The sequence below is a fragment of the Danaus plexippus genome, chromosome 19, assembly GCF_018135715.1.
Source record: "Danaus plexippus chromosome 19, MEX_DaPlex, whole genome shotgun sequence".
Taxonomy (NCBI): domain Eukaryota; kingdom Metazoa; phylum Arthropoda; class Insecta; order Lepidoptera; family Nymphalidae; genus Danaus; species Danaus plexippus.
In genome coordinates this window covers 3558330-3630418 of record NC_083549.1, presented here as the reverse complement: position 1 = coordinate 3630418, position 72089 = coordinate 3558330, and the positions used below count along the sequence as shown (strand labels likewise).

Here is a 72089-nt window from a genome sequence, read left to right as displayed (position 1 = left end):
CGTTTTACTTTTTTTAAAAGAAGTCGTGGTGGCCTGGAGGTTAAAGGACCGCCTCTCATGCGTGAGGGCGCGGGTTCGAAACTTGGCAGGTACCAATGTGATATTTCATAGTCATATGTACTTTCTAACAGTCTTTAGACGCCACTGACGGACGGTGAAGGAAAACATCGTGAGGAAACCTGGACTTATAATTTCAAATTATAAGTTTGAAATCGCCAACCCGTCTTGAGCAAGCGTGGCAATTAATGCTCAAATCTTCTCCATGCCAGAATAGGCTTATGCTCAGCAGTAGGCTTCCGATAGGCTGATGATGATGATGATGATGATGAATTACGTTTAATATCAATATCATTTAAATAACATGACAGTAGTGTGTCATGAATTAGAATGATAAATATTGTTTAATTTGAAGAAATATAAGGTCGTGATAACAGACATCAGGAATCATACGTGGACAATTTCTAGAAGGCAGTAAGTATTTCATATAATATGACAAGTATACAAAACTAATTCTATCGACATAAATATGTCCTGATTGATATTATATTATACTGGTTGCACAATACGTATCTATCACAGAGGCTTTTATGGTCCTGATGGCTAATAAACATAACAAAGTTATGTATGCACTCATTTGATTAAATTTGACTTTATTAATAGATTTATAGTTAGTTATTTTAGAGTTACTCTTTACATTTTCGATTTGCTCAAACATATATAATTGTATCTACCGGTAACGATAAAATTTTATAAATTCCTAATACCTCATATGAATAGTTTTTAAATAATGGTTCGAAATCTATAACAGTTTTATTTATAAAATAAATATTTCTTGTTTCATCGGAATGGAAAAGTAAATATTTTTCTTTTATCTCCTTTAAAAAATTATTTTACATTTTTTTGGAGAATACTTTAGAGAATTGTAGGTTTTTAGGGATAACTATAACTAAAAAACGTCCAAAAGATAAAAGTCATGTATTTACAATAATTTTAAATTGTAAACATATTTAGTAAACCACAAGGTTAATAGTTAGAATAAGCCGCATTACATTTTCTTAATTGTTTACTCTTGATTCTCTTGTTACCACCTACTAGAATATTTACGTGCTAATTCCATCTTAAACTTTTTTTACCGCTCAGTCTGTTGGTTTTAATTAATAATTTGGAAAAAGAATAAATCAATATAAGTTATAATATTGTGTTAGTTAAATTGAATTTAATTTATATTAATATTAATATAACAAAGTGACAAAATAGAAGAATAGTGCTATCATATTCCATTTCTAGAAAATAAGGAAACAAAGTAATTTTTATTATTAATTCTAAGTTAAACTGTTTCGACAATGATATATAAAAATTCTTTCGTGTAGTCAATGAACAGCTAAGAGTAAATTGTAACACACAGACTATGTTAAAAAAATGAAACGTATTACTTAATAAACATTTGTACCCAAACATTCATATAATATGTTCCATGATGTATGGTTACTGCCTCCAATGCTACAAATGTATTCTCGAGGGGGGAAAAATGTACATGATTTACGACTCCCTCACTGCCCAAAAAAGGTACAGTCAATTGATTGACATGAATCTACGGATTATCTTTCATTTATTTATGATGAACAGAAGTCAAGCCAATTTTTTTACGGATAACAAACAATAATTAACTATAACAAATTGCTTCTTAAAGACTATAAAGTAATAATGATATCGCAATAACAATTGAAAATCACTTACGTATGTCCCGAAAGTGGATAACCCCTTTAATTGACTAAAGTTTTTTCAAACAGTTACATTTATTCGTTACCAAATAGATAAAATTTCGGATATATTTATAGTAGTAGTTAATTTGGTTTTTGACCCTAATTATTCAATTTAATATTTATTAATGGAACGGCACTTGTGTTTCAATATTGTGTTTAAAACGGTTACATTTTTATGATGTTATAAACCCAACCATAAAGAATTTGTTGTAAATTCTTTTATAATAAACCTTTACGGTACTGTTATTAAAATTTAACCAGTTCAAATATATTTTGTAGTTAATATATTAGGAAATTCAAATCAGTTGTAATTCAGGCAGAAATTTCCTTTAGTTGCTTTAGTAGTTGGTAACGTATTTTGAATCTATGTATATGTTCATATTTCAGAGGCACACAACTTCTATAATACCAACATTTAAATTGGAAGCAAATATATGAGGAAATGTGCTAAACGAATAACGATCCCGATTTTGTAAGACAAAATTGTCTAAAATAATTGCTTAATGATTAGTTGTGATATTGTTATAATCGTAAATGGATTTTAATAATATAAATTAAAAATTTAATAAAACCCCCGACCCAAAAAAAGTACGCAATTATTATGACAAAAGGTTAGTTTTTCAAATGTCAGAGCCCACATATGCTTGCAAGCAAACTGTGCGTGTAACATTCCTATCACACCTAACAAACGACCTGATGACCTTGAAGACCAGAACCGATTTCCACCAAACAAAGCTAAGAACACTCTCGATGGATATACCTTTCAAACAAGTAAAAGCGTATTAAAATCGGATCATCCGTTCCGGAGCTACGTGTCCTCAGACAGACACATACACACAGACACGTAAAACTTATAACACCCCGTCGTTTTTGCGTCGGGGGTTAAAGAATATATAAATTTTATAATCATTTCATTTGGGAGAAAAGTAATCAAACATAAGTTATTATGAAGTTTTAAATATTAACGCATTCAAACCTGTTTCCCTGCTTTCAGAAGTAAGCGATTTCATTCGGGAAATATAATTTCCGAAACTTCGGATTCGTATCCTTGCATCATCAATTTAGCTCGACGTTCAATGTTTAGATTATGTTTATTTTATTTATCCTCCTAGACAAATATAAATATAAACAAATAGTAAGTCTTACTACTTCGAATTAATACTTATGAATAATATTTTTAATAGTAACATGCATTATTATATTAAGAAACCCAGGTAATATGTGCTTTTTAAATTACGTTTTTATAAATACGGTGGAATTCTTTGGCTATCCCAAGTGCAGAAAGCATCATCTATTGAGTGTCAATCAACTTTTTACCTTTTTTATTCCTATTTTTGTACTAAGAAGATGAAAAATAATATGATTGTTGTTTTTAAATTTTAATTTTGGTGTTTTAAATTTTTTTGTGGATTTTTAGTAGGACTTTTTTTTAAATTCCAGTTTTCAAAGTTTTGCAATAGAATAATGACGTTTAGAATATTATTAATAATAATTACTGTAGTACGATTACCATCTTTCTTTAGTTTAAGTTACACTCCTATGTTGGACTTGGAATATATGTAAAATATAAGACATTTCATTAATTTACTACGTGTTAACAAAAACACCTGATGTTTATATCACAAAAGTGACCAAAACAAGCAAAATAAAAGACCATAACTTTAAGGATCAAAGTGCACTAAACGTGAAATGAGGTAAGTTCTTAATGAGTTTAACCTAAAACTTTTTACGTTCAGTTTAGTTGGACAAGTTGGGATCACCTATTTTATTCCAAAACTTTTTCTTGTAACCAATAATAATAAAAGCTGCGTTATTTTCAACAATGCGATATGGAATTTTACGTACAAAGTAAATTTGTCTTACGTCTGGTTGTATAGAATCTTTAAATGTTATTCATTAATTATCACAAATAAAGATATTAATATAAGAATATTTAGTAGTAAATACTCCATATGTAACAAAATTCACGATGCATGATTATAATGCTAGTACTGAATAAAAATAATCTATATATATATATATATGAATATTCTGATATATCGAGTATTCATGATAAAAAATATTTTAATGCTTAATTTTATTCCTCCAAAACAATGAACAAACCCAAACTTTAAAACTTCACGTCAAGTGAAGCTATCAAATTATTACTATCAAGTTATAATTGTTATTTATTAATTAAATACTTAACACACATTACCGATGTTTTTTCTGACTTAAGCTACACTGAAACTAAAATTAACAAATGCGTTTACTTTCAGACTCTTTTATTACTTTGTTTTAGTTAAAACATCAGAAAATACTTATTTAAAATATCTCATGGGCTTAGAATATGTATTGAAAGGAATAAACTTTTTAACTTGATTTTTACACATTATTATGCAGACAATAAACAGTTATAATCTTTGGGACAATTATGAAAATCCAGCATTACTTTTTTCTGTGAATTTTATTTCAACTCTTTCAAATTCTCCGCTATGGACTACTAAGACAGTAGACAATTTTGGAATTTATACAGACAAAAAAATTATAGGGAAGAAAAATAAATGTATTTAATTTGAAGAATTGCAATGTTGTTAAAATCGTGAAGAATTGAAAATTTGTGATTGTCCAATCCATTCAAAAATTGAGTCAACAACGAAATCCATCCCGGAAGTCAATATTTGTGTCGGCCTTTCTACTTGTTCTGTTATTCTCTGCACTAGGTAATTACATTTATGCTTTTCGAAATTCTTTTTCTAATAATTGAATCCCGCAAAATGTTTAAAAAACTGAGAGGGAATTGGAAAATTTTCATTACAATTTATAAGAAATTGGATAAAGTAATTTAAAATGTTAGAGAAAAGATTATATTAGCAAATGACCATAAAATAAACATATTTTTATCAAGCGACAAATATTTGTAAAGAACTGAAAAAATATTTTAAAATTAAATAAGATACAATAATGAGAAAATAGATCTCTACCAAATTGGCAAGAGGAACGAACTCCACTTCTAATTACAAATCTAACACTGACAGAATAAAGGCAATTTATTTCAAAATATTGCCCTTATCATCTTACAATTTTCATTATAAACAGATCTTTATTGTATAAAGCTAAATGTACTTATTTATTTATAATTTTTTTTCTTTACGAAGTTCTATACTTCAACATAAACTGATTAATAATATTTAACCCATTCACCTTCACGTTAAAGACCTTGTAATATAAAATTTCAAACACATAGTTTTCCACCGTTCGCAGAAACAAATGTAAATAACGCCAGACTTAAGTTTTTTTCTTAAAATATTATTATCATATATAGTTATGATAACAATATTATTATCGAAAAATACTGCATTAACCCAGGAAGTGAAAAAATTGATTTATAATTAAATTATTTAATCAAAATACCATGTTTATTTATGAGAAATGAATAAAATTTGAATTTATTTGATTGGTCAAATTGCTTGTCACCCCATGGTGTTCAAGATTTAATTGAAGTGAGACTTCGCGTTTGGATTGATTTATTTTTAAGGGTCTTGAAATAATATTATTGGAATTATTGAAGCAAGTCGAAAGTCACTTTATAAGATTTCACAGACCTTAATAAAATTATTCTTAGATTACTGTATTATTTAAACTTTTCTCTTTACTTTATAATTAGTTAGCTTGAAAATTTACTTTCGTCATGGTGACCTTTAAGTAATAATTTTGTTATTCTTATTATTCCAATATAAAATTTATTTTACTTTTGTACTCTTTCAATAGACTCTGAAATGTACTGGTTTGGTGAAATCTGTTTAGAAAATTTAATATACAATTATAAGTTCTAAAACAAAGGACTTTCAAACAAAACTTAATTAAAATCTTTTGTTGTACTTAAGCAAAATTATTTTAAAAAGTTACTAATTAATGGAAATGGATATTTCAATGTATAGGCTTCCGTGCCCCTAGAAATTACTGTCATGTTTTATAAAACCATATATTATTGAGATTTTATTAAAAAAAAAGTAACTAGGAGTAATGACTCTAACGCAAACCTTGGTTTTTGACTTCTGATAAAAAAAATAGTAAAAAGCCTTATAATCCTATATTATCCAATATGACAATCCAAAAAAACGTTTCAGTATACATTACTAATTTATCTATTTGGTGACTGAAGTTTGAGGAACACTATTTAGTACAGTTAACTATTTTTCCTACAACCATTATGTTATAAAACCTAGTCTAAACATTATTTATAACGAATGTTGTTCAAGATTTGTTGGGTAGATTCTAAAAGAAAAAGGCGAAATAATACAAAAGTTTGTCTATTTTTCCTATTTTATTCTACATTTGTAGACACTGCTTCGTCTTATCTTGAGAAGAGATTTGTTTTCTTGATTGACTCTCATGGACGTTCCTTACATCTAAAAATATTATTACGCTAAAAAGACTTTTTAAGTTAAAGCTGCCTAAGTCTGAAACTTGCATTTACCTGCAAAAAAATGCTACTTCTCTTGCATTTTTAAAATCATGGTAAAGCAATATTATTTCAGTCGAATCCTGTCCTCAAGTATCTGTCTACATCTTAAAGTACTTTTTACGTCGTCAAAGCTTTGTGAGCATCCGTCGTATGAATGTGTATATAATATATAAAAGTTATATATATATATATAATTTCTATATACACCTCCACCCATTTACATTTTCTATGTCCCTTACTCAAAATATTACCTGGAAGAAATCGCGTATTAACGGTAGCCCCCTTTTGTGCTTCTCTTTTTTTTTCAGAAAACTTCTTTAAACAAAACTATAAGAATGCGTAATAAACAATGAAGTATATGAATTTTTTATTATAAATTTTTAATATTGTTTAAATATTATTTCCCCTCTTTGTATAATTGTTTTTCTTATTCATATTTATAGTATGCCAAAGTAACTTCATCTGTCTAAGTGCCTGTTCGTTTGTCTATTATAGACTATAACATATCTGACGGAATTTAATAAAGTTATGCTATGTGCTACATAAATTTTAGTTTAGATTCTACTTTTTGGCGTCATAACGGTTATCGAAATTATTCTCTATAAACATAATGATATTTAACTATTAAAACCACAAACAAATAAAATTCTTAATCTACAACAATTATGAACATTTCAATAAAACTTTCTCTTTAGGAAGTAATTTATGTCCTTAAAAGAATTTTCTTTTGACAGCTTCGCTTGTTTTAAGCCTTAAGTAAGCACTTTGCCTTGGCTAACTCTAAGAAACGATAATTTACGGTTTCCAAAGTAACAATACAGTCTAGTGGAAACAATTAAAAGTTCGTATAGCATTATCGAGGGATTGATAAATTCTTTTTCCTTAATTATATTTCTAGTTTATTAAACTTATTATTTACAAAATATTTGAACATTCGGTTCAAAGTTTTATTTAGTATTAAATAAATCAAAAGAGATCACTTTTCCAGGTATTTCATTCGTTCATTTTCATATGAAATAAATTCTACATCAAAATGCCAATATAAAATACATGAACTAGTAGCTTTGTATTAGGGAAATTTCAAAGTAATGTAACTACAAAAGTAATAAGATACTTATTCAAAACACATAGTGTGCCTGTACTGAGGTATCTTTGTTACGAACCACATTTATATTAGAATTTCGCGCGATTCGGTCAGACATTGACAGACTGTAATTGAATTTCAAATAGCGCATCGTTTAGCTAAAACGCAACACCCATGTCATTTAAACAACACACAAACATATATGTACATGTATTTGTTTGTATAACTTTGTTAGTTATCAGACCGGATATTGTGTGACTTTTTCGCTGTTCCGGATAATTTGGATAGCATTTTTAAGGAATTTCATTGGCTGAAGGAGGATTCTAAAGCACCTTTTACACAAAAAATATGGTGAATTTATACCTATCATTTTTATTATTTAATAATTCGGAACATCTATATAATGATTCAAAACATGCCTATATCGAGACGAAACCTCTCAGCGTTCCATGAATTCACTGTGCGGGTACCGGGTCCATCGCGTTGCAGGGAGAGCAGTTTCAACAGTCCCTGGGACAAGAGAGGAAATATCCCGGAAAGGACCAAGCTGCACTCGGTCGTGGTCACCTCCAGGGATGATCACGAGACAGGAGAAGAAGTGATGACTAGAATAAGAGAAGCGGTAAACGCGAAGGAAGGGGGAGTAAAAATAGATAGAGTAAGAAAAGCAAAAGATGGTAAAGTCATCATAGGGTGTAGGACCGAAGAAGACATAAAGAGGTGCAACACAGGATAGGGAAAGCAGGGAGATAGCTGAAGATAGAAGAAGTAAAGAACAGAGGGTGTCCTACTAAGTATTTTTCCGATATTTAGCCTTGGGCATACGGGTACGCGACCCCGGATCCTCGAGCCACCACTTTCATACCTCTATCCTCAGTCCATGAAGGTGGTGTCCTGTACCTCCCCTCATTCCCCTTCCTAACCTCTTTCCCCCCTTCTCTATCTTTTCCTATCCTGGTTTTACCCGTAAAACGGGGTTTTGGAGGTCAGACGGCAGTCGCTCCGTTAAAACCACTCCCGCCACTCTTATGGTTGCAAAAGTTTATGGACTGGGTACGGCTAGGGCGTCGCCGATAAACGACGCGCAGGCACATCGCCCTACACCTGCGATAAGTGGGCAAGGGCTACCGTGTCAAGTACGGGCACGGCTAAAGACGTTAGTACCCCAAAGGAAACTCCGCTTTGCAACGTGGAATATTGGCTCTCTAACCGGACGATGCAGAGAACTCGCAGATGTACTCATGAGACGTCGGGTCCTGTGTGCGTTCCTCCAGGAAACTCGCTGGAAGGGCAATAAGTCTCGGAACATCGGACAGGGTTACCGGTTGATATACACTGGGTCGCCTTCAGGTAAAGCTGGTGTAGCGGTAGTGCTATCTGAAGAGCTTCGGAATGGTCTTCTTGAAGTCGATCGTCGCTGCGACCGCCTGATGCGGGTGCGGGTACTGATCGAGGGAGTGATTACTAACTTGATCAGTGCTTATACTCCTCAGGCTGGATGTAGCGGGTCCGAAAAAGAGTCATTCTGGGAGCAATTTGAAGAGGTTCTACGTGCTATACCAGCTGCTGAAGTAATCATAGTTGGGGGGGACTTAAATGGCCACGTAGGTAGGGCTGCAGAAACGTTTGATCGTGTACACGGTGGTTTTGGTTATGGTCGCCGCAATGCAGAGGGAGAAAATATTCTCAGAACCTGTATTGCGTCTGACTTAGCCGTCGTGAACACGTTCTTCCAAAAGACTCCACAGCACCTTATCACGTATAAAAGCGGGTCCCACTCAACCCAAATAGATTATCGGCTGAACAGACGGTGTCATATCGGCAAGGTGACTAACTGTAAAGTCATTCCTGGTGAAAGCCTGACAGCCCAACATCGACTTCTTGTCATGGACTATGTCGTTACCCCGAAAAAGAAAGTGGCCGAGAAACGTAAGCCTCGCATCAGGTGGTGGTTGCTGAATGGAACGATGCAGACCAGCTTTCGGGCAGAGGTTGAGAGTCAAAATCTGTCGACTAATACCGAAACTGCTCAGGAAGTTTGGGATCGGGCCCAGTCAGCAATTATCACAGCAGGTAAACGAGTTCTAAGCCTTTCTAAGGGAAGACGGGTCATTGACAGGGAGACATGGTGGTGGAATGACGAAGTGCAGGAGGTGATTCGTGAAAAGAAGACTGCCTTTAAGAAGTGGCAGCAATCAAACTCTCCTGAAGACAGACTAGAGTACATAGCAGCGAAACGTGCCAGTAAAAGGGCTGTTGCCAGAGCCCGCAGTGATAGGTTATCACCATTATATGATACACTTGAAACTGCGGAGGGGCAGAAGCTCATTCACAAATTGGCACGAGCTCGGAATAAGGCGACGCAAGATATCGCAAAATGTCTTAGCGTCAGAGATTCCCAAGGCACGTTGCTGTGTAATCATGCCTCTGTGAAGGAGAGATGGAGATGCTACTTCAAGGAGTTGCTAAATACTCAGCACCCGTGCAGTCTTCCAACCGAAATACCTCCTAATCTTGGACTTATTGCCCCGATAACACCTGACGAAACTCGGAATTGTCTTCGACGCATGAAGAATCGGAAAGCGGTGGGACCTGACGATATTCCGATCGAAGCGTGGAAATCCCTGGGCTCTCTTGGTGTGCTCATACTGACGGACCTTTTTAACCGCGTCTTGAACACTGGGACTATGCCACATCAGTGGCGTTATAGTTACATTACCCCAATATACAAAGGCAGGGGCAGTGTTCAAGATTGTGGTAGTTATAGGGGCGTTAAGATCATGAGTCACACCATGAAGCTCTTTGAGCGTATGATCGACCTCAGGCTCCGCCGAGAGTGTACTGTCTCGGAATGTCAATATGGATTTCAGCCAGGATCGGGCACCTTGGACGCCATCTTTGCCATCAGAACTCTGATGGAGGCATACAGGGAAAAAAGGAGAGCTCTGCATGTCGCATTCCTAGATCTGCAGAAGGCCTTTGACTGCGTGCCTCGTCAATGTATCTGGAGGGCATTGCGATTCAAAGGGATCCCTGAGGCCTATATTGTCATCATCAGAGACATGTACCGCGATTCCGTTTCAATGGTTAGGACTGCTGTTGGCGATACAAAACCCTTTCCGATCTCAGTAGGGGTTCACCAAGGCTCGGCTCTTAGCCCCTTCTTGTTCAATGTAGTGCTGGACACTATCTCGGCTAACATCCAGGACCAGCCTCCATGGCTGATGATGTATGCCGATGACATAGCGCTCATTGATGAGAGCAGGTTGACGCTAGAGCGAAGAGTGAACCTCTGGAAGGGTACGCTTGAGAACGGTGGTCTTAAACTAAATGTGACGAAGACCGAGTACATGGCTTGCGGAAGCCCGGACTCTTGCACTATCCATATAGGACCTGAACCAGCCGTTAAGTCGGAAAAGTTCAGGTACCTTGGATCTATTCTGCATGAGTCCGGAGGCATCGATCACGATGTCCAAGCCCGGATCAGCGCTGCTTGGGCGAAATGGCGTAAGGTCACAGGTGTGGTCTGCGACCGCAGAATACCTACCAAGCTCAAGGGACTAATATACAAGAGCATAATCCGACCGGTTCTCTTATATGGAAGCGAATGTTGGCCAACACTGTCCAGGCACACTCAGGAGCTTCACGTCACGGAGATGAAGATGCTGAGGTGGATGTGTGGCGTAACGCGGGCTGACCGTATGCGTAACACATTTATCCGAGGTAGTCTTGGAGTCCGTGACGTAGCGGATAAGCTTCAAGAGAGTCGCCTGAGATGGTATGGCCACGTTGCACGCCGGCCTGAGAACTACGTCGGAAAAATTTGCCTTGATATGACGGTCCCTGGAGCAAGACCCCCAGGACGCCCAAGAAAGCGATGGCTGGACACCGTGAAGCAGGATATGAGAGCCAATGGACTTACCACCGCGGATGCTAAAGACCGTGCAAAGTGGAGGAGTTTGAGCAGGAAGGCAGACCCTGGCTAATGCTGGAATAATTGCCAGGAAGAAGAAGAAGAAGAAGAAGAAGTAAAGAACAAAAACCCCCTAGTCATCCTCAAGCATGTGGTCACCTTGCTCTCCGACGATGAGGTAGGCAATAAGAAACCAAAACCGAGAAGTGTTCGAAGGACTAGTAGAGGAGGAAAAAGACATGGAAATCAAATTTAGGAAACCAACAAGAAACCCGCATGAGAATCATATTGTGTTGACAGTGTCCCCGAAATTGTGGAAAAGACTGGTGGAGAGAGGGAAGCTGCACATTGACATACAGCGAATATGTGTAGCGGACCAATCTCCACTAGTCCAATGCTCACAATGCCTTGGGTACGGCCATACAAAGAAGAAAAAGAAACAGAAAAAGAATTCGAAAGAAAGCTAGGATTCGAATGTAAAAATAGATAGGATAATTAATTAATAGAGTAATAGAAATTTAATACTATAATAATGTAATAATAAAGTAACAATGTAATAACAAGTAAATATAAAAATGGAATAATAATAATGTAATAATAATAATGATAATAGAAATAATCAATGTAACAATAAATAAAATATAATAGATAATAACTAACGATAATAATAATGTAATAATGATAAAGATAAAAAATGTTAATTAGCCATAAATAGATAATACAAAATGAAAACAATCACATTGTAAAACGTAAAATAGATAAAACCGAAACAATGTAAATGAAAAATTTTATGTAATAATAGTAATGAAAATAATAATGTAATGTAAATATAATGTAATAACAGAGAAACAAGGAAATAAAAAGAATAAAGTTATAATCCCAACCGAATCCTAGAGTAGTAATAGTAAAGAGCATTAAGATAAAGTAGGTACACAAATAGTTAGAAGGGAAAACCCTGGAAAGAATGAGGACACGAATGAAAGAAAGATACAGTATGTAGCATGAACGGCCCTGATAATAACGAGAACTGGTATGAATGAGTAAAACAGCAAACGAGGTCTCTGACCACGTCAGAGGGATCAGTATAAAAAAAAAAAACAGTGCCTGGGACTTGCGGCCCACGTATAGGTTTAAGGGGTCATATTATAATTTACTTCGCGTAAATTCTATTATTATTTTATGAATTGCTGTAAATTTATTCAAACAATTTATTATATGTCCTAATTAAAGATTACGACTAAGACTGTGTAACTTATATTTTATTCACGATTATTATATTATATAACAAGTGCTATTGTGTGTGACATTTTTGTCCTGTACAATAGACATGTAGTCATATGTTAAGGTTATAATTGAAATAAGTTTTTAGTTTTCATGATATATTTATCAACCTTAATGTACTTCGTGTTTTTATGGCTATAATTGTTTATAATTTGCATGTTTTTTTTTAATTGCATAAAATACAAAAAAAGACAAAAAAAAGTCTTTTTTCATTTCAAAAAAATATTCTTTAAGTTGGTGCTCTTGAAATAAATCTTAAGTCTATATATTTTAGATAAAAGCATATAGAAGCTGTAACAAGTTCAAATGTTTGAAGTTGGGAATTAAAGGAACGAGGGCAGAGTTACTTTTTAAAATTTTATTAATTAGAGTTTTTATAAGTTTTAGTAATGACTGTACATTAATTTGTTTACAAAGTTATATTAAAGCATGTGGTTTTTTTATGTCTCCGATAGTGTAATACCAAAAGTTATTGCAGTTGTAGTGTAATATATATATGTATTATAAATGTAAACAAAATATCGAGACTTAAATCACTTTTATTCCGAATAACAGAACCATGGTTCATAAAAATTGTCAAACCAATGAAATTAAAGTCCATCGATAGCTTTAAGACCAAAATAATAGTTGCAATATTATATTATACTGAATTCTGTAGACCAATATAAGATACGTCTTGCTACTATTTAAACGCTATATAATGCAATTTTAGTTCTCTTTAAATTGAAAAGCATCTTGGAAAATTGCCTTTAATTTGCTTTAATTACCTTGTAATTTTATTGCAGTCAGGGCTATTCCTTGTAGTCTGTTTTCGAGGTCTTACATTTCACTCCATGGTTTAATAATTATAGTTGTGTATGTAAGTTGGCATATGTACATAATGATATTTATTTCGTTATATCTACTTCAATTTTACCATCACCCAACCCATGTATAATATATGTATATACCGGTTGAACAATTTGTTTGTAGTAAAATAATTAAGATTTTTTTAAACACTGATAAAAAACTACCATGAAAAATGTTAAGGAATTCACTTTCAAATTTGAGATGTGCATCCGTAGTATTGGAATTACCTAGATATTTTATGGATTCATTAAAGAAATCCCACCGATCGAAAAGATCATAAAGACGTTAACAGATAACATAAACCCGTCCCTTTATATTCGTATAATTTATACCAACGTAACTGAAGTGCTTGGGTATGCGGTAAACTTTGAGGTGGTTGCGATTGTAAAAATAAATTATACTGATATTTCATTTTTTATGGATGGTTGGGTTGTTTGTTTGTACAATCAGTAATGCAAATGTTGACCAACGCTTCGTTATGTGTTGCAAAATTCACAACCAAGCGATAATATCCTCTGTGAAAGTAAAATAAACGAAAACGAAGAACATTTCAAAGACTGTATATTGAGATAGCAACTTCTTTTACCGAAGGAAAAATCAATAATCGATTTAAATTTCCGTTGGCTGATTTGCATGAGAAAAAACTTTTATCCTATAATTCAAATCATATCTATTGATAGTCAGAAAGAAAAATCAACACCGAGAGGGACTCTTTTTTTTATATGAGAAGCGGTATCGAAGTTGTAAATTTTTATGTATGTCCATATGGCTCTTTACCCGATATGACATAAAAGTAAACATAAAATGTTTCAAAAATAAAAGTATTAATTTAAGAAGTGGTTTGAAATAGAACTTACCAATGATATTACTTCACACATAATATATATAATTATACAGTACATAAATCAGTGTTACTAAATTAAGACATACATAATTGAAATTCAACCGTGTCACATTAACTTGTACGATAATTAAAAACTTATTCAATATATGGTTTTAACATTATTTCATGGTACACAAAATTTATAGCATTGTTAACATTCCGCATTGTTTACTGCGCAGGCGGATTAAACGATCATGTGCATCGAGATAAAGGGAACGAACGAACCTCATTTGCATTCCAATTTGATTTCGCAAACGAGGTACTTCCAGAGTTCATTTATTTTCAAGTTCTTCAGAATAAAATAAGACCTTAACAAGCTAAATGAGTAGTTGTAGTAACTATCTGTATTTGAGTAACCACTTTAGTAATCGACCTACTCGTGAAATATACATACAGTAGCCTAATAATCAAAAGGAGGGGTGTAAAGGAATGTCAATAAGGGAGATTTATGTATAACACTCCAAGTCCACATCGATTGCACGTGGTTCAGCCTGCTGCAAATTCTGGCAACCGAATAATAGCAGTTTATCTATTACAGGGAAGTTAACTTTAAGGCTCTTAAATGAAAACATGTCACTGATTCTTACGTAGACTAATCAACATCATTGCAGGATAAATGAAACTAAACTTTTCGGGATGCTACTCGTTTTTTTTATTATTTTATGAATTACATGATGCCGACGCTTCGGTTCCTCTACAGCAATCGTGATCACGGGTAGACGAGATGAAAAAAAAATTCTTACACTCCGTCTCTTACATTCTTTAAACGATAATTTCAAATCAAAAGAAACCCAAAAATGGAAAAAGAATGGTACGGTACGCAAGCATTCAAATTAAATTCAATGAATATTTTAATTTTTAAAGAAGTTATGCATATTAGGATACTATGCTGGAATCCAACATTCGTTATTATGGATAACAAGTAAAATTCTGTTCAACATTAAACAAATGAGAAGTAAGATTATCATATAAAGTAGGAATACTGAAAAATGTGTCTCCACGACTTAAATCCCGCTGGAAGTTGTTTTAGATTTCAGGTTTCATCATCAAAAGTATCGTCGTAATCAAAAAACGTAATAAATGTAAAGTATAGTTAGCAAAAAAAAACAATAAATGAACTTAATATGATTAAGTAAGACTAATAACACATATAAAGCTAAAAAATAATAATTTTATACATTAAATAAATATAAAATGAAACTATAACTTTAGTAATATAAATCTCGCATACCAGCTAGTTATGTGAAAGATAATATAATACTCCTTTACAATAAATGAAATTATAAAAACAAACAACAAACAACATAGAGATTGAGACATACAAAAAATGAGACTTACAAATTATATGAAAAATAAAATTAGTATATTAACAATACTGGCAAAAATAACAAAGGCAAAACAAGTGAATCCAACAATCTAAAGAGTTTTTGAAGAATGTAAGAGGCATATTTATTTATATTATTCTAAAAGGCTAGTGTGTCACTGAAACTATCCCAAAGGGTTGGACCGATTTGAATGTTTTATTTTTGTAGCATTATTTGACGCCGCAGATGATATAGATTCACAAACTTTCTCAGCAGTTGGCTCCGCGATCGGTATCTAGATTATTTAAAATCAAAGGCTGCAACGTAGGTTACTAGATAAATATTTTTAACACACTTTATGCAGTTCTCTCTATGCGCAACTCTGATGTTCACGCGGAGGGAGTCGAGGGCAAAAACTAGTATTAATTTTATATTAGGGGGCTTATTATTGAAGCTAATTTATAATAAACAGTATCACGTGTTATTGTAAATTACAAACATTATATATTTTTAAGAGATTTTTTAAGCAAGATATCGATCGTCCTTTAAGTACGTAAAGTAAAAGTTTTAGGTTTTTTTTTTTGGAAATGATACAGCCTGAGTCGTAGCTGATCTATTACAAAAACGAGATTTGCTCAATTTCATTGATATCCACGAAATTTTCAATTTGATATTATTTATCATCAGCTGTAATATGTATATAACACCACTTTTTAAATGCATCATGCAGCAGCACCGATAAAAATTCAGCATGTAAACTTTCTGTTAAAAAGTCCGATTGTGTATAAACGCAATCGTTAAGTTCACTTTTGGAAAACTAAACTTTGATACAAACAGAAACCTCATGTAATTTTATTACTATAAGCCTAGTTTCTTAGAGGCTCGACCGAGACGATGACATGACACAATATTTATGCCAGCGAAGTTGGGTGGGTTCAGATGGTTATCAAAAAGTTTGGTAACCCGAACTAAGATCTTCAATTTTTTCCTCGGGAACAGCATGCACGAACAGCGTTTTCCGTCTGTTATTTATTTCTTATAAGAATAATATAAATGTAACAATTTATTTAAAAAATCATATAAGAAAAATATCATGGAATTAGTATTATGTATGAAAATACGAAGCACAGCCCATAGATGGCGCTTCCAGTTGAATAACATATCTATTTTATTTATGTTGATTACGGATTCATTTCTGGACTACATTTCGAAGCTCAAATGAAAGAAGTTGCAGCCATAAACTAGTAAAATATAAAAGTATAAGTAATTATTTAAATATCTATTTCTTCTACCTTTGTTTATTGTTTGATGTATCTGTTTGTATATGCTCTTTATTTTTGGAATAATTTTATTTAACTTTTTATTGTTCAATATACACTGAAATATTATTTATTTGTAAAATTCTTACACTTTAACTCCAATGATTTATTGGTAAGAGATGATTAAAAAATTAAACAAATATTTCGTTTTGTAATTAAGACAGTTTTGTGTCTATTTAAATAAAATATGTAACATTTAAACGAAAACAGATTGCAAACGTACACCATTTAGCTGTGTCACTTGGATTCCATGCGGGCTGTAGCGATGAACATAACATATATTAAAGAAATCTATCCATATGGAGAAATCTATCCATATATACGTATATACGTAAACAAATACATCATGTGCACCTCTAGCTCTTTGGCCTCTTCACAGATATATGCCAAATACTTAATTTTAAGCTTACATTAATTGTGACACCCATTGAGTGGTTACTTGTGTTGGCAAAATTTATAGTATTAATTTAAATTTGACATTCTAACGCTGAAGTGAATCCGGTACACCAAGTAATGAAAAGTTCCCACCCTCATTATGTGAATACATAATCAGATGAACTGTGAGTAGGTGAAGAGTTTGTCTGAAACTTGAGCTGGGGTTGTTTATATAGTAAAATAGAATAGCGCATGATGTAATTATGTTACGAAAAGAATAATGAATTTTTTTTCAATGATAAAGGGGACAAACGAGCAGACGGCCTACCTGATTTAGGTAGTTACCGCAGCCCATGGACATCAGCAACATAGTTTTGCTGATGCGTTGTAACCCTTGATTGAGGAAGAGGGAAAGGAAAGGGAAAAAGGGAAAGGAAAGGGAAAAAGGGAGAGGAAAGGGAAAAAGGGAAAGGGTAACCGGCTATCTCACTTATCGGACGAAACGTAGCCGTTTAAAGCTTCTTCACGCTGATGATCTGTGAGAGGGTGGTACTTCCCCGGTCGAGCCAACCCATGTTCGAGCTGCAGTAACTTGAACTCAGCTAGGCTCTACATTCTTGATGAAGTTAAGGTTTCTATGTAATTGTGTAATTTATTAAGTAATATAATGATATTTTTTCACATTAACCAATGAACCTACACCTACTTTATGTTTTAAAATACAAAATAAAATAAAAAGAGGACAAAAATCTAACAATATCAGTGTATCCGATCTATGTTATATTTCTTTTCTCGTGTATTTCAAGTAATGGCTTGAATCATTGCATAACTTTTCGTTCATTGCTATAATGGCATCACATTTATTAAGGAAGTTGATAAACCATAAAAACTAGCTAGAATCGCATAAAATATAAATATTAATCTAATTGAGGAAACAGTTTTCGTAATATAAGGAAATATGAATTGACAGGAATAAAATTTTTGCTAAATCCGAAATTACTGCATGCGAAAAGAACTTTCGTATTTACAAGACCGTCTTTAGTATTGTTTAACAGACACAATCCAAAGCACTTATTACCTTTTCTCCATTGGTATTAATATATTAATTTTATTCAATTCAGTTGTTTCTAATATTCTATAATTATATTTTTAGTCTGAATCTTCATTTTTTACACTAAATTTAATCACTTAATACTTATAAGTTATAACTTAATTGTAGAATATATTGTGGTATTGGGTAATTAACCCTTATTGCGTCATATTGATGTATGACTTTATAATAGAAAATAAATTTTAGTCACTCAAGTACAAAACTCTTTACACTATAGCCATACATACATATGTACACTAGGATTGGTGACCCCAATTTGTTGTCTACATAGTAATAGTCAATAGCAGTAACAGTAAAGTAAGTGATAAAACTGTTCACATCATATGGCTATCAATACTTCCTGATCATTTCCTAGCCATTTTAATAGGTAGTCAGGATATAAACCTTAATAAACTTGCCATCATAGCATGTTAAATTCTAGAAGGAAGATCAGGTGAAGTCTCAGAGATATGAAACGGTTAAAAAAAATCTGATATTATATATATAGGTGGTAGAAATATTACACCAAACTAAATTCTTAAAGATTCGGGCTACGGTATTGATATCATTATTATGTCAACAATATCAAAACGAGCAAGCAAAATAAAAATTGATAATAAAATATCCGTCGCTAACAAAATTCAAATATAAGCATTTGGGGACAAAAACGAAGACTTTATATTTAAATATAAAAACGGCCGTACCGTTGGACTTTCATCGATACTGACATTACGCAGCCGATTTTCAGAAACCGATTTTTTTAAAGAGAAAATATTTTGGTGATACATACAAAACAATCCTTTTATAGTTGCTACGACAAGATGTCAAGGACTGTCAAATCAGCTGAAAAGTATAAAAAATATAATGCTTAATTCCTCAAATATGATGAAACCTATCCACAGTTTATCATACCCTTAACACAACCTAGACCATCAAAGTATCACTAATGGAGACCCTTCTTATTCCAAACTAAGACCGTTGCTAACTGACAAATATTTTAGGGTGAAAAAAGCAATCCAGCTGATTTTAGGAACCGTCGTTTATAGTCCTTCACACTTGACATAAACCATTTACGTTTAACGATTATGTTAATAATGAATTTTGTGATTTTTGTATTCAAAAATATTTACATATATTATTTGTGTATTATCTTGTGATATCGCTGACTATAATCTTTAATTTTGTACATAATAAAAGTACTAAATATAAATTTTGTAACATTTTATACCTTCAACTGCCAACAGTTAGAAAATAAGTACGTCCATAAGAAGTCTTATCGGTGTTATAAATTTTTATGAGTTATTCGTTCTTACGACGCCAGTTAATATTATAACGGTGGAAGACAGTACTACTTAAATTATGACCACAAAATCCTGTAAATACTTATGATAAGATTTCAAACCCTAATCAAGGTATTCTTGATTTTCATTAAAATCTAGATATCATATGATTGTTATTTATTAGGTATTTATTAAGGTAAAAAGTTTTTTTTTATAGTAAACATATAAATTTCTGAGGCAATTTCGTTTACTTCGTAATAATAATATACGAACTGCCTTAACAAATGAGTGTTGAAAATATAACGATATCTTAATTATTGAGTTTTTGGAATTGAAAAATAAAAAGATTATTACGTCCTAAATAATAGTTAATGGAAACCTAGGCATTTATTCGTCTCATATCATTTGGAGTATTTAAAATTAATATTCAGTTGAATCTTTGAAGTACAGGACACACTTCTATTTAATTTAATTCATTATCAAAAACATGAATGTAAATCAAGTATTCATTATCAGAAATTTTCTCTTTTGATTTATGGTAATAATTCTAATAAATAAAAGATTGATGCCCGGCTAACTTATAAGCTCATAAGCTCCTTTGAATATTGAGGTTATTTCTTTGAAACTCAAAGTCAACTTAGCGAAAAATTAAGGCAAATGCTTCAGTTCTTGAATTCCTGTCGGGAGTTCGGAAAGCAAAGTTTTTCAAGTGTCCTATATTTGGAAATAATATTTTCTGGGTGAAGCGCAACATAGTTTTTTATAACATTCTATTTTCGTAATGAGGTAATTTTCATTATTTAAGAAGAATAAGTAGTAAAACTTTTTATTTTAATATTATTATTTTTTTATTGAATACAAAATATCTTTATAAAAATAACATGTTTAAATCACATATTTCACTGACAGATATATCAGCCGGTTTATTTCTTCTCATATTTACTCCAAATTTTTATGTAATCATTTATGGTGAAAAATTTGGTAAATTATAAACGGCGTAGTCTTTTAAAAACTTGAAAATTATTTATTACTTCGGAGAGTTTTTTAATTTAAAAAAAAATATGAATATATATAAAAAATAAGTTAAAATTTTATTCTAATTTTACCAATAGAATTTTTGTTTTAGGTATAACGGTAAGCATATTGAAAAAAATCCGAGGAAAGTGTTCGTAACGCTTTGCTATCATCTTACAAATATACATGTTTTTCATGTTAATAATAACATTTTCTGGGGGTAAAGACATTAAAAGTTACTAAAGTATAGCATGCGTAATTGCTATTTATAAAATTCTACATACATTTCTTGAATATACGGTCGAAAATTTTCTGTTTAAATTTTCATGATTTAATTTGCCATAATATTCCTGACAAGATTTCCTTTGAAAGACATAAATGTGTTTAATTGGCAGACAGGTAATATATTTTGTATCTTTCGTATAAAGATCTGAGTTTCATACTAATTAATAAGTAAAATAGCTCTTATTACAAGAAGTAATTTAAATTTAATACAACAGGCTCATAAAATGTTACTTACAAATTTATTTTTTCTTATATTTATTTGCTAATTATATACTATATTAATACTTCGTTTTGCACGTTACTACTTGCATACATTAAAATTCATTAATGAGACAATTTTTTTTCAAATATACTAAAAAGTATTACATTCCAACATGTGACATTATAACATTCTGTTACTTTAGAAACATCTATATATAACATTCGTCGTTTACAGTTAACGAATTTCGTATTTTGCAGAAAATTCACTGTAAATGTAGAGTATTTTTTTACATTTCCACATGAGATTAAGAGTCCATATAGTTGTTTATGAATTTCATTTTCCCTTCCTGGAAATTGTATCTTCACAAAGTTACCGACATACCCTTACTTTACTGTCTTATAATAGTGTCAATATTCTTTGACAAAGTTGCTAATTCTTCTTAAGTATAATCGAGAACGTTTTTGTACCTTTCACGTAATCTCGTTAAATTTAGTTCCAATTTTTTTTTAATTATTAAAATCAGAACAAGTTATTTACTTAATGCTTTTTAGGAAACAAGGATGTTGATAATTCTTTGATTTAATTGCAGGGCGCTCCATCCTCTACGATGACCAGCTCTCTTCTGAGCTCAGGAATAGCATATGCTTGTTTTAATCAAATTGCCCAAATGCCTTAACAATTGTATTGATAACTAAGCAGCCAACTCGCAGTTTGTTAAAGAATTTCCTAGCACAGACTCGGGTACACCTATAAGACGGGTCTCCATATTAACTCTGCGTAATTAAAAATAAATATGACGGCGCGCCGATTTTAGATTAGTTTAATAATAAAGTGTGCAATTATTGCCTGACAATTTATTGTTAATTATTATAATATTGTTTCGGTTTTATCAGTAATGTTAGTAATATTTCAATGTAATAAGTAATTCAGTCGATTGGTTGATTAATATCATAAAAATTATGAGCGGCCAGTACCGAATAGGGTAGTTGTCACTAAGAATGAAGACGGGGTGATACTACTGACAGACGTCAAACGAAGTGCATACGTCTAACCTATTGGCTCATAATCCATTTTAATCTTATTATTTGAGTGTGATTTTAAGTACGATTGTAAAGAAATCGAGTAAATAAGATATTGGGCAGTACAAGTTTGCTTTTATTTGTTGAGTTGCGATCGATACAATGCTCCTGATGGGTATGAATAGCTAAGACGCCATGAGGCATCCTCCTGACGCACTTATTTCATCACATTATGCCGTAATTGATATAGAATTTGACAATATCGGACTCATCCCAAAAACTGCAACACAACCCATAATGTTAATTATGTGTGACATAGGATAAAACTTTAAAAAATCAAGAATCAATGCAAATCAAACTTAACATATTAAAAAGATTATGACAACAGTACTATGGACTATATGTGTATTCATGAAATATCTTTTAAGGAAATTTAAATGAGGAACATGTCTAGGAATAAACCTAAGATAAAATAAAGATAATCGGAAAGTAAACCTACGAAAACCTGAGGATTTTCTGGGAGGTACCTCTACGAAAATACATGTTTAGTTTAAAAATATACGTTACACTATACGTATCAATATATACATATTGTACAACAAAGTCCCACTCTGCGTCTTTCTGTCTGTCTGTTGGCGATAAACGGAAAAACTGCTATACCGATTATCAAACAGTTATCGCCACTCAATAGCGTGATTCTCGAGGAATGTTTTAGTATATAATTTGTTAAGATTTTTATTTACTTGTGTATACATTAACGATATTTGTTGAAGATGTCGGGAAAACATGAGCCTACTGCGGACTTTTAACGAAAGCACTGTCTAAAGTCTTTGAGGTGTAACAAAATAATACCTGGTTGAATTGTGTATCTTATATAGGTCTACAGAAAAGTTCCCGGTGGCATATGTCCATACCTTAAGGATAACATACTATATCTATTTTACAACTATTGAAAATTGGCGTTCATAAAACGTTTATTGGAAAGCTATTTACATATACGGTATCAAGTCTTATCAAAATAAATTACTTCGTTTTCAAGCCTACTTCAGTATCTGTAAATAACTTTTTAAATCATTTAAATCTGGCGTACCATTTGAAATTTATCATAATATAAGTTCAATAATTCTCAAAATTAAATAGGCTATTTTATATTTTTCGTAAAGAGCCCGTGCGAAGCACGGGGTACCTACTACCTACTACTAGGGGCTGGAACCTAGTATCTATATATAATAGAGATAATTTGTGTACTATATTTTTGTTTTCAAATAAGCTTATAATTAAATATAGAAAGCAGTCAAACTTTCACACGTATCTTGATGTCTCCTCAAATCCTTTATGTGTTTTATTACATTAAATAGTTATAGTACATCATAATTTAAAGCATTCCAAGAGAAACAATGTCAGAAATTATTTTCCAAATATTTGCTTATGCTACCTAGGACTTTTTGACTGCGAAGGTGACTACAATAGTTTACTTCAATATTGAACGCATAAAAAATACAATTAACATTTTGAATTGATCATGTGTATTTATTTTTCAAATAAAAATTATTATAAAATATGTTCCGAGTTATTTCAACATTCACTGGATTGTATTAGAAAATAATCTTTGTTATTAATATACGTCTTCATATTAATTTTTATTGGAAATTTATATTGCTTAAAAAATATATTCTTTTTTATTTTTCCGAGACATGTTTCATTTTCTTACAAACATCTTAAATCTTGGCGTATTATATGTATAATGTATGTGTTATACTCACTCTTATCAAAGACACTAACTACAGTTTGGTTTAAGCTGAACTTCCGTTTCGCATACCAAATAGACTTTCCCGACAGAATGCACTATTTGCTAGCATTCCAGAGAATACAAATGACGGACAAAACTGCATAATGACCCGCTTAACTAAATTTTGAAGAGTAAGATATCTGAATATGCGAAGACCATAATAATATAATTAAAGTAAATTTAATTTAATTACAATCCCTCATTTATTGTGCAACACACACACACACATACATGCGCTCATGCACACAAACATAACACTTCATATATTTAATCACATGGCAATTAATTTAGAGGTTTTATGTAAATTATCTAGTAATTTTATGTCGTCAATATACGATGAATTGAATATAGACCAGGACAGATTCTCACATTGTGCTTTCTTAATGGAGAAATTCTATTCTGGTCTTAGTAGATTTCTAATAACCAATTACATAATATTAATGTGAATTAATAATATAATACAATTATAATATTGATTGTATTAACAATTTTATAAATATTTACAATGCGAAATGACCAAAAGATAAATTAAAATAATCAGTAGGAAAGATAAGAACATTAAAGATGGGGAACATTATTCTTCCATTTGCTAATTTATCATAATCTTCTTTACGAAATTAATAAGCACTGCTTTTTAGATCAGATGAAAGGTCTTGAAGATATCACGATTATTTCACAAATATAGGAAATTTACCAACTTATTAATTTATATACTTAATACAAGAAAATACCGAATTATGTATAACAGAGATAAGTGATATTTGATGTTCTTAAAATGTTCGTTACGAAGCAAAGCAAATCCTTGAATAAAATGCGGTTATACAAATATTTAGCTTAATTTAGTTATGACATTTTTTAGATAGAAAATATTATGAATTAAATCGATGTTTAAAAACTTTTCTTATAGTTCCAGTATATGGAAAGTCAAAATTTGAAAGTTGAAGTTTATTCTACGGTAATTAATTGGAAGAGTTTTATAATCTTATAAGTCTGCTGATCGATAAGGATCTCATTTATAGGAATTCAACACCAATTGATGTTTAGCTATGGAGGACTTAAGATAGAGTTACCAAAACTAATTTGTATACAGTGGAAAAATATTTGTCGAGCCGATCTGTGGGCGAATCCTTATTAAGTTAAACACTTATATAATCTTGTATGATCTTAAGAAAGCATTGATAACAAATTAAACAAAATGCTCCTTTAAATAACGATCCTATTATCTAAATGAAATCTATAACATAAATAGTCAGATATAGACGTACAATTCTAATCACAAAATTCTGAAATATAGAGCAACAGATATTCAAGGTGTTTTTAAACCAGAAACCACGACAGTCAATGGAAAACAGTGAACTCTAAGTCTTTAATTGAAATTCCATCTAAGTTTGTAATTAATATCACTTCTCTACTATCACAATAATAAGTTTGATTCTTGAATAACCTCAAGAGACTTGAGAGGTATCTTCAAATAATAACTGTTGAATAACTTGAACTTATTGGTTCATTAATACTATTCCATCTAGAAGTTATATTGGAAAAGTAAAATTGTTTGTTATTATTTCACGCCTTGAGTTAACTTACAATAATATACTAGGATTTATTATAATATAGACTTATATTGTCTCTTGTTTTCATATATTAAAAAAATGCTTAGATTGAATTTCAAAGCTACGTAAGTTTACTATGGATGAATAAAATAAGTAAATATTAATACTAACAAAACTATTATCACATCGATAGCCCGAGTCATAAACAGAATGGGTCTGAAATATGTTGAAAGTATTTTTTATTACAATCATTGCTTCTCTTCAGTTAGTTAAGCTGTTTTCAATTATTTTAATTCTTTATGATATATCGATGAAACTTAAAAATAAATAAATTAGAAGAACAAAATTTATCCCTTTGTTTGGAGTGTTTACAGCTAGATAAAGAAAATATATACAAAATTGCTGATGAATCTTAATGAGGAGATTTTCTGAAGATTTTTTACTACTAGTGACGTGTACCGTGTTTCTGAAAATTATGTTTACCTTAGTAAATATTTTGTTTACTATTTATTAGAACAAAATTTTTACTTACGCTGCATTTTTATAAGAGATTTTTGTTATTCTAGACAAGTTTGTTTACGTATTGTGACTAACACGTTTATTTGGGTCTTTACCAACATAACACAAACAAACTACGAAGCTTGCCTCATCATTATCTGTGTTTCGGTGAAACGAAAATAACCCAGTATATTATGACTTTAATTTACCTTTTGTTCGACATATGAACATGGTTTAAATTCTAAATACCATACGAGAAGGTTTTAGTCAATGTTTGGCACTCGTATCGTTACATAAAAAAAATTACTTTAATTTTGTAATTTGTTTGATTGCATTAATGCAGATAGTTTTTATTTGAGTAAATACATAAACTTACAAATTCTAATAACTTACAAATTCTAATAATGGTTTATAGAAATATTTTAATACCTTTCGCCGAGTTTGCTTTATGAACGATTTGACAGTAGACATTGAAAAACTTATTGTTAATGTCTTAACTGTCGTTTTCATAAAGATATATATCATAAAACTCTACACACGTATTTCTTTTTTCAGACTTCATATTATTCAATAAAAACACTATGGTAATATCATAAAGATTATTTAAAAACATTAAAACCGCCGATGTCAAATCAGCGATCCCAACTTGTGCTAAACATATTTATTTAATTAATTCAAAAGTAGTGGTCTCAATCTTATAGTAAATTCTTTATGTATTTAAGAGATATGAATGTAGCATATAAATATCATATCATATATATATTTATAACTGTATTTTAATACACTTTTACCTTCCGAGAATTAAATTGAACTTGTAATATTGAAGAAAATATTAGCAATACATTAGTTGAATATGTACGAGGGGATATTATTCAACAAGCTTGAATCTAAGGAAGCTTAGCGGCTTTCACCGTGAGCTTCCAAATGAAATATATCGAGACGCATTATATCGAATATCTTGAACAATATTTTTACCGCTTAAAATATATTTAAGGATAAGTTCAAAGAAAAATGCCATTTAAAATATCATTCATTATAAGAAAAACGGTATTTGATATACTTACGTTGTCAATCTTGAACGTAAGCCGAGCATTTCAAATGAATTAATGGACATAGGCAAACGTTTTTTTTTAACGTTGGCATTAAATATAAAGAAAACGAGAATGACAATATATATTTAATCAATTCTCAAGTATGTCAATACAATTCCGTAACAAGTGATAAGAATAAATTATATAGGTAACATATTGAATCGATATTTTTTATACACATTACTTTCTCCTCTATGGGCACATCACAGGAAGGGAACAGTTTGCTTGCGCCTGTTTTTTCCAAATTATAATTTTGGTGTCTTTGAGGCTAGAGAGAATAGTCTGTTATTGAAATGCCGCCTTCACCACCTATTGCTGCATTTCAAAGGTGGAATGAAAAGGTGGCTTCATTCGCAAAAGCTGGAATCATACTGAAAGATTATTATCCGATCAATATTTAAAAAATCTCATATTTTTCTTATAAAGATCATTAATATAAATCTATATTCTATATCAAATGTTTCTTAACAACAATAAATGTCATAGTACAAAATCTAAACAACTAATAACAAAATTAGGACAAACATACAAAAAGTAAATTAATAAAGCAACATATCGCCCCGACTGCTTAATGTAGCGCACAGAAACTTGTAGTTGAGAAAATGGATAGCGTAATAAATGCGCTTTTAAAAAACTATTATTTTATTTCCAGTGAACTTACAACTATTCTCTCAATTTATAGCCGTAATTTTGGTAAATTATATAATACTTTAACTTTCCCAGAAACATTTTCTATAGAATTAAAATATATATATATAAAGACGAAACCTCTTAGCATTCAATGCATTCACCGTGCGGGTGCCGGGTTCATCGCGTTGCAGGGAGAGGAGCTTCAACAGTGCCTGGGATTAACGACCCAGGTGTAGGTTTAAGGGGCCCCTATCTAACGCGAGTTAAACGCTCACCTCCACCGCCCAAGCTCCTCTCTCTACCAAACCAAATTTGAAAAGAACCTACTAGGGCTGCCTTCTAATACTCGGTATTAGTTCTGGACAGGCCCAAATCTTTTAGTAGGTTGCAGAGAGATTTTGCCGTTATACCTCTACTACTCTCGCTCCCACTTCTACAGCGTACAAATCCATGACGAACCTATTTCGAGTGAGTTCGTTAGTGAGCTCGTAATATTTATTGACCTTGATAGCATGGTCAGGAGAAAAAATGGGAAAATTTTAAAATTTAAAGTAATTTACTTCATAGAATTTCGTAATATATACTTATGTAATAAGACACCTTAAAGAAATTTTAAATCTACAGAATCTTGTAACTTTTCAAAAATACTCAAAGTTGGATCACACTAGAAAAATTTAATATCAATAATAAAATTCTTAAGCCCGGAAAATTCTTAAATTGCGAAGCTGGAACCTAGAGATGAAATCGTATTTTGACTGGCAATATCTTGGATATTGAGAGCTTATACAGTTTTCAAAAGATATTTTTTATCTTTTATACTATAAGAAAGCAATGACTAAAAAGCATAAGAACATGTTCAAATTTTTAGACTAAAATATATATAGCAATTTTTCAACTTTTGGATTATTATTTTTTTTTTTTTGTCAGTAAGGAAGTGTTACTGACATACAATAATTAAATAAATATCGTATTCTCTAAAACATTTTAATAGGCACCAAATAATGTTGACAAATAGGTATATAGAAATTATTAGTATCTGGAATGGCCCTTGAGAATCGATACGTAACTAGGCTATAAAAATATAAATTAAACATGATTTTGTAAATAGTTGCACAAACATATTAAGTAGATAGCTTTCCAGCCAAAACATAGAATTTTTGTTTTCATTCAATAAGAATTCATTTGTATATAGGTTTCTACCTACAAACTGCTTTGCCTTTTCAATTTGCATTCAGTTTATTACAAATCCAATATACTTGCAAATAAGCCAGAACACAGGTCGGAAATATACATCAATCTCACAGTATGTAAAACTGTTTGTAATTAAGATAATAAGAAGAAACAACATCTTTAGTAACAGATAACTAGTATAATTTATCAAATAAAAGTTTTTTTATACATTTAGCATAATTATTATACATAAAAAAATTATACAGCACTTATAATTTACCCAACTTATTTATTAGAACCCTGTGACAAATTTATTTTTATATTAAATATCAGAAAAATCTTAGAAAAAGGTAAGGAATTCACTTGTATTACGTCTTATTTCATACATCAAATAAAAATCACAATTTACGAGTACACCAACAAAACAGACTAAGTTCAATGAATATTGTCTTTAGTCCGGTAATTTATTCAATACTCTATTGATGATTGTGACATGGGGTCCAAGTTGACATGTTGTCGTCACGAATACGTAAATAGAACATTCTAGAATGTAATTTAAATTTACTCCATAAAGACCCAACATTAGATAGGCCCATAGTTAATAAATAAGTCAAGTTGTTAGTTATGGTTTTGTATTATTTATAGAAATTTAAGCTGCGAACACAACGTATAGAACTATAGTAAAACTTAATTTCACAAAAAAGATTGTAATTCTTTATTAGTATACGCTATTTAAGGCAGTTTGGTTCAATTGATATGTAAGAAAACTTGGCAAAAGCTTGTACTAGAACCTTTTACATGATTATCAATAGCTATACTAAAAAATCACAATCACTGGAAGCTGATAATGTTGCTTGTAGCTCGAGGACTGTTTATATTGAACTTTTATTTCCAGAAAGAAAGACAACTTTTCAGGTCATTTGGGTAAATATAGATCAGCCTTGTAAAAAGCACCCTGAACATAAACGTGAACCACCCTTTATAAAAATATGTGAAGCTTGACAAGACTAAAACTATTGTTAAAAGTCATGTGTAACGGAGGCCAGTGATGGTGAATAAAATCAGGCCAAGCACATCTACAGAAGATTAAACAATCGATTAAGCCTAAGCGTAATAGAGCGGAGGCCACGTTTAGGTAAACATAGAATACGACGCCTGCAGCACAATAGACCGATGATTTGGGACAGGTGGCGGGTAGCTGATGGATGTGGGCTAACAATGACCGGTATAGTTAATAGAATTAAAGGTTTTACTTTATTTATGAAGATTAATATGGAGCGATTTAATTAGCAATACGTTTGCATTCTGACTTGTTTCTTTTGTCTAAAAATTTATATTGAAATATTGGTGAGTTTATTTAAATAGAACTCCGTTACACTGTATTTACATAATTTAAAATATAGATTATTTGTTAGAGGTGTTGCGGAAATATAATCTACATTAAGGGTTAGGTCAAATTCTGACAGGAACAAGCATCTTTAGGATTATAACATAACTTCAATTAACTATCTTAATTGCATCTTGGATTGTAAAGTTCCTATCAAGTTACTGTACTTCCGAGTGACAGATCAAAGGCAATTTGCTATACTGCACTTTATAACTATAAGATACTATCATACATTATTTTTTAAATACAGAATTCAATGATATTTATTCACTTTGTTTTCATTCCTAAAATAAAAAATACCTTATAATTTAAAATGATTGTACCTTAAGTAGGTAGTACCGTTTGTTATCTTGCTAGTTTTAGTATTTTTCGTTTCTTTTATTTTTATATAAAAGCCCAAATACACTTCTGAGACGGATAACTTACTATTTAAAATAACTTATCGTAAATATATCAGAAAATATTTGTTTTTTCTCAAGTCCTTCGCCCGTGTTAGCATCAATATATGTAGGTATATAAATGGAAAACTAGAAACTAGCTGGTTTTTTTTTACAATAGTTACAAACTCGTGGTTAGGATACAAAACAAGTATGACGTGAGCTCAATTATCTTTAAGATTCTAGGTCTCGTCAGTATACCTCCCACAGGATTTATATCGTCACACCATATGGAAAGTTTCTCGTTTTTATTCATATAATTATGTACATTATTGCATTTACGTAGGTTATTAAATAGGAAACGGGAAAACTTCTTCATATAGACTTTTAGTAAGCGGGACAGGTCATTGACTAGTCAAAAATTATCATTATTTTGGTTTTCGTTGCTTACTTTCGACGAACAATGAATGTTCACAATTTTTGCCCAAGATAAAACAGCATAATTAATTGTCATTAGTGTTTTATAGTAAGATAATAAAAAAAAATAATGTAATTATCCTTACCTTTTTTATGCTAAAGGGGGCAACCGAGCAGAAGGCCTACCTGATGGAAGTAGTACCGTACCGTTAAAAACTTAATACAATTTTACTACATGAATATATATATTTATAAATGGTTATGATATAATTTAATATTGTAAAATAATGTGTCAATTACGAAATCTTTTGAAAAGTGGATCACTTACCTAATACAAAATCATACATATTTTAGCTTTTGACTCGGATACACTTTATATGTTAAATAGCATCAAGCTAATTAACTATATCCTTTCAACCAAATATATCCCGTTATACGGTCCTATTCATTTGTGTATATATATATTTCTTTTATATTTTTCATATATTTATGTAACTACATTTTTATATACTCCCCAACCTAATATCGTCTTATGTATATGTCTTTATATGTCTTTTACTCAAAAGGTTACCTAGAAGAAATCGCTCATTAGCGATAACTTCGCTTATTGTTCTGCTCTCTTTTCCTGTAACTTTCTCTGCCGAAATGACTTTTGTATTGTGTAACATAAAATATATTCTACCTGTTTACTTATCTAACTAAAGCATATATAGAAGATAATTATTATGTCTATGTGTGCATTTACTAAATAAGAATTTTAATTTTTATTCAATATTCACGTTTTATTGACAAATAAAAGAAGGAATTATTTCAGTACTTTATGCTTCTACAGTTTAAAGTTGTTGGGCCATATTGAAATTATTATTTTAGTTCAATAAAGACTAGGAATATTTAATATTAATTATTTTTATAAGATGCTATTTTCAGCTGTAACTTTAAAAATAAATGTCTTTGCCAGAAAAAAAAAATTAAATTACAGATTACATATTATTTGTTAATCACGTGTCAGTAAGGTCCATAAGCATTATTCTATCTGATAGATCAAAAAATTTGCACGAATTTACTGGCAAAAGTAGAAGTAGTCAATTGTAGTCTCAAATAAATAGGATTCCCATTGCAGGTTTCAATGTACTGCAGAAAAATTCCGTCTTACTTTTCACAATGCTCGAGAGACTGAGCCTTTATTTCAGAGAAGCAATATCAAGTGCTTATTCTCACTGTAGCTTTAAGCTGCGTTCTGAATTTATTTTGAGTACATGAGTTATAAAATTCTTATGTATTACTCAAAATAGTATTATTTGAACTAGCAAATCTCATTTAGCTAAAATAAAAGTGAATTGAATTTAACCTTTCTTTTTTTCTATCTAAATTTTATTTAATATAAAAAAAGAAAACATGTGTGCATGATCCAGAAAGTGAGAGAATGGGTACCTTCCAATTTTCGATTCATTCGACAGTATCCCTTAATCTTTAAACTATTTTGAGATTTATACAATGTAAATATTTTTCATTAACGTATCACGAATGTTTTTTCTAGAACACACAACTTAGTTCTAAACACACAACAATCATAAAATATTGACAAAATTTAATGTAATATCGGATCTACAAAAAACCTTATATTAATGTCTTTTAGACATTTTTTTATTGAGATTCTACTTTCTTTTTTATCCAAGACCTGTCTAACTCTATTTAAAATATATATTTTCTATGAAATTACTTGAAAACTGTCTTTTTAAATTTTATGTGTCTAATATTTTAACGTTTTCATCGGACGATATCATCTTATCGCCTGTGAAATTTATATTTTATAACTCAATAAAGCTATTTATAATCATTTTATAAATGTCAAAATTAAACTGCTTTCAACACAGTAATGGGACTATTTCACATACTGTATTTACCATAGTAGAATTCAATTACGAGCGAAGTCGTCTCTTAAATTTAGTAAAAAGTACCTTAATTAGTATGTAACAGAAACTATTTAAGTACGAGAACGTACAGTTTCAACTAAAGCTTTGGGTTCCACTATTCACACAAAGCACGTATTCCAAAATCATTCACTACAAAGCGTATTACCGTGTGCTTAATCCTCTAATTGTCTAGTTCATTACAAATTCTAAGTTACTCTAAAACTTATTCTTAGCTGCAAAAAGAGAATTATGTTATACTTGAAAATTAAATAGAAAATACTGTAATAATAAAATAAAAATATATAAACATGCAATTTTATAAATCTCATTTATGTCTGATTGTAATGGGAATAATCTTTTATCATGGAATCAGCAAAACGTTGAAGTGTTTTAGTACCTGTCATCTTCATTTTTTTTTCCATCAATTTAACAACAACAAAACAATAATGTATGTCTTCAGTTCAAGATGACTCAGTGCACAAAAACAATTTTTTTTTAACAAAACCTTAATAAATGTACACATGGAGGAGGAAAGGATAAGTGTATATTTATTTACAGAGATAAGTTATATTCACACGTACTGATGAAGACAATGAAGACATGAAGACAACTGATGAAGATTTACAACGAAAAAAACAATAATGCAACTTTTCCGATATACTAAATTATTACTCAGGAATTAAATCCATAAAATCAGTGTAATAACTTCATTGACCACTGTATTGTATTGTAGGCTTACATTGAGTAAAACATAAAGTCAATCAGTAGCGTTTAATTTATTTTTTAATTTATAAAAGTTGTTAAAGTTGTTTTTGGTTTCTCCTCCGCCTTTCAGTTAACGTAACGGAACTTGCACGTAAAGAAAATATTTAATTAAGACTGGCTGCAATGGAATTGGCATGCATTGCCCTGATAGAGAGTGTTATTTCACAGTAATTTATACAAAAATATTGTTTTATTTCAGTTTTATAAATTTCTTTTAATAATTTAGTATCCAAACACAAAAATATTAATTCTGCTTTGCACAAAGTAGTCCTGTTTTTCTTTTTATTTGGACTGTGAAATTTTTATAGGATAAAACTGCATATACGTAAGCTATAGGTGCCGGAAGTCTCACACATACCATATGAATAAGATTCAAGTGTAGCTATTAACGCGGAGTACATTTTGATATTTAAAATATTTTTCCAAGTTTTCATGCTACCATATATCTTATGTTAATTGTAATCTAAGGACAAAGTTCTATTTTGTTTAGTAGCACAAAATTTAATTCTATTTTTTAGATAATATAATATGCTTTATCGTATACTACACAAAAGTGATTTAAATATAGAACTTTACAGAAAAGGCGACCTCATTGCTTACCAGCCTTTTTTTTCAAGTCACCTATTGAAAACTATTAAGTGGTATATTAAACTAATTTAATTTTTATCATTTTCTCTGTATTTATATAAACCACTACTTAATTTTTATAGATTTAATTGTACTCAAAACATTTTTACAAACCTTATAGTGATATTGTAGCTAGCAACATCACGTGTCCTAGTGAACTTCATTTTTGACATGTTCATTCCTTTGTCGCGCATGCGTAGCGACGTAACTGAGTCGTTAGTCTACAGTGTTTTGTAAATACATTTCAGATTAATTACTTTATAAATGAAGTGTTATTATATTATATTTTGACAAAATAAAAAAAAAAATACTTAATCTACGGTTGTGTATGTAATATCGTATACATTAAAAATGGAAAGTAAAAAAATATCATTTGGTTTTATGAAAACCAAGAAACAGGATAAACCAATACTGGTTGAAAGAAAAGAATATATCGACTGCTTAGAAGAAAAATCTATCAAAATGGTCGGGTTAGTAGTGATTATAAAAATGTATTGGATCAAGTTTAACAAACCTTTTTTCTATGTTGCTAACACATACCCTTTATAATGCAATTTGAAACTATGATCAATTATTAGTATTTGGTTTATTTGCTAATATTGTTTTAAACTTATATTTCAGTGGTGAATCAGCAGAAGAAATTCAACCTTTAGTTATACCTATGAAGGCTAACACCTTAATTACAGCTGAAAAGTTAAAAGCAATAGCAGAAAAAGTGGAAAATTTTGATGAACCCGTTGTTGTGAAACAAGAAAAAGTAGAAGATATTCCTAATAATGAAACATTAGATCAAATGGCTGTAAGAGAGTTAATGGAAGGAGCTAAAAATGTCAAAGTTGAAGACACCCCAGCATTAGTGGTACCTGTCAATGTTAAGCCAGTATTTGAAGGTCAAGTAGAGGTACAACTATTATTTTATTTGTTCAATTATTAGATTTAGGGTAATGAGAACTCCTTTAAATGGAATATAAAAATGTATCATGATATATTTTGATTCAAACATTATGAATGTAGAAACTAGAATTTATATTATATTTATTTATTTACAATATTTAAATTTATTGGACTCCAAAATTAATTAACAATGATGTTATGAAAACATTGCAAATCTAGTTCATATAACTTAATGTGGGGATAATTATAACTAATCTACTAACTGCTAGTAATTTATAGGTAGATTTAAAGTAAAAGTCTTAGTAGTAGTCTTCATAATGTTATCTAATGATAAAAATATATAAACCAGATACCTTTCATGTTAAAGTTATTGTATTTTATATGCATTTAATTATGGTCCAACAAACATATTGCTCTCTTGTTGTTTGGCATGACTCCTTTATTTACCGCTGGCCTAAATTTCAGTTAGATTGAATCTAACTCAACTAAAGTCCACTTGGAGAGTTCAGTTGACACAAATCTAATTCATTTTGTTACTAAATATGGTCTCATATAAAAGATGCAAATACAAGAAAGAAAAGTACACTATAAAAGTTATGTCTATTACAAACTGTCTATGACATGTTTATTAGTAACAGTTCATTGTAGTTCTCCTTTTGTAAAACATCAATTTAATTTAAAAATTATTAGTCACAAAAATTTTGATCAATTGTATAATAAATACATTGGTGCTTTTATACAATTTTTATATATAAATACCATTTTCAACTCTTCAGTCTACTCTGGATGACTATGAGTCGGTGCCGATACAAGATTTTGGTTTAGCCATGCTTCGTGGTATGGGATGGTCTGAGGGTAAAGAACAGTGAGTATTATTATTTACTAATTTCTCACTAGCTTATGTCTATGGTTTTACTCTCTTAAAGCTCAACTTCTATAATAATCATGTAGATGTTTGATGTGTTAATACAAAAAAATATTATTTAGTTTTTATATAATTATTCACGTATTATCATTGGCTTAGAAACTCTTTTGAATATTATTTATAAGGATAAAAAAAAAAATTGATGTTTATGGCAATAATTGAAAAGTACTCATACAGTCATCTTATGAGACAATATACAGTAGTCTATTTGTTAATAAAACATTCAATACTCAATATTTGCTGCTAACAAAATTATTGTTATGTCACTTAGACCAACATCTTTGTTTTTCAGATCAAAATACAAACAGCCCCAATTACGACCTAAAGGCTTAGGATTAGGAGCAGATAAGGTTGTGAAGGAAAATCAAAAGAACAAATCAAGCAATGACGAAGAACTGTCTATAGTTAAGAATGCTTATGTGAAAATTACATCTGGAAAATACAGTGGATATTATGGCAAGGTATACATTTTTAAAAGTTTTATTATTTTATTGCTTAAACTTGTATATACCACACTCAGTATGTAGAGGAACTAAACCGAATTTCAGTAGTTTTAAAATTAAATAGTATTTATTAAATATGCTAAATAATATTTCACAATTTTGGCAATACATAGAAATGCGAATATTTTTATTCTTTTGACCAATTGAACTAAATGTATCTAAGATTTTCTCGAGTATTACTTTAAATAAAACTAAGATTTTGTAATAAGATATACTACGCGTTTTTTATTATTTTAAAATTACACGCTCCCGACGTTTTGGTTACTTTGCAGTAACCATGATCACGGGCAAACGAGATGAAAATGTCTGTAGTATATCCGAAAATCTTAGTTTTATCCAATTAAACTAGAATTATGTGAAAAAATTTAAGTAACTTCTGATAGATTAGACTACTGTATATATACAGTAATAATATTTGAGCAAAAGGCTTATTACAATACTAATTTCAATTGTAGGTAATCAGTTTGGATGAGCACAATGGAAGGGTAGTTGTTGACATAATAATGAAGAGAGAAACAGTTAGTCTCAGTGAATTTATGATGCAGCCCGTCACTAAAGCAGAGTTCGACAAACAATCAAAAGTTATCAGTGAGTTAGTTTTATATTAAGTATTAATATAACTATTAATGAGGCACAGATTAAAAATAAATTTTATCATTTTTAATCTGTGACCTATGGATTCTGTTACGGCTAATTGTGAAATGATAAAACATATAACTAGTGTTCATTGTTTAAATATGGTAAATTTTATTAGAATGACATTAGTGTCATTTAAAATAAATTAAAAATATAAATGTTTTATGTTTTTTAAAAATGAATTGATTTATAACTCAAGTATCTTACCCACGAGCCTGCAGCCTTTATTTTCCTATAAAAAGTATTTTATAATTAATGATAAATTCTTAGCTTTGTATCTCATAATTTGCTACTTTAAAGAACTTGTTATATATCAAGTTGTTTCTGTTCTAAACCTTATTTGTTTGTTACTTTTATAATAGTATTGTAGATTAAAAAATATATATTATATGTGTTTTCATTATAATAATTCTATATTAACACACCAAGGAGTATAAAATAAAATTTAAATGTAAAAATTTGGTGCACCTGAGTCATTTAATGTTAGTAAGGTTATGAATTGTGTTTTGCAAAACTATTTTTATATTTCAGATTCACAATCCTATGAGGAATATAAGAATAATGAAAGGCTCAACACTAAACCACAGAACTCTATGAAACCTGGTGATAGAAAAGATAGAAACGATGGTTCTTCAAATAAACAATCAAACGATAAAGAACAGCTGGGTTATAGAAAGGATCGGAGTCAAGAAGAAAACAGAAAAAAAGATATAAACAATTCAAACGGTAGAAGTAGAACAAGTAGGAGTCTGGAGGTAGTAGAAAGAGGAAAAGACAGATACAAACGTGATTCTTCTGTCAGCAAAGAAAGAAGTCATAGGAAAAGTAACAAGAAAAGATATAGCAGTAATGATTCCTTAAGTTCAAATTCAAATGAAAGAAAAAAATCCATAAGTAGAAGACAAAGATCGGTCAGCAGTAGCGAATCCTCAGATTCTAGTCAGAGACAAAGAGATAAGAGGAGAAATAAAGAAAAAAAAGATATAGATAAGAAAAGGAAAGGCAAAAAGAAGAAGAAGGATAGAGATCGCTCACCAAATTACAAAAAACACAGAAAATAATAATTTTTTGCTATGACTATGAGAATTTTTAATGCTCGTGAATATAAATATAAATTTACAACACTTTTATTGTTGTCTTTTTTTTTCGAGATCATATATTATTATTATTACTTAAACAAAAATAACATATATGATAACCGATAGTCAAAGATTACCTTTAAAACTTTTATACAAGTCCGTACCAAAATACATATATTCTATGCAAATATGTGAGAGGGAGAGAGGAGCTTGGACGGTGGAGGTGAGCGTTTAACGCGCATTGGATAGGGCCCCCTTAAACCTACACCTGGGTCGCAAGTCCCAGGCACTGTTGAAGCTCTTCTCCCTGCAACGCGATGGACCTGGCACCCGCACGGTGAATCCATGGAATTCTGAGAGGTTTCGTCTCTCTGTTTAAAATATGTCACAGCTTTGAATATAAAATATATAGGACTTTTTAATTAATAAGAACGTTTAATTTTCACTACATTTGCCTAAAATTATTTGCAGTAATACTTCAAACAGCTTCCCTATGTGTCCACAAAAAATGCAGTATCTACGTACATCGGACTATGAGACAAAACAACTGTTGTATGACATGTTGAAGCGAAGACAAAATACGAATCTAAACATCATATACCTATATATTTTCTAATTTTATTAGTGGTGATATCTTTATCAAGAGGCCAAAGACAAAAGAAATTTCTATTTAAATTTCTACGTTGCACAATCAATATGAAAAGTCCTAATTTAAATTTAACTGAACATTTTAAAACCAAATTTCTGGATTTTACAAACTAGCTCTGATAGATTCGGTCCTTTGGAAATGCTTGACCTGCTTTCATCTTATTGACATGGCACGAAACACATTTACACTTTACAGAACTGTTGGCAGTATAGACTTATATCAATCATTACAGGCTTGGACCAGTTATAATCACAAGATAAAAAAAAATGCATTAAAGTTCTTTCTAAAAATTTAGTAGCACACATTTACTTATGCTTAGTCAGAGGATTTAAACTCATTTTCTAACTTATCACCACAAAAAATACATGACATGAAAACATATATTTTATAATTAATTTCTTAGGACCGTGTCTAATAAAATGGTACTTCGTTATCAAACTATTTTTACAAGTTCAAAATTAAACGATAGCAAAAAAAAAAATGTAGTAAATAAATATATTGAAGAAACAATTACTTGAATAGATTCAATTGCTTTTTTGTTTTTTTTTTTGCAACTGGTATATACCTAAATCGTTTGCGTTTTAAAGCGAACCTCGTTTTTTACTGCAATGTAGGTGAATTAAATTTGATAACAAAGTAACAACGAGCAACTTTTTTACTCTCATTAAATTGTTTATATACCTACTTTGCCTGAGCTGGTATTAGTGTAAATAGCTTTTACTAGACATTTATGTGTTAACAATCGGACTTTAGAATCTCGTCAGAATATCAAATAATTAAAGGATATTTTACTTTAACTGCGTGTATCAATCAATAGGTCGTTTTCAAAACGATTTAACCATTCTTTTAATAACTTAAACCATTCGTGCATGTATTACTAAATTTTCTCTCAAGACTTTTTCTGGACTCTGAATTTAAATATTTAATTATATATCAATCCAGACCGACGTTCGTAGTAGTAAAATACTATATTTTCAATTACCGTATACGAGAAAATGTTGTTAAAACCAAAATAAAATAAGTACCTACCTTAATTTAATAGCTCGAGTTTACAAAGTTTTACTTACCCATAAGGTATATCTAGCGGGAGAGCTGGTTTATCGCTTTATTTATAGATCGTATCCAATATCGATTGACCTTTACTAACTGTAATTTCATTCTGCAAATAGGTTGCTGTCAACGTCTCGCTGCCTCAAAACCTCAACTTCCAATATTTGTTTTTTAAAGTACAAAGCTACTTTAACACCTACCTACTGGTTATGCATCTTCATTAGCACTTTCTTAGAAGATAATGTTAGTATTGTCTGAACTCCTTGTAGATCGTATTACTAACGTTTTTTGAAATTACAGCTTACCTCCAGGACTAGTGCAATTAACAACTCTGTTCTACTTCATATCAATTACGAATATCTTATATGTTAAAACTTCTTACCTCTTGTAACATCTGAATCAGCAGTTGACACTTAATGAAAAACAATAAGTGCCTCATGTAAATTTCCCAAGCAAGAACACGCATTCTCTTTTACCGCGCCTCAGCTTAGGCCACACCTAAGCCACAATCTTGCATCCATTGAAGACTATTTATTCAGTTTGTATACATACTGTACATGTAAAATGACAGGGGGTATATCTCCTAGCTAACAACTTCGATTCGTGGTAGCAATCGTTACTACAAGCCGCTTTTATCGTTTGCCATTTATTTATCATTACAAACATTTCATTGATACGCTATCATCATGCCTGTGTGTAGTGTTTTCACCTGCAATTATTTATACGTCGATGCAATCAAAATACTTTATAGACAAAATAGTCTCGATTATAATATTCGCATTCTAAACGACTATATAATTGGCTAATGCCTATTAGCATGCGATCGCCTCATTGGACGCCTAACAAACAAAAAACAATCACTAAAGTTTAAAAATGGTGTTAACAATTTAAGCTTAGTCCCCACAGATTAAAATATAACTGCTTTTTCTTGTACAAATATTTACTGTTGCTATGATAATATTCTCTGTTGATAGGTATTTCGATAAAATGGAAAAAAGTCCCGACGGTATTTTTACAGAGAAAGAAAATGGAACATTTTATATGAACATTTTCCGTAGTTCCGCTCACGCAAACATGTTCGTGTTCAGCCATCTGCAATCTTTTCATCATTAATCATAGTGTGGAAAATTAGTCATGTTTTACGAGGATCTCTTTTCATATTTTGTTCTGGAATATAACTAGGGGATAAAAATTATCCACTCGCGATAGAGATTTTGCAAGATAAGTTAATGTAAAGGCCAAAATGATACTCAGTGATATACACAAAATCCTTTTAATATACATAGAGGAGTTGCAAGTCGGATCACATAGGAAGTGGTAGGCAGGATATCACATTGAACATTATAATATAATTAACTTACGATAATAAATAAATAATTTAATAAATACGTCCGATCCGTTCACACATTATTCGCATTTAGTTCAAAAAGTATGAAAAGAATAACATAGTTTTTTTTTATTTAAAAAATAATTCGAATTTTGTCTCAAAGAGTTTTAATAAAAAAAAAATTTAAACAGTAAACACAAAATTATTATTTTGAATATTATCGCAGTTTTCTAATATATGCATGCACATTTAATAAAATTCATTAATATAGAACTATACGGAAAATATGTGAATAGAATTATAATTACACGTAGGTACACAATTTTATTTCATTTTATTACATTGAAAAATATGTTTTTAAATGTACATCTTTCTCAGTTTAAGACACGTTATTTAAAAGCTCCGTCTTAATTTTTAAGGTTATAAGTCTCGAAATGGAAGGTCTACACATTTAGAATCTAATACATTAGGTATATACACCGAAATTACGCAAAATTCTTAAATGTTTCACGTATGAATATTATATTTTAAACATAAGAAATACATTCGTTTTGTGCACTTATAAGCGGCGTTTAAATAGATACCTTATTATATTGTTTAGAATATCGCTACAATTCTACTAATCATATGTTTATATGATATAATATTATTATCAATAATTTATTTTATATTAAAAAATAAGAATAATAAAACATTGTAAATTTCACATTTTAAGAAACACGGTGTCAGAAAAATTTTGTTACAAATCAATTGTATAGTAAATCAATGTTTGTACATGTTAGACTTTGGTATAGAAAAATTTTGCAGTCCAAAATTTTATATTACGTGTATAAATACTAGTGATATAAGAAATTAATTTTCCATTCGCTTATTTGTACGGTCCTCTGAAAATAGCGGTCTAAAATTAAAGAATGCATCCAAGTAACGGAATTTACATTCCAATGGACGAATTAGAATGACGAAGAATTCCATAGGCGGTGAAAAAACGGGCAAGTGAAATATCAGATCTCATATGCATACCTTACACCTATAATACATGTTGATATTGCAAAATGTATAACATTTATAACTCTAAGCGTCTTCACACTGATCACAATAACGTACTTAACATCGAGGGCGACTTGGGGAAGACATGCAAGGTAAGAAATTCATCTACTTCGTATTTGATAAGGGTTCTCCAACAATGAGTAAGGGTAAGGTAAGGGTTCAAGCCACAGCAAAGATTTAATAACGCTCTGTAGAGCAAGTTATATGCTCTGTGAAGCACGGAAATGAGAAAATTTCGCTACATTGTTGGGTTGACATGAAAACTTCTACATTATACAGGTTATTTAATTATTTTTCTTTGAAACATTCATACAACACGAAGATCTTAAATTGCATATTTAACAATTGCATTTTAAATGAACACCTAATTTATTATTAATAACTACAAAGAAACATTTAGATTAATCGTTTTAATTTTTTGATCGTTTGATGGCAAACTTTAGCTCTCAACACGGACCTACGTATATATAGCATTATATGTATATATATTTCAATAAATACCCACAACGAGACCAAGTCGTCGGTAGAAGCAATTGCTTTAATGCTAAAATCATGTTCGGTATTGCGAAATTGCTGTGATAACAGGTTCGCTATACAGCATTTAGAATTAACGATCGCTTAGTCCCATTAATAAAATAATTCTTAATATATATCCGCAGATATCTGATAATTCAATTTTGTTATTCAATTCCGTAAGTTTAGCGGTGATACCAAATACATTAATTAACATATAGTTAATTAATACTTTCTTAGCTTCAAATGAACGAAGTATTGATTATGTCATCGGATCGTCTGTTTTAAATGTTTTGATGTTCTAGCGTTTTGCGAACGGATTATTGCGTGCGGTTGTGCGAGCGGCAGCGGCGGCGGTTTGCGTGCAGTTGCAGAGAGCGTCGAAAACACGTAGCACGAAGCCACGAGCCCTTCCCAGCCTTCTCTTTAAATTACCTGAAAATAAAAATAGAATTTAATCCAAATATCCTAAACTTAATCCTTAATTTTATCATACAAACATATTTTCATGTCTAACAAACTTCACTTCTACACACGTAGGTGTTTGAGGACAAAAAAAAAGGTTAAAACTCATTTATTTGTTGGCCGTCGTTCAGAGTTTATAAGAAGAAAGAAGAATTTTATCTATAATTCTCGTTACAGTTATAAATAGGAATACTTAGAAATTGATGTGCCTAGTATCTTTTGTTTAAATATTTTATTTGAGGCAATATGAGGTTATAAAAATAGGTATCATCTCTAGTATTAATTCAAAAAACTTAAAATAATCATGTAAAATTCAACGTGACGTTAAACTAAATACTTTTGTGAAATTGCAGTATCTTATCATAACTAACGACCTTAAACTATTTAGAAATAAAGTACGCTACAGGTAAAATACCATCTCACATCTATGTTACTCATTAATGCTAAGGTTTATGTACGTATGTTTTAATAATAAAATTTAGTTTGCCTACTCTATACAAATAAATTAATTTATATAAAACTATTTACTTCTTTTTTATTTTTGTCATAAATAATTGAAGCAAAATAGTTAAGAGAGATACCAAAATGTCACGTTTTCTTTTTTTCTACAAAGAGATTTTATGTCAGAGATAGACATTTCCATCATTAAAGTTCCTACCGTCGTTCCACGACGCTGGTCCCTTTTATCATCCGTCTTATAGTCCATTCAGACTAGGGTTGTCGAAAATTATTTCAAAAATTGTATCAGTAAAACTAAAAAAAAATTAAGATGTAGTGCCTTCAAGATTTTGTTGTCATTATTATCAAATTTTATAAGTACGAATACCAATATTAAAGTAATTTATAGTTAAGAAATAGTAACATATTCTCATATAAGTAATGATTTATAAAAGCACAGCATAGCACAGCGTAAAAAAAAATCCTACAAAGATAACAAAAATATTATTATTTTTAAATTGCATTCAGCCCTATAAAAGGGCGCTGTGCTTACACCGGGTTGGTATCGATTTTTTGGCCAGACAAAACCCCAGACTTGTGATCTACCTACTGTTCAGGATATCCTTTTAGTAGACGTTAAAATTTGCACTACGTTTAAAACGAAAATAACCATCGAGACCTTTGTTCTACAGTGACGCAAAACTATTGTTTCCATGAAGAATTTTAAAAAAATCTTTGTAGTCAGTTGCTCTTTAATTTAGTACGTTCATTTTTAAACGTATTTTACACTTATTTTTATAGTTTTCCTTAACTCATTCCCTTCGTTTGTTCTAAGAGCAATAGAATTTTTAATAAGGTTATAAAGTCTGGTATTATATTAATATGTATGTATGTTTTATTCATATCTGTTCCATTTATAAAATAAAGATATGTTTCTTTTGAACAATAAAAGAAAGACTCGGAATAAACAAATGGCAGAAAAGTTGAAATTAAAGATTTTTATGTTTTTCCTCTTGCAATAGCCATTAAACTTGTAACTAGTTTTAAATCCAAGCTTAAAAAATGTAAAGTTGAAAACGTTGAACATTTTCTTATTTGCCTATTAAGTATGTATTTATTGGGTCAATGACTTTCTAGTAACTCGCGAGTTTAGTTATGTAGAAAATCGTTCTAACTAGGTTAAGAATTCTGGGAGAATGAGATACGAATTATAGAGAAGATACAGCTTGTACCTAAGTACCTAAGTACAAGCTGTATCTAACATCACGTAGTAACATCAAGTAGTTTAAGAATTCATAGACGTACTGGAAAACATTTAAATCTTACTATGTACAAAAAAAAAGAATTCGTCTATAGTTAATACGATGAGATAATGATAAATTTAATTATTTTTAATTCCAGGGCAACAAACATTCAGCCCATATGCAAACAAGTTAAACTCCTTGCTCTGTGCCAACGATTTAACCTATGGTTGTTATTCTTGACGTGTTATCGCCTTAGAGATTTCATGGATAAAGGAACCTATGATACGAAGATTAAGCGATTAAGAGACTTAAGGCTTTCGGCTTTCTCGGCCAGATATGTAAGATTAGCAGATGTAAATTAAGACAAATATTGCTTAAAGTTAATAAAACTAAAACAACCTTTTGGGAACTTACATAAAACTAAGTTTTAATATTAAATTGTTTAAATTATATTTTTTTACTAGACGTTTCAATTTTTTTTCGGTACCTAACCACATTGACCGGGAAAATATTTCGTTAACAGCTTCATCATTTAACAATTCATTTATTGATTTGTAAGAAATAATTTTATTTGTCTACGTAAATATTAGAAATCTACTATAAGCAGACATTTATAATATTATAAGTTCATGCAGGTCTTGACCCCTCAAATATTTTATTTAAACATAATTGTTACTTATAAATAAATATCTTTTTTTGGAAATAACAAAAATAAAAGGAATAGTCTTCAGTTAATAAATTGTAGAGGAAAAATATCAAAGATTAAATGAAAAATGCGTCATCCTTGTATAACGTCCTCTCTCAAGTACTTAACATGTAAATTAAAGTTAACGGCATAAAAATCTTTAGGCGTCGCCCTCCGACTGGCGTTATGGCGTTGGCATAATTAATATGTTTTAATTATGAACTAAATTTGAAATTCTCAGTTTTCATATAAATAGTGTCTCAACACACAATGTAGGTACCTACTGTATTTAGAATTTATAAACGCTATACTAATGACTGGAGTATTTAAAAGAAATCAAACAAGATCTCACATCATTTAAGATATGAAATATTCTCGTAAATTATTTCGCCCATAAGTTAAAGCTAAACAATTTTTTTTTTATATTTATTACATAAACAGACGAAGCAAATAACTGTTTTAGAGTTATTACATAATATTATGTATCAGTATTATATATCGACAAGGCCTACATTCATATAGTAATGGGGTGAAGGCTATCAAATATCTTTGTGTACTACGTTTGTTGCATGTGCGATTTACATTTTCGTGACATGCGTCACAATAGTGGATATCACTTGTGACGTAAAATAGTAGTACCTAATAGTTTTTGACACATTTGAATTCAGACTGCATTATGCTGGTGGCAATTTTGTTAGGGGATCTCAATACCTATTTACGCCATTTCGTGTAATAAATGAACTTTGAAAACGTTAATGCCTATATGAATTGTAAATTTGTACCGAGATTTAGCATTATAACATTAAACGCCAGCAGTTTCAGAACCTTTTGTTTATTAATATACGTTATTAATTTCGTACTAATTTTATAAAAAACTTAAAAAATATCATTCATTACATTGACGATACAATCTCATACTGAGCAGTGATATTTTATTCCAAGTGCGGGATTGCATGTTCATAGTTTCTAGTAGTGTAATTTTTTTACGTACTATATATATTATTAATACTTGTTACGTCGAAATAAAGAAATATACTGAACTATATTATACTGTCCTTGAAGGTAATAACGAAATACCGGAAAACTTATTCGGTACTTCGAAGCGTACCGAAAATTAAATTGCATTGGCCACCTGTGTTCCAAACGTTTCATGATTAACTCACTTCATATAATTTAATTGACTAAAATCGTAATCAAATGCGATCAAACTTTTGTTTAAATCATTTGTCTTTGTTGTGATGTAATTTTAATTCCATTGAAGTCCGTTTACTCTAAAAATATATTTTCCTATAATTCAACTACAATGATATAAAATGCTTAGTGACATTAAAGATAAAATTTTATTTATATGGTATTAAAGTCTACAGTTTTTGGAGTCTCTTAAGACAATTCAATCCTGATCTAACATTTCAACTCATAGCTTAAATAAAGAACTAAAAAAAAAACGAAAGCAAACAATATACTAGCACTATTTTTTACGGTAATATCTTTTGTCGGTATTCACACCAAAAGCAAATATGCCATTACTGGCATAATGTCACTAGCAGATAAGAAAATGGGCAATTGCTACCATTTAGTTACATAAGATATAAAACCTCCTTATCAATCTGCTCTCGGAAGAATATTCAGTGATAAGATTGCTAATAATAAATTATACTAAGAAAAACAAATGACATACAAAAGTTACGAGAGAAATTTATAATTTAGTATAAAAGCAGATCTAATAAAAAATAACAAATTAACTTCTTTCTATTCTTATTACCAACTATAACATTGATTACTATTCTTTATATTAATAGTTTGGTATTTGATTCGTAATGAAGCCTTTTTCATTTTAATACGTAATTAAGTCTCAAAACGTAAATAAAAAATAATACATAAATCTATATAATAAATTTCCTGACTCGAAATTCCCCTTTACATGTTTTAGAAAAAAGTAGTAATTACTCTCATCTACAAAACTTTCATAAAAGCAAATTGATTGCTTTCCATCAATTAAATACGAGGTCAAAGTTTTTTTATCTGAGCCCATCGAGGGGCGTATTAAAACGAACGGGGCGCTGAAAAGTGTTTCAATAAACGTAAATTAAATTCTATAATATCCAGATACTTTAGAAATTTAATCTAGCTGATAAAATAATGATTAATAGTAGTTAGGGAAATGGGTATAAACAAGACATGCTGCCAACATCATAACTTACACACATTACGTAAGCGAAACATAAGTACATATATTGAAAATATTACAAACATCGCCGGGGCAACTGTGTTGTGTATATAAAATACCATATAAAGAGTATCGCTCTTGACTTCTCGAAACAAATTCCTAGCCGAGTAAACCAAAAGACTCCTGTTACCACACAAATATTGCGATGGCATTCCTATCCTAACATCTTGGCAATCATGAAGTCTTAGGTATAGAATGTAAGTTATATTATATTTCCAAATAAGTTTTGTTGTTTTCCTGGAAATTCAAACTAGCCTTCCACCGCACCCTGTATAACTACGTGATTAATATTTTATGGTAGTTTCGTTATAAAAAAAATTACTTTGTACTCATTCCAGGGCGTTGCAAGAGAAAACTAAGTAAAATATGAGTGATTCATTCAAATAGAGGAAAATTCTCACCACAATTCTTTAATCTTTATGAAAGCCTATGGGAACATTTTATCTGTAATAATAGAATGGGACTGAATATTTTTGTGTTCTATTTTTAAAATACAAACATTGTCTTTCCTTTATTCACTGGCAAAAGTATGAATACATACAGCCTTTTCACTGAGTAATACTATTGAAGGGGACGTCTTTTTCCATATGTTATCATGAATGTAGATATCACGAGGGTATTAAGTGGGGTTGTTTATTTTTGTCGATGGATTATTTAAAGACGGTACTCTCTTTGCATTATTGATTTATTTTTTACTCAACTGAAGTTAAAAAAGAAGTATGGTAATATATATATATATATATGCACATATGTATATATGAAAGAATGTTCAGAAATAATTGGAAAAATCAGTCGTTGTTCACAGTTTGACTTAAATTCTAAATTTTGATGTTCTGATTTTTTTATTCTAAGCTGCATATATATGTGTATAAAGGTATGAAGACACTGGCGTATCGCTCTAATGTGGTAAATTATATAATTTTATCTCCTCGTGGCACTGACGGACACAATTCTCTATTATGGTTACCTGATTACCCATTTCCGTTTCCAACAGTACGTTATTTCAACCTACATATCTACTATTTTAATACTCAATATTTACGTTTAAAGGTCATTACAAAAAATCTTATAATTCTAAACATAAAAATGATTTAGATACATGTAACCAATACTCATAATACTTTGTAGTAATAACAAACATATAAGGAATAAAATCTTATGTCATGATAGTATTAAAATATATAATTTATTGTTTTAAATGCATTCCTATGTACAGTTATAGCTTTATGAATTAATGCAAACTGGAAACTAATATAAAAAAGTAATTAATACCGTACAAGCCTGTATAAATGTATTAACGTCACTCGCATATTTAATTATAAGCACCTATTTAATATAAGGTTTAGTAAAGCGCAACTTAATGGCCATAATGAAAGCCTCTTACAGATCAACGAAAACAAAGACCTTATTAAATATAACAACAATATTACTGTATATAAAATGAAGCTGTTAATGATATTACGAACGAATTTCAAATATTACTCACCAACGCCAGAGTCTTGAGATTCCTGTAACAAAGAAAATGCAAATGAAAATCAGCGTCTGTAACAATGATTTGTAATCTTTTGTTATTGCAGAAGCCGGCAATTTATAAATACATAAATAAACGATGTTAAAATGATGAATTCATTTACTGAATAATTTTGTTCGTTGAAAAAATCGTGTTTTATAAATTCTACTAAATTTATTTCATATATTTCATGACATTTCTTAATGATTTCGCCATTCTTTAGTTTTGATATTCTATTTTATTATTTTTTTTAATCTTTCAGTTAAAAAAATACCTTTTAATTGATTTATCTGAGGAAATATGAAAGTTATAGCTGATTTTCGATATTTATTTTAAGATTGCATCACATCTCTGTCTTTTATAAAGATAAAAATGCTTTAATTTTTGTGTATTTCAAAACCCTACTAATTAAATAGTCTGTTGAAGAGAAACACACCAATAAACTTTACTTAAACCTGGAACGTAATCGATAGGACTATAAATTATAAAATAGGTTAAAAAAAAGTAATTTAGTACGTATATTATGCCTTGTAACTAAGTATATATTTCGAACGATTTGTAAACATTATATAGAAAAAAATATAGGCAAACATTTGAAACACTTTATTGCTTATCTCTCTTTAACAAACAAACTTAATGCAACACAATCATTGGTGATTCAGGTTAATTACTCCCGACTTATCGGAGAGCTTATTCCGATTTAGGACCAATGATTGATCGTCGGATCGGCTTGTGGTTTGTAGAATAAAAAATTACTTTTCGCTTGACTTTTTTGTAGTAAGATATTATTACACATGTATTTTTAATTGTTATGTATAAAAATATAATAAAAGAGGAGTGACATTAAACAAGTTTTATGTACAATATACATTTTATAAATTTTATAACTCCAAATAATGCAACTGCCGTTTGATTAATTACGACTTAATTAGTTATAAAAAAATTGGTGAGTAATCAAAATTACTTTATATTAGAAGTATAATATGTATATTGAAAAAGATGTGCAAAATAATGTGTTCTGATTAAACTAAGTAAATTAATAAGATAAATTCATTCAGCAAGCAAGTGCACTGAGTATAAATAATCTTTGTTTATTTGATAATTTATGTTTATACTTTAATAATTATCGTAATCTATTCAAAACAACTGATTATTAATAAAATGTGCTTTATAAAATTTTATTGCAGTTTAATTGCGTATAGTGAATAAATTTATTTCATTTACTTAAGGCCGAGCCCGTTGATGAAATCAATAAAGGTATCCCACCTCTCGAAGCACTAGTTTTCTTATAAACAGTTTATGATTACCTCGTCCGTTTAAGGACTTAAGACATACCTTTAAATGAAACTAGTATTTTTCGGATAAACTACGCGTGATTTTACAAAAATAAATCACGCGTAGTTTATCCGAAAAATACTAGCTTCATTTAAATTAATAAAACTCGCGAAAATCTTAGATCTCATTAAGACATACCTACTTAATCAACACCATTCATTCCGGTGCTTAAAATGTTTATAGTTAATAAACACATGACGTGCCGTAGGGTGGGTACATTGTAGAAAATTATTGATCTAATTCATATCTGTCACTAACGTTTAAAAAACCGCTTTATCCATTTTATCTGATAACCCTAAGCCGATTGCTCGCTAATCTCCGAAATGTCATATTTCTCGTCCCACAAAAATTTCAGATTGTCCATCAATCAGACCAAAAAAGAAGTGACATAATATACTATTATATTTTAGTGATTGAACAATTCTCGTATAGCATTTAACAAAGGGAATAAGCTTTACCAATAGTTTCAGGGAAGATTTATGATTTTCAACAACCTGATCTGAACTCGTTTTTGAGCATTACCTACTCAGTATTTATTTATTGTTCGCTGTCATGTGTAAAATTTCAAATTACGAATGATTTTGAAAAATGTGATAAGCATGCAGACGTGTTTCTAATATAGTGTTGAAGATTTATTGAAAATGACAGCGTCACTACCGAAGAAGCTATTTCGCATTCTACAGCAGCACTACTCCATTTTTAACACTTACCGCCCTATCAAATCCACATATCGTTCCTTATGGGCATAAATATACATTAATACTTACAAATTTGCTTTTCTCTTTATCTTTCTGTTTTAGCTCTGCCTCTTTTTTCGCTTGCTGTATCAGTTCGTCAACGAACTCAGAGGCCTGACGGAGTTTATCCGGATCACTCTTGAATTCCAATATCCTTTCATTCAAGGCCCCTGTATCAGATTCCTCTCTCATGTTGAACGATTTAATAATTCCTTAACAAAGTCTTACAGGTGGTTCTATTCACCAACTCATTAAACAAAATCCCTCATAAATTTTTTCACGACATTGACTTATGCCAAGATAATTTCGGATCTTATTGTTTATTTAGAAATCACTTGGCGGGAATGTGAAGGGGCCATTCATAGCTGTTCTCACGATGGAATAGTGAGCGTAATGCGTGTGGCATTTACAACGCCAGCGGAGGTACTGTCGTCTGGGACGGTTTTGAATTTTCGCTCATGCGCTGACGAGACTACTTAGTTCGGAGTACTACCTCGGTAAATGAGAAATGAGATGGTAATCATTAAACGTGAACGTTTTAGAATGTAAATCTGTAGTCTAGGGGTTAATAAACACTAAATTTAGACCGCCCTTGCGTTTTGAAATTCATTCAATTATATGGATATTGATCTATCTTCATTTTTGTCAAAAATGTTAGTATTTTCAATTTGAGAACGACTTATCGCTACTAAGATTGTTATACATTTTATGTACCTACATGTTTTTGTTTATGCATGTAAAGTGGAATTTTGTTTTAACGAATAACTTTTTAAGCGAAACTAATATTTTTTCCGATTACTACGCGTATTTTATTATTTGAAAAAATCCCGACATTTCGGTTACTTTGCAGCCACCGTGATCACGGGTAGACAACTTGTGATAGCTTTTTAAAATAATAAAATACGCTTAGTAATCCAAAAAATGTTAATTTCATTTAAATGAATACTCGCGAAAGTCTTGGATCTCATTAAATAACTTTTTGTTTCGCAAGCTTATGACCACGGTTTCGCTATCTCAATGGTGAATTGTATTTTAACACTGATATCCTAATTACGTTTTTTCCGATTGAATCCGAGGTTATAAATAATTAGTTATTTAAAAACTATTCCATCTGAAACAAAATTGAGGTTCTTGCCTTATATTTCAATCATTCGAATTAATAGCGAAGTTACCCTTACTATTTGCGAAATAAAATCCAGTAAACTTAGTTTATCGATCAACAACTCTGTCAATTAGAAACCTTTATTTTATTTTATATCGAATATTCTTTATCTATATGTATTTCTTTACTTTCAAAACCATGTAAAACGTTGTTTCCAAGATATCACTATTTAAATTAGTTATAGCAGGTACAATAGTATGTTAATTTGTGTTATTCCATAAAATATTACGGTAAAGTAAAAACTGTATTCATAGCAATACAAAATATTTCTTTTAGATTGCTTATATCTTTATTGTAGACACTTTTTTATGAATATAACAAAACGAAAATCCTTTATCTACAGTTATCTGAAATCCAAGTATTTTTTTCAAAGTCTTCGGAACAGTGTTTTAAATTTACAGAATAAAATTAATACGAAAAAAAACTCACGTATTTTGTATAGACGTAACGAATAAAAAAATATTTTAGGCTATTTGAAATTAACATACTGGTGGTAAATACTTTATTTATTATTGGAAGGTGTTGATTTCTAACGTAAACAATTTATATTTTTAAACATTGTCATATAGCTTATAACAGTAACAAACTACTTTTTAGAGGTCGACGCACAAGGGTCTGGTTGAGAGGCCTCTCGTGGAGGTGAAGTGGGAGGATCGGGGACTAACTCATAGTAGAAATGACCATCCCACCACCAAGGAGTGCCGGGGGTTGGGGCAAAGTTGAATGAAAGCTGAAAAATATATGAATTTTTAAAAAAACTGATGTCTTAAATTATCTCTGTCTCTTTCTAACAATATAAAAAAAAACAAATTTTAGATGCTGTTTTTTTATTCTTATATAAATTCTATGTAATGTGTTTACCGCATCTGCTCTAACTCCTCCGGCTTTGGCTTTTTGGGTTGGATCTTGAATGAGAGGGGGACCTTCAGCTATTGGTGCTACGACCGGAGGTTGTACGGAATGAAAAGCATTTCTTCGATAATAGTAATTTTGTGAGTACGGAGTGTCCGGTCCTCTAGGGAGATCAGCTGTAGGTATGGTTCTTGGAGCTATATTCGGTGGAAATCGGCCGTGAAGGATATGTTTTCTTCCCAATAAAAAGTCTCTTAACTTTTGTAATCCATAAGACACGTCTCTAAATTTATATTTGGTCATACTTTCTCTCAGTAAATTATTATGTTGACTGTAATGACTCGTTTACTAACGTCAATTTTATTCTTAAAAATCTATGTGCTATATATTTTTAAGAACATACCAAGTATTGTATTATATATTGTAATATTAATCAAAAAATAGAATTAAAAGTTATATATTTATGAATAAGTAAATTTTTGAATCTTTTTAACATATATATTTTTTTATATATTATTGAAGATTATAAAAGTAATAGTTTATGTTAAATCTATTTGTGATTTTTGTAGATATCTGTTGTAAATATCCAAACGTGTCGGTCTCCCGCCGTTTTTGTGATTGTCAAACACTAAGTAAAAACTAAAAATTAAACTGTGCTTTGCAATGTATTAAAATTTTAAAACTTACAGATATATTTATAAAATTTTATACAGCAACGTTTAAAGTAGCTGTATAGTTTAAATATATACATTTTAAGCCATGAAAACTCCGAAGTCATCAGATAGTGAAGAAGTAACACCATCAAAAAAAGTTTTGAAACAAGCTCGTCTTCCATTCAAGTTATTAAGTGAAGTATCTCCAAAATCAGTGACTCCACCCTCTAGGAAGCGAAAGCTATCTATTCCTGACCCGGAACCAGTCTCAAAGATTGGCAAAATAGTGAATGATAAGGAAGTATGTGCTGAAACAGTAGTAATAAGTGATGATGATAGTAAGGAGTCTGTACAGAATTTAAAAGCTGCAAAATCTCTCAACCCATTGGTAAAATTAGTAGATATTGCTAGAAAAAAAAAGCTACAGAAATCGAAAAATTCCAAAAAAAAGAGAAGCTCTCCAAAAAAATCAGTTAACGGTTCTTTAGAAAATCATGAGAATGGTAATAATGAAAACACCGATAAAATTGAAAAGGAGGAAGCTATGGATGTTGATGTTGAGATAGAAACTGAATCTAAAAATCAAGATGAAGATAATGTATCGAGTAACCATGATGTTACTGAAGACAAAGATGTTGATACTACTGGAATTGATGAAGACAGTGATAAAACTTCAAATGAAATTGAAGACAATGAGTTATCTACTTCAAAAGACGACCAGATTTCAGTCCAAACTAACAATGATGCATCAATACAAGAGCTTACCAGTGGCAAAAAATCTAAAGTAAGTGTAACCCCTAAAAGAAGTGTGAGAAACAAATCAAAAACTGATGATAATCTGAACACTTCGAAAATCAGTAACTGTGATGAATCCCTAAGTTCACCGTCAACACCACGACGATCAGGAAGGAATATATCAATGAATAATAGCCAAGGGGACACTTCAATTACTGAAAGTGCCAACACTAGTGTTACACCAAAACAAGTAAGTCTTTATAAAATATTTAATATAGAAAATAATTAACTTAAATAATAAAATTTTCTTAATTATGATAAAGTAATCCTGGTATAATAAAGAAATTGTATTTTAATCAAAACATCAACTCTTTGATTATATAAAAATTATAAACATGTACATGTTGCATCCTCTGTTTTAAATTATTTTTATTAGTATTTTTATAATGCTGAATTAAAAAGACACCGTTAAACAGTGCATCCACGTAAGATATATTATAGTGTTAAGATTAATAACAAAAGTTTTGGAATATCAAGAAAAATGGTTTTATTTATGACACACTGAGTTTGTCTTTTAAAAAATATATGTAATTTATTTCCTTTTTTCACCACCCAATTAAGAATAATTAGGTAGGGAGAGGAGCTTGGACAGTGGAGGTGAATGTTTAATGCACATTAGATTAAACCTACACCTGGTTCACAAGTCCCAGGCACTGTTGAAGCTCCTCTCCCTGCAATGCAATGGACCCGGCACCCGCGCAGTGAATCCATGCAATGCTGAGAGGTTTTGTCTTAAAATAAGTAAATAATTATAAATGTATTTAATTTTTTTTATCTTAAATGTTAAATGTTGCAGTTACAAAAAAAGCTTGAGTCAGCTAAAAAGAAAGAAGAAAGAGAGAAAGAAAAATTAGAAAGGGAAAGGAAAAGGCAACAAGAAAAAGAGGATAGGATTAAACAAAAGCTAGAAAAAGAAGAACAAAGGAAAAAGGAAAGAGAGGAAAAAGAAGAGGCTAAGCGAAAGGAAAGAGAAGAAAAAGAAGAACAAAGAAGAAAAGAAAAGGAAGAAAAAGAGAAACAAAAGGAACTTGAAAAAAGTAAGTTCCAGAAAAGAAATTGTTGTTATATCTTTTCATTTTCATAATGTTTAATGAATGATCATTATTGATTAATAATATTGAAGATTTATTTAAAAAACTTATATCTCTTAATTAATAATAAATATATGATGACAATGAAATGTCTACATGTTCTACAAAACAAAAATATTTTCAGAGTTAAAAGAAGAAAAAGAAGAGCAGAAACGTAAAGAAAAGGAGGAAAAAGAAGAACAAAGAAAAAGAGAAAAGGAAGCTAAAGAGGAAGAGAAGAGAAAGCGACAGGAAGTTTTAGAACAGGAGAAATTGGAACAGGAACAGAAGAAGAAAAAGGCAGCAGAGGCTTTTGCCAGCTTTTTTGTTGCAAAGCAAAAAAGTGAAAAGGACCAAGTCACTATTGGACCCATGAGAAATAACATGTTATCAAGTTTCACAATAAAATCTGACATGAGATTAGCGCCTATTGTAAGAAATCAGTTACAAGAAGATTCTAAAAAGGAATTGGATACATTTCTTGGAAATCAAAATGTTCCAGAAAGTTCCTTATATTTAAAAAACTTGAAGGAAAGGAAGCCATTGTCAAGTGGTAAAACATGGCCTCCGTGTGATAAAAATGATGATGATGTCATGATAGTTGGTAAGTCTTATACTTCCATTTATTTATAATATTATAGAACCTTTGTGTTTAAAAATTATATCACTTATTTCATATACCATTTAATTCATATTTAAAATGAATATTATTTATTGATTCTCAAGTACATCACTATCTTTTGTAACTAATTATAAACCATTTTGGTTTTTTTTTATAAATAAAAATCTTTCAGAGGATGAACTACCACCAGCGGATGGCATCGGTGAGATAATTTCATGTGAACCAGTTAATCAGGAGAAACTTCGTCCTAAACTACTTTCATTCCATGAAAACAGACGTCCTCCATACTGGGGTACCTGGAGGAAGAAAAGTTCATCAATTAATCCAAGAAGACCTTTTAAAACTGATAATGTAATTGAATACCTATATTCTAACCTGTAGGCTTTTTTTAGTTTTCACTATCATAATACAGACAGAATTAACAGTTTAAGGAGATCTAAGATTTTCGCGAGTTTTATTCATTTAAATGAAACTAATATTTTTCGGATAAACTACGCGTGATTTATTTTTTATAAAAAACTACATACTCCCGACGTTTCGGTTACTTATCAGCAACCGTGAACACGTCTCGTCTGCCTGTGATCACGGTTTCATTTTTATTCCGACAAATATTAGTTTCATTTAAAAGAATTAACAGTTTATCATCAAACAATCTTTTCACATTATACTATGAACATTATTGAATTGGTTATGGAACGGGAAACAGGCAAAGCTTGATATGTACTGTGTAAATGCAAACTTTGAATAAGCATATGGTAGTAAAATCCATAAAAGTTGGTAAAAATTATGTAAAACTTTCAGAAACTGTTGGATTATGAAGTGGATAGTGACGAAGAGTGGGAGGAGGAACAGGAAGGAGAGAGTATTGATGGCAGTGCAGCAGGAAGTGATGATGAACAAGAAGCAGATGAATATGAAGTTGATAATGAAGTGTTTGTACCGCATGGCTACTTGAGTGATGAGGTAAATTAATATACAAAAAAAATTAATGAAAATCATTTCTGAAGCTCACAATAAAAAATTAATTTTTACAACAAATAAGAATGCACTTATGAAACTATAATTGTTATTATTTATAAGGAAAATGTATAAAACAAGTTTGGTATGGATAATGGATATCTACTGTCAATTAAATATTTATAATAAATTTAACATATTTGTTGGATTTTCTGATTTAATATGACTTAATAATTTCTAACTTAACAATAATTTTACATGAAGTAACTGTTTGTGAAACTTTTAGTCTAAAATGACATATGTTGTGACTGGGATATAAAAGGTTTGACTAACAAAAACATAATGTTTTGTCTGTAATTTAAGGGTTGAAATATATTTCTCCATAATACATGAAATAGGTAGCAGATATGAATTCTTTTTATCTGGTTATTAGACATTACTTATAAAAATCTTATTTATTTCAGGAGGCAACAATGGATGAAGACGATGTACTTTCACTCTCGCCGGAAGCGCAAAAAGCCAAATTGAAGTATCTAGAAGACGAATTTGAGTCTGAAATGAAAAAGCCAATGGAAAAATTAAAGCCTAGGTTATATGGGCTGTTGTGGGAGAAACCGGAAGGAGGAAAACCCGAAAACTGCGCTGAGGCTCTATGGAATTACATTTCGAAGTTCTCAATGATAATCGATCCATGTCCAGTACTGCAACCAGCCCTAGAAGTGGAAGAACCTGAAAAGAAAAAGACCAAAAAGAAAAAGAATCCCGAAGGAGAAAACAAGAGTCCTAAAACCGATAAAAAGAAAAAATCCAAAAATGACGATAAAGATCAAAAAAACACTAAAACTGAGGCCAAAAAGACTGTGACAGACCCAAAAAAGAATCAGCCCGGCATAAATTACTTTCTGTCAAAATTAAAGACTTCATGAATGATATACTGAATGTTGGACTATTTTATTTAAGTGATGTTATTTAATAGGTATTAATTTTAATTTTAAAATATTATGGTTTGATACCACTTGATATATATTATATATTTTAATATTATTACCTGAACGAGTTCTACATTCTTAACTCTGGTGTCAGTCTTTAAAATATTTAATATTTGTTAGTTACGATTTTGGCAAAAAAAAAAAACTGATTTTAAAAGAAATATTTTATCAATTAAGCAATCCTAACTATAGAATAGTATGAATCTACTAGTTTTTAATATACTTCCCTGAACAAGTATTTTTATGATACACTTAAGGCTCCTGTAAATATAATAGTATAAATTTTTGTAACTTAAATATATATCATTAAAATTATAAAATAAATTACCTTTTGTTACTTTCTAAACTTTGAACACCTGGTATTATGTATTGTGATCACTTTTAATTTTTTTTAAATACATATTTTTAACAATATATAATTTTTTAAATAATATTTTATACTTCTGTTGGAAAAATTATAGTCTGTTACAAGAGCTGTAATGTGAACAACTTATTATTAACTTAAAGATCAGTTTTTCTCTGAACATATACACTATACAGAATATAACACATACTAAAAGTTCTTCATATTTTTCTTTTATTACAAAAAAAAAAAACTTAGTGCATACAGAATATACCAGTAATATTGCATTACAATCTAAAAATTTGAGCTATCAATTCAGTCAGCGTTAGTAAAAAGTATCAGCAGAGACGGAGTTATTTGCAAAAAAAAAACAAGTCACAAATTAAAACTTCAATCAAGTTTGAATTACCATATCCACCGAAAGAAATTTTTAACATGGCGAAATATACAAATAGCTTACTTTTATTTTCTTAAAAATAATCATATTTTTTTACAATACTGCTTTAACTCATTTGATTTTAGAATGTCCTTTTCGCGTTATAATTTATTTATTTAATTGCCTTTACATTTCAATGATAAACAAAAAAGTACTAAATCATGTCCTAGTAATTAAATTAATAATGCAATGTTTTTATTTGTTAATGACAGATTGATGATCAGTAGGTATAGGTTGTGCAAACTCATATAAATTGCAGAAAATGCCGGTCAAAACTCAAATTTCACTTGTGGTGACATTTCAATTCAACATTTTAATTGTTTGCCACAGCATTAAAACGTGTTTTAATTATTTAATATAAATTTAATTAATATAAATATATAACTGGAAACTACGATTATGAGGAATATACAAAATATTTAACTATATGTTTCAATCTTCGTATAAGCACGTAAAACCCGTTTATAATCATTCGATTAATAAAAACATGGTTAAAAATCTATTCTATTCTTTGATTTCTAGATTTCGAGATTTTCATGTGCGAGTATTATAAACATGTTAAAAATATTTCACGCTTTTCATGTTTGATATGAACTTCGACATTTCTCATTTTGGAGTAAACAAGTAAATTGAATGAACTACAAAATGGGAAAAGAATGTCACTTATAATTTATGCTGGTGAATTCTAGCAACTAATTTTGAAGCAATTATATTTAACTGATAGATCTGTTCAGTGGGGATGAAAATGGATGGTTAAATTTGTGACGTTATTATTAATCATATGAATTTTACTAGGTACCTAGGAAAAGTGCAAATAAATCGCTACTGCAACGACCGCAGCGCGCCGTGGCCATCAGAGTGATCCGGGGCTACCGGACGGTAGCTTGTGAGGCGGCATGCGCACTAGCTGGCTCCGCTCCTTGGGACTTTGAGGCGCGAGTTCTGGCGGAAATATATCATAGGGTCGCTGATGTTAGACGATGCGGTGGTAACCCAATAAAAGAGCAGGTGGAACGGTTGAGACGCCAGGGTCGTATCATCTTGATGCGCACCTGGGAACAAAGACTGATGAATCCCACAGCTGGACACAGAGTGGTTGAAGCCATAAGACCAATCCTAGACGAATGGGTTTGTTCTCGGAATCGAAATTTGACGTTTCTAATGGTGCAGGTATTAACCGGACAGGATGTTTTGGTCACTATCTGTTTGCAATTGGGAAGGAACCGTCAGAAAGATGTTACCATTGCGTCTCCGAAGACGATACAGCACAACACACGCTAGCGGAATGTCCAGCATGGGAAGAGCAGAGGAGAGGGCTCCGCAATGTCGTTTGTACAGACCTCTTGCTGCCGACCATTACGCAGATGATGGTCAGTAATAGGGTAGCGTGGGAGGCGATGGCTTACTTCTGTGAGATAGTCATGTCACTGCAGGTGTCTGACGAAAGAGTAGTACGGGAAAAGGCACCTTCCTCTGACCCGATAAGACGACGTCGTCCGAGACGAAGCCGGAAGGCGCATGAGCGAGGTCTCCCGCCTTGAGGGGCTTCGGGGTGGTGGACGTGGGGCGTCTGCCACCTTACGGTCTGAGGCCCCGCGTATACACAGTGTACCACTGACAAAAATGGAGAGCGCAACTGAAGTGGAAATGACCTCCTTTTGGGGGGCAGCCGATGCTAGACCACAGCAGAATCGCCTTGCGGGCCCTGTGGCTTAGCAGAAGAGCAGCGCGTGGGACAACCCGTGGGGTTTTAGTCGGTAGTGCGTCCTTATCAGGACGAGAGTCCGACATAACTCCTCTTTCTTCCTCCCCAAGCAAGAGAGTATGCATTAAGCATTTCCCCACGAGAAAAAAAATAGGTACCTCGTAATAATATGATAAATAATAAAATAAGGTTATCGGATGTAACGTATACGTTAAAAATAAATCTTTTTGAAATATAAATTAAAAAAAAAAAAACAAATAACATGATGTGATTGATTTAAGCAATAAAAAATTTCAAATTTCTTTTGTTAACGATAATTGTACTCTAAATTTGGGAAGACTAGACATTAAAAATGTGATTTTAACATAAAGTTTTAAAATAGGTAGGCTCATTTTATAATACTTTTCATTTTATAATACTTTTACGGCGTACCTAAGTTTCAATGGTTTGCTCTATAAAACAATGACATTTGACAGAGTCAGTCTTTCCAGTGACGTAATCTAACGTCAAATTGCAGTCCTCATCAACGATTATCTGAAAATCGGACATAGATTAGTAGTGATTATAGAAGGCGTATATTATATACCGATTCTGTATTCCTCCTTGAGGAAAGCAGCTTATCCTTTATTATTGCGTGTAGTTGCGAATGAATCTTTTTATACTTTGTAGTTAAGTGTGCAGTGATTCATCGGATTTCATTTTATACGTTTCGATAATTTTATTAAATGCCGTGATACAGGTGTAGTCAAGATGAGCAAAATGTCTAAGAATAAATTAAACTTGACCCTTCCACCAGGGTCTATAGACACAGCTCCGGCTATAACACCGTCTAATATGACCCCACAACTGAAATCTGCAACTGCAACTGAGTAAGTGAATTTTGATATTTTATTTCGGCTTTTAATATTTAAACTATTTAATAATATTAGTCATCTTAACTCATGTTTAATAAGAGGAACTGTGAGACTTCTATTCAATTATAAATAGCGAATTATAAGTTAATGAGTAATTTCTTGTACAAGTAAGTGCATATCTTACTTTAAGTATAATAAAGCGTATTCAAAGTCTGAAGGATATTTCAAAATATTGATGGTTAATATTAATGTGCTGATTAATTAAAATTAATCACAAGTATGTGCGTTAAAGACAAATAATATAACAAATATTAATGCAATGTAAGTGTATTTATTATATTATTTTTAGACGGCAGGGTTTAGCTGGGAAGTCTAAAACTAGCATTGAAGCACTCACCGAAAGACTGGAACAAATAGAAATGGATGATAACCAGAGACGTAGAATAGAAGTATTTCTTTGTCAAAAGGAAAAGATCGGAGAGCTCAGCGATGATGATTTTGAAAAATTAGGAGAACTAGGTTAATTTTAATACTTTTTGCACACAATTTTAGTTAATTTAAGCAATTAGTTCAATAATAGCCCTAAATAATACTATAACAAGTTTATATTTATATAGGTCAAGGTAATGGAGGTGTAGTTATGAAAGTCCGACATAAGTCTACTGGACTTATAATGGCAAGGAAATTAATACATCTGGAAGTGAAGCCAGCTATCAAGAAACAGATCATTAGAGAGCTAAAGGTGCTTCATGAATGCAATTTTGCTCACATTGTGGGCTTCTATGGAGCTTTCTATAGTGACGGGGAAATATCGATTTGTATGGAATATATGGACGGCGGTTCCTTAGATTTGATATTGAAAAAAGCTGGACGAATTCCAGAGTCCATTTTAGGTACATGTAATTTGATGTTTTAGATTGGTTTATCTTTATAGAGTGTATCATAAACATGGATATAGCTTGAATATAAATAAATTTTATCCTTTTTTCTGCATATGTAATAAAAGAGATAATTTTAAATGTATAGTCTAACTTCTATAAGGTTTTCCAAATTAGATGATAAACACTTTAACAACTAATTATATGTTCGATGATATAATTAGTTATTAAAGTGTTTTATTATCTTCATATATGGAAACACTTATAATGGAGGCTATGACAAATATACCCATATATTAATCTATATAAATCTATATAAGAGAGTTAAGATTACTGTTGCATTTGAAACAATAGTAATGTGACAACATTTAAGGAAGAGAGGATACAATAAAATGCATTGTACATATAACTAATACACAAGGGATTGAGTTTTTTTTAATTGATGTACTAAACAGTGATGAAAATTTTATAATATAACCTTTTTTTAAATTACGAACACATTTTATTTGCTTAGAATTAGAATTTTATTTTATTTCTCAGGAACCATAACATCAGCTGTCCTCAAAGGTTTGAGTTATTTGCGTGACAAGCACGCTATAATGCACCGTGATGTGAAACCGTCCAATATATTGGTGAATAGTAATGGTGAGATAAAGATATGTGACTTTGGTGTGTCCGGCCAGCTCATTGATTCTATGGCAAATTCATTTGTTGGTACTAGGAGCTACATGTCGGTAAGAATCCACACTACACTTGCTATATTTGTTACTTTCTCCTATATTTACATGTAATATGCATTATGAGTACAATAAGTCATTTTGCTATTCAATACTAGTTTCGGTTTTCTCATATTCACAGAAGAGAATCTATTAATTTTTTATTTTTATATTATTTGTAATATACCTATTGTTTCATGAAAATCATGTTTTTTTGCACCTTTTTATGAAAGTATGTTTGATAAAACGAATTTTTATTTTTTTTTTATTTTAATAATACAAAATTTATATCAATAGCATAATAATACTTAATGAAATATCATAAAAATAATTAAATTTATAATTTAATTGTATTGAAGTAATCACACATTATTATAAATTTAAAAACAATTTTCAGCCGGAACGTCTTCAAGGTACCCATTATTCGGTGCAATCTGATATATGGTCATTGGGTTTGTCGCTCGTCGAAATGGCCATTGGCATGTATCCAATCCCACCACCGGATGCCAAAACATTGGCCGCCATTTTCGGTGGTCAAAACGAAGATCACTCACCGGGACAGGTGACATGTTTATCAAATTTGTATAACAACATCCTTAACATCTTGATATCAATATAAAAATTATAATAAAATAAATTAAACATTGAATTTATACAAAAACCTTAATTATTTTCATTTGAATAATTATCATTGTTCATATTTATCGACATTCCAATATGTTAGTTAATTTTTTCATAGGAATAACAAAAACACTTGGAAAAAATGAGTCATCGACAATCATAATTGTAAAATGTTGTTACAATAAAGATAATCCTATAGTTTTTATTTTTGAATATCGAATTACAAATTACTCAATTATTCATGGTCCATGGAATCAATAATAAAAAACAAAACAGTTCTATCAAAGAAATAGTGTGAAATGTTGTCATAAATATATCTTTGTTGCTTCTATTTTCTAATTATTTACAGTTTTTCTTCCAACTTATATAAGTTTGCAAAGGATCTATTCTGTAGCTTTTGTGCTCTACGAACATTTATTAACATAAATTCTTTTAGACCTTTACAATTTTAATAAACTAATATCCTGTGTCTAAGCAAAAATTTGTTAATTCTCGAGCTCTCACACCCTCAACGTTACATTAAATCAGCGTTCTTCAAGCAGACATTTTTTTTATATTTATATTTAATAATAATATTTTTATGTAATTTCCAGGCTCCAAACTCGCCTCGTCCGATGGCTATATTCGAATTACTCGACTACATAGTCAACGAGCCGCCACCAAAATTACCATCAGGAATATTCTCTGACGACTTCAAAGATTTCGTTGATCGCTGCCTCAAGAAGAATCCGGACGAGAGGGCTGATCTTAAAACGCTCATGGTATAGCACTAAATATAACTCAGTAATAATATAAATACATATAATTTTAATCAACATATATCCAAGAAAAAAAAAATATCTACACTGACTGACTATGTATATATATGTACGAGGTGTGTTCAAAAAGTAAGGTGACTTTGTGTTTTTAAGAAAAAATATTTAATAATTTATCAATATTTATGTTGTCCTCTTCAAAGTAATCCCCCTCAGTTACACTTATGCCAACGGTTTTTCCAATCCTCAAAGCACTTCTTCTAAGCAATTTTCGGTATAGCCTTGAGCTCTTCCAGCGATGCAGTCTTTATCTCTTCAATCGTTGCAAATCTCCGTCCATTCATGGATCTCTTTAGTTTTGGGAACTCTTCTGAAGTTAAGACTCTTTTGAGTAAATCTGGGTCGTCGTAGATGTCATTCAAAAGTTCTTGAGCGATGCTCATGCGACGGTTCTTTTGGTCAAAATTTAGCAATTTTGGAACACACGCGGACACACTTGTCATGCCCAAAACGTTAGAAAAAATACCACGGCACGAGCCAAGCGATATACCAACATCCTCAGCAACTTCTCTGATAGTGATTCGACAATTTTCTTCACTACTTGAACGCTTTCATCAGTTGTTGACGTGCTTGGGCGTCCAGAGCGAGGCTCGTCATTGGCATCTTCCCGGCCATCTTGGAAGAGTTTGTACCACTTGTAAACATTTTTTTTACTCAGAACAGTTTCCCCGTATGCCACTGTCAATATTTCAAGTGTTTCGGAGCACTTTTTTTTTACACAAAATTTGATGCAAATCCTTTGATGTATATTTTTCGATAGCAAGAAATCGCCAAGCACGCAAAACACTTATAACCTTTACGCCTCTCACAACCGAACAAAAAATGCTATACACTTGAAACTTAATACAGATGTTCGGGAAGAGTGTACCAACATAACAAAACAAAAAATTGGATAATCGAAAGTACGCTGCTCGCGAAATTTTAAAAGTCACCTTACTTTTTGAACATACCTCGTATTATTTTAAGCTATTTGTGTATAGATATAGAGGCTCAAAAATGATGTTTAAATTTACCAGTATAGTTTTAATGCGCTGGTTTAGTCAAAGAATTTTAAACTTTAATCGTTCTCTCATTAGTCGTAGTCCGATTAATCTCATCACTATGTAACCATAAACACTTTTTTTTTGGTCGACGTTAGCGACTTACGATTAGGTTGACGATCAGATCGTTTATGTATAAATTGAATTAAAACTAATAAGTGCGAGCCATGAATAACTGTTGAAATCATCAGTAGCCTTTGCAAGTGAAAACATATTTTAAATAACGAATAAATTTAAACAATAAATACCAAACGTCTGCCCGTGATCACGGTTGCTGCAAAGTAACCGAAACGTCGGGTGTATGTAGATTAAAATAATAAAAAACGCGAAGCGATCCGAAAATGTTACTTTCAAATAAATAACAATTTTGAATCACGAATAAAAATTTAGAATTAAATATAACGATTATGAACAATAAATAACGATTCAGAACCACGAGTGGATCCGTATGGCGGATGCTCACGCGGCGGACATAGCGGGCTGGGTGTGTCGTACCATGGACCTGGCGCCCTCTACACCTAACTCTAACGTGTCTCCTTTTTCTTCATAAGCTGCAAGAAGTGCATACTTTCATCAGCGAAAAAGGGTATGTATCATTAATAATTATATCTGCTATACTATATATAGTATATATATATATCTATGTATATATGCATATAAATTAATTTATAAGATATAGTAAATTCTTTCTACCTTCTATAAAGGTAATGTAAAAAAAATTGTAGGTATGTAAAAAAGCTGTTTTTGTTTTTACCATATTTTTTTTTACCTTTGTTTCCACAAAACACAGTCTGTAATAAACAGTCTTAGATGTGTTACTTGATGTCAGGAACATTGACGGATAATTATTTACCATAACATATAAAAACTTCATTGAGGAAATCTTTTTGATAAATAAAATTAAAAAAAAAGACGAGTCCATCACAGGTATAGACTAAGAAATATTATTAATATGTAGAATAGAACTAAATACATATTATTATTGCACTTTCAGGTCAAAACATTTCCCAAGAGAAAGCAAGCGAGACAATTAGTGAGGATGGCGCGGAATAGCGCCGCAACAGTCAACTCTAACCATTACTGGAGATGTGATTCATCGAGTTATTCATTTGCATACAAAATGTACTAAGACTTTGGTTCGAATATTTTGAAGCAAACTTTTATTCTCAGACATGTTTATTCTGATATTAATCCAACACGCTCTTAATAGATTTCATATGATATTCAATTATTTTTAAAATACCCTAAATTATGTTGTACTGAATCATGTCTCCGTTCAATTAACCTATCATTGTAAAATTAAACCTTTGGTATATATATATATATAAAGAAATCGAATTTTTTGATTTTAGAAATTGGCTAATTAAGGTTTCCTAGGGAGTACAGATATTAATTTTTGGGATCGATTTATCTGACACGTTGAAAACATCGTTGTTTCTGATACGTATACAGGTTATATGATATCGAGAAACATATTAATGTAACGAACAGTGTCGTAGGTGATACTACATAGTGCATGGGACGAACTAGTCGAGTTAAAAGAATACAGATCGATTAATGGTCATGTAGAGTTGATTTCACTAGTCGCAAGTCGAAAAAAAAAACGTTCGTAGTGTTTTGACATATTTTTCTTTGCTGAAAGTGCGTAATTCATGTCAGCTGATACACGTTATTCGGATAGTAGATGCGTACGCATCCCAGTGATGGAATACTCAAATGGCTGCGCACGCGCAGGCATGGGAGCGTTCCATTGCTAGTATTGAACCTGTAAAATAGAACACTTTTTAGATTACACATTTAAAAAAAATATATAAAAAAAAAATGCAAAAAATATTGTAGTAATCTGTTATATATAATTATTGGACGTGATGCACTTATATTTTTGGTTTTGTTTGTACGCTTTTTTCAGTTGTCCCTTTCAAAGCACCTAGAGTAGGCACGCTACTGCAATGTTTGAAACGTGTGATTGATGCTATATAATATCGCTTCCATTCATTGCTGTGGTTAATGTATAAAATGCACCTTATTCCCCGTCGTTTTATGATCGTTTTTCGCTTGGCGGTAATTTCGTTTATTTGGCCGATCTTCCTCTTGTAGTGTAGTGTTTGGTGATTATTTTTTTTATATGCATGCTAGTTTGTGAAGTGTTTTGGCTTTTGTGCATTTATATGAAGGCTATTAAAGTTATGGCTGTTTTATAATTAGATTTATTTTTTTTAATTATATATTAAAATATATTTCGCTTATTGGTGTATTCCAAAACTCACGATTATCATTGTAAACGATATATTACGTGTATGATTTTTTTTATATTGTATTATATTCTTTTTCAGTTAAAAAGTCGTGAAGGCAATATAATTATTGCACATATGTATGAGACGTTCTTATGAAATTATTTTATATTAATGTTAAGACGTTTTAAATGTATATATTGTGATTTGTGATTTACTTTAATGTAGTGGACGCACCATCAACGTTTGATGTTCATATATAATTTAACTTAAAGAAACATATGATTGGAAACTAAATTTTAAAACAGAATTGACGTTCGGGTAAACGATTTTTTTATTACTTCGTTTCCACAACTTAGACATACAAGATAGCATAGTTTCACTTAAATAGGAACAGTTGTATAATAATATTGAGTCAAAAGTTGATGGTTAGCCTAATTAAGAACAAACTGATCATGTCTTATGTATGTATAAATGTGTTTATGTAAATTCTTTCTAGACTGTACGACAATGCATTTATAATTATAATAAAATATATATATAGTGAGACATCGTTTTTAATTAAGTTACACGAATAGGTAATTGAATAAGGTTTTAATGGATTGATTTGTATTTTATGTGTGACTGAAAAGAAAATGCAAAAAAAAAAATTCAAATTTAGAATATTATTTACTTATTTCTGTTACTTTTTCTACATATAATAATAAAATATACGTAATCTCAACACCTTTTATGGCCTAGCATTGCATCCATATGTATTTTTCATATTTGCTTAATTATTATAAAAACTTTTACATCTTCGTGTTATATCTATTGTAGGAGAAATTGAGCAACTTTAAAAAAATATATCACTTTGTATCCTTTGATCGGTATTATTTTATAGCTAGTAACTTTATTAGGTTAGTATTATATAAATAAATGTTAATCAAATATATTTGTGCTTAGTATTTCTTGTAGTTAGTTCCTATTTAATTTAATATGAATCATATGGCAGAGTGAATACTATCCGTTGCCTACATTATTTTAAATAAATTTAAAAAAAAAGTTACTTTATCCAATTAAGTAGGAGTTAAAAAGAAAAAAAGAACACATAAATTTTAACAACTTCATTATAAGTTTTAAGGTAAATTGTTTTCATATTTTAAACGTAAATTACAAAAGAGTCATTCTAAAAGTTTTTTAATAACGTCCCAAAGTTCTAAATCCGAGCATTGAAGGTGTTTTTGCATTAGACGCTCTGATATTTCAATCTTCCTTAATGAACCCTTAAGCCTCTTGATTAATAACTGTCTATTAGCAATAGGTTTTATATTTAATGTCTTTTATTTCATATATATTTTAAAGATGCTTTTATTTTCGATTGATGTGATATATATATTTATACTTAACGAACCAGTTTATTTAATACAGTAAAAAGAGACTGTAGCAATTGAGATCATCTTTAATGATTATCCAAAATATATTATCTTTAATTCGTTCATATTCTTGGTTATTTGAAAATTATAGGACTTTAAAAAAAGTTATTTTACGATAGTATAAAATTGAGAAAAACCAGTCACTGGCCGGAGACACTTAATGAATAAAAAGGCACTAAAGCGTTTCTATTCATAGCGCGCGTAAAATTATCAAATATAATTGTTAAATTATTATATTTGATTAGCATCACTATACGCTATAGAGTATAAAAAAGGCCATAAGTAAAGAACACCATGGTCATATTATAAAACCAAGCTCAATTCCAACAACAACGGGAAATGTAAAACTCAAATCCTCCACGACTGTGCCACGTCCGAATAACTTAGAAAATTCACTTTTAAAAATAAATGAGACTTGTATTTCAAAGTAAAAGTATATCCGACTGGGGAAGTGCCTTTTCTGTTTCGGATCAAGCACACAGGGTTTTCCTTATCAAGTCTCTAGGGATGTTCTGGGATTACACGGTTCTTACACATTATTTGATTAGAGGAAGCAAACATTTTTTTAGCGTTTCTACTCGAACATTTTTATTATTACATACAATATAAAAGTTATATAAAATAACAGTGATTTTCGGATTTATTCACGAAATTTGATTAAAAATTAAAGAAAAAACATGATTTCAATGGAACAAGACTTACGAGTTGTCAGAATTGTTAAAAAGTCTCGCACATTATACATACGAGACCATAAAACTACAATATTCAGTAATCAATTTTGACGTGTTTCTGTATGTTACGTAGTGGATATAATATTAAATTACACACACACATACACACGCATATATATATATATATATATATATATATATATATATATATATTGGAAAATTGAATATATATATATTCAGTTGTCCAAATGGAAAGTATTTACTTAATTTTATGCATCTGTTTTTAAATAATCGATTAGGGAGAAATGCTCTTAGTTTTACTAGGACCAATTCGATGTCACAATTAAATTAGTTTATATAATGTTAATTAAGAAAATGATAGTAGGTACCTACGATATAACCTGCCATTATAATAACGTTCACAATTGTGTTTTCTATTAAATACAGTGTTTATATTGCTAATCAAACCCTAGCTCGTGAAGAAAAAACATGTCATAGTCGGTAATTTTCAGTTTATTATAGAAAATCATAATTACCTAACTATAGTTACATTTATATATATTGATGATCCACGTTACAATAACACTAAAGGATAGATATTTTGATATCAGAACCTAAAAATAAAATAGATTGTTTTACTGGCCTATCTCTTTGTACTCACCACAAGATTAACCTACAGTAGTATAGCCAGTATCTAAGTACGAATTGAAATAATTTATTTCATTGTTATCGGTAACTCACATATGTGTGCGCGAAATGGTACTTAACTTATTAGAAAATTAAACAGCGTCCTCTTTTTATCTTATCAGGCAACCGGGGTTCCTTAGCAGGCCAGTGATCTGAGTAAGTCAAATCTGCCTTCACTAAACTCTGCTGCAGTCTTCTTGAAAACTGATACACTGGACTATGGGACCATTTGAGTTAAGAATTCGTCACATTTTTTCTGTTTGTTAAATATTAGGAATATTTTATCCCTAACGAGAGCTCATTCGTTTTGGTCCCGTTTTTGCTTTGCATTATTGGTACAGGTGGATAATTAGATATTTGGTAAAAATAAACTTTAACAATCATTCATTCATTCATTTACTTTTTAACTTATAGTACAATAACAACAATTACTTTATTCAAAATCTTACAGTCGTTGTCACTCTTTGAAGTGTTAATTTCAAACCTCTCAACCAACCAACCCCTTTGTCACTTAGCAACCTTTCATCGATTGAGTCACAGTAGTATCACGAATGTAGCAAAATACACTTGTAACGTTTCACAACTCAATCTGTATTAGTAACTAAGTGTGTCCAAAGGTATAAAGCGTAAAAATTACGACGGTCCCTAATCATTTGATAAACTTTTAAAACCATACAATGAAAACTAGAGATAAGTAAGAACTACATGTGTTTTATTTGAAAAATCATTTCTTTTGGAAGCTCTTGTTGTGTCTCTGTAAGTAATTCTTCAGGACTTTTGACCTGACGTTCGAAATCTAGTTTTCACTTAGTTTTGGTCTTGCTCATTCGTCGATGTGTATTGGTATTGTAAAAAGATTCTCTCAAGATTCGCAGTTAACTATTGGTTTATTGCTATTCATTAAACTTTAGATTTAAAACAAACGTAGAAGAGTAGTTATTTTTTGGGCTTAAATATACATAGCCATAGAAATGACCAAGTAAATTAATAA

General features: G+C 30.6%; 5 protein-coding genes across 5 annotated transcripts; 3 read left to right on the top strand and 2 right to left on the bottom strand.

Moving 5' to 3' along the window:
* The first annotated feature begins 34515 nt into the window (after window positions 1-34515).
* LOC116768106 (G-patch domain and KOW motifs-containing protein) lies at window positions 34516-38410 on the top strand. The gene is made up of 6 exons (XM_032658744.2): window positions 34516-34792; window positions 34944-35223; window positions 35993-36081; window positions 36434-36602; window positions 37100-37232; window positions 37812-38410. Exons 1-6 carry the CDS (start codon window positions 34674-34676, stop codon window positions 38339-38341), a joined length of 1320 nt encoding a protein of 439 aa, XP_032514635.2. The 5' UTR covers window positions 34516-34673; the 3' UTR covers window positions 38342-38410.
* A 2905-nt stretch (window positions 38411-41315) lies between these two features.
* On the bottom strand, window positions 41316-52012 carry LOC116768203 (uncharacterized). Its single transcript, XM_061523548.1, has 3 exons — window positions 51617-52012; window positions 49491-49512; window positions 41316-43380 (listed from the first exon to the last, which is right to left on the bottom strand). The coding sequence occupies exons 1-3, from the start codon at window positions 51776-51778 to the stop codon at window positions 43247-43249; spliced, it is 318 nt and encodes a 105-aa protein (XP_061379532.1). The 5' UTR covers window positions 51779-52012; the 3' UTR covers window positions 41316-43246.
* A 999-nt stretch (window positions 52013-53011) lies between these two features.
* LOC116768073 (uncharacterized) lies at window positions 53012-53943 on the bottom strand. The gene is made up of 2 exons (XM_032658696.2): window positions 53610-53943; window positions 53012-53478 (listed from the first exon to the last, which is right to left on the bottom strand). Exons 1-2 carry the CDS (start codon window positions 53901-53903, stop codon window positions 53335-53337), a joined length of 438 nt encoding a protein of 145 aa, XP_032514587.1. The 5' UTR covers window positions 53904-53943; the 3' UTR covers window positions 53012-53334.
* A 256-nt stretch (window positions 53944-54199) lies between these two features.
* LOC116768147 (chromatin assembly factor 1 subunit A-B-like) lies at window positions 54200-58723 on the top strand. Its single transcript, XM_032658798.2, has 6 exons — window positions 54200-55238; window positions 55845-56085; window positions 56264-56722; window positions 56913-57091; window positions 57542-57703; window positions 58162-58723. The coding sequence occupies exons 1-6, from the start codon at window positions 54360-54362 to the stop codon at window positions 58621-58623; spliced, it is 2382 nt and encodes a 793-aa protein (XP_032514689.2). The 5' UTR covers window positions 54200-54359; the 3' UTR covers window positions 58624-58723.
* Window positions 58724-61670: 2947 nt separating this feature from the next.
* LOC116767927 (dual specificity mitogen-activated protein kinase kinase dSOR1) lies at window positions 61671-69259 on the top strand. Its single transcript, XM_032658467.2, has 8 exons — window positions 61671-62039; window positions 62374-62543; window positions 62642-62917; window positions 63443-63636; window positions 64016-64180; window positions 64833-65000; window positions 66525-66680; window positions 67089-69259. Exons 1-7 carry the CDS (start codon window positions 61921-61923, stop codon window positions 66642-66644), a joined length of 1212 nt encoding a protein of 403 aa, XP_032514358.1. The 5' UTR covers window positions 61671-61920; the 3' UTR covers window positions 66645-66680; window positions 67089-69259.
* Window positions 69260-72089: the final 2830 nt, after the last annotated feature.

Excerpts from the sequence above, each read along its gene's own strand:
- LOC116768106 (XM_032658744.2), top strand. The coding sequence starts at position 34,674 with ATGGAAAGTAAAAAAATATCATTTGGTTTTATGAAAACCAAGAAACAG. Across the intron at positions 36,082-36,433 it reads TGGTCTGAGGGTAAAGAACA|ATCAAAATACAAACAGCCCC; the intron begins GTGAGTATTATT and ends TTTGTTTTTCAG. Across the intron at positions 37,233-37,811 it reads CAAACAATCAAAAGTTATCA|ATTCACAATCCTATGAGGAA; the intron begins GTGAGTTAGTTT and ends TTTATATTTCAG.
- LOC116768203 (XM_061523548.1), bottom strand. The coding sequence starts at position 51,778 with ATGAGAGAGGAATCTGATACAGGGGCCTTGAATGAAAGGATATTGGAA. Across the intron at positions 49,513-51,616 it reads ATAAAGAGAAAAGCAAATTT|GAATCTCAAGACTCTGGCGT; the intron begins GTAAGTATTAAT and ends TCTTTGTTACAG. Across the intron at positions 43,381-49,490 it reads ATCTCAAGACTCTGGCGTTG|GTAATTTAAAGAGAAGGCTG; the intron begins GTGAGTAATATT and ends TTTTATTTTCAG.
- LOC116768073 (XM_032658696.2), bottom strand. The coding sequence starts at position 53,903 with ATGACCAAATATAAATTTAGAGACGTGTCTTATGGATTACAAAAGTTA. Across the intron at positions 53,479-53,609 it reads GAGGAGTTAGAGCAGATGCG|CTTTCATTCAACTTTGCCCC; the intron begins GTAAACACATTA and ends TATATTTTTCAG.
- LOC116768147 (XM_032658798.2), top strand. The coding sequence starts at position 54,360 with ATGAAAACTCCGAAGTCATCAGATAGTGAAGAAGTAACACCATCAAAA. Across the intron at positions 55,239-55,844 it reads CTAGTGTTACACCAAAACAA|TTACAAAAAAAGCTTGAGTC; the intron begins GTAAGTCTTTAT and ends TAAATGTTGCAG. Across the intron at positions 56,086-56,263 it reads ACAAAAGGAACTTGAAAAAA|AGTTAAAAGAAGAAAAAGAA; the intron begins GTAAGTTCCAGA and ends AAATATTTTCAG.
- LOC116767927 (XM_032658467.2), top strand. The coding sequence starts at position 61,921 with ATGAGCAAAATGTCTAAGAATAAATTAAACTTGACCCTTCCACCAGGG. Across the intron at positions 62,918-63,442 it reads AATTCCAGAGTCCATTTTAG|GAACCATAACATCAGCTGTC; the intron begins GTACATGTAATT and ends TTTATTTCTCAG. Across the intron at positions 65,001-66,524 it reads CTGATCTTAAAACGCTCATG|AACCACGAGTGGATCCGTAT; the intron begins GTATAGCACTAA and ends ATAACGATTCAG.